Genomic DNA, 68,798 nt, shown 5'->3' with positions numbered 1-68,798 from the left:
ATACGAATATATAATGACACATTTGCATAGTTTTATTTTTTGTTATTCTTTTGTAGGAGAAAGGCCTTATACTAATTTTTGGCAAGTCACAAGGTTAATAGAAATTTATATCAAATGCAATACTAAAAATCTTTTAATTAGTATTATGTGAGATCAATCATAGAACCTTGATGATGATCAAAAATCTTGTGCTTTACAACACTAGTTTAATTTATAGATGGTTTATAACTTTATTTGTATATGTGAGTTCAACCATTGAACCTTCTGGTCAATATCAAATAAACGACATGGTGTAACATATCTTTTAATTAAAAAAGAACATTTTATTGTTTCTTAACTATAAAAATTAAAATAAATAAATAATAAGAAGCAATCTTCGTTTGATGGTACCATTGGTCAATATCAAATGCTTTTATATTATATAGTTGACTAAGTGAAACTAGTCAATCATTTGCATTGGGTAGTTTTAGCACTACGATTGATGATGCGTCATGTACATTTATACAATTACTGATAATAAAACATATGTATTTTTTTTGTTTCTATTTGTTGTCAAACTTTTTTTTATTATTATTCATTAAGTCGTTGATATTATTAATATTTTTTGTGTCTGACTTTGCATATTTGGCTAGTGGGATCACCAGCACATTGTGCGGTCTTAAAGCTTATAATATAGCGAAACAATAAGGAACTAATTTATATAACAATAAAATAAAAGTGGGAGGAGTTGGTATTGAGGTGTTGTACCCTAAGCTTAATATGTTGTACACGTTCCTAAATGCATCATACTTTTCACATATACATATGGAATATTAGGGGTGTTCAAAACCGGATATCCGAACCTTTTGGATAGCGGTTTTCGCTATCCGAATCCGAATTTCGGATATCCGATCAGACGGTGGTTCGGATATCTGGAAGAAAATCTGGAAAAAGAAAAACTCAAAATTTGTTTTAAATTAACTTACAGGTTGCAACTCACACATCAAAATTTTCAATCCAACAAGCTAACAAACTAATAAATCTTTGAACAATATGTAATTAACAATTTGAGAAACTAATAAAAACCTAACATCAAGGAGGAGCCGTGGTAGATTTGGTGCAGACGGAAGTGTGACAGCGGCGGACGGCGGTGGTGACTGGTGTGGTGGATTTGGTGCAGATGGAAGTGTCGGACGGCGGTGGTGGTTGGTGTAGTGGATTTGATGCAGACAGAAGTGACGGAGGACAGAGGCGATGACTGGTGCAGCGTCGGACGGAGGATGGAGGCGATGACCGGTGACGTCTGACGTTTGTTTAGAAATTTGGTTTGGGAATGGATGCAATAACTGAAAGGGGAAGCTAAACTAGTTTGTTTCTATATGTATTAAAATAAAAATAATAATTTAATATTTCGGATAGTTCGGATATCCGAACTATCCGAAAAATCCTAAAAATGCTATCCGAATCCGAATTTTCGGATATCCGAGTTTCGGATATCCGAATTTTCGGATAGTTTGGATACGGATTATCGGTTAATTCAGATACGGATTCGGATACGGATACTTTTGAACACCCCTATGGAATATAAATGAACTTGGAATGTAAATGAACTAGTAATGTTTCTTAGTAAAGTTTTCTTCTTAAAAGCAATGAAACAACTCATTGAGTTGTTGTATTTCTAAGCTTAATCTGTTGTACACATTCCTAAATGCATCATACTTTCCACATATGAAATATAAATTAACTTGAAATGTAAATGAACTAGTAATGTTTTTTAGTAAAGTTTCTTCTTAAAGGTAATGAAAAAAGTTATCACCATATTTTAAAGTTTGGTTATTTATCTTTTCGTTGCATTTGTGTTTTGAGCCGTATTAGCGATTTCAGATAACGGTTTTAGATGTTTACGGGTTTGCGTTACTTTATCACAAACCCTAAACAACATTCAAATCAACCACCCACGCCACCCCGCAACGCGGAGGGTCAATTACTAGTTATTAATAATCTAAAGCATTTTTAGACATGTCCAAAGAAGCACAACAACTACAAAGATGACCGAAAGAAGAATACTTCATGACCTTAGTCTTAGCCCTAGTGTTTCTTATCCTGATAATATAAACGTGAAACATTTATGAGTATATGGTTCTTTTTTTGTTTGAAGGATAGTGTTAACCTTATATGCATACTTGCATATCAATGTATGTGAATTGCATTTTTAAAATTTTTCTTATTTAATTGTTTCTTGCCTCTTGACATGCATGGCCATGCCCATGTTTGTATATATAATTTTTCCGTCTTTGTAAGTTAATGCTTTTTGAAATCTTTTAACAAAAAATAAATGTGGTATTAGTAGTTTTTCTTCTACATGCATATCCACCACATACATATGTGCATCTTAATGTTTCTTTTCTTTTTTCTTTTTCCTTAAATCCAAGAGAAGAGAAACAGAGAAGCTGGAGGGATCAAAATGCAAGAGTGGAGAGATAAACTCTTATATTCACCAAGGACGAACTATACAAGAGCATGTTAATTAATCTAATACGACCATTTTAATATAAACTATTCAGTATATCTATATTATTTATTTACTAAGTATCACAATTCATAAAAACAAATTCATACATAATTTTGTATTTGGTTCCTTTGTACAACGCCGGCCATATTGAATTCAGATTTTGTGGTGGTAAATTTCATATATTATTTGAAATGATTCATCATTTGTTATTATATATATATATTAAAAACCGAAATTCATTCCTCTCACAAAAATCACTATTCACACATATTTGATTTATAGCCACAAAAAGGTTTTACCAAATTTTTTATCAACCACACATGTGTCGTCATCTACCACACATACAATTTGAAGTACAAAATATCTAACCCTTTATTCACTAACCAAAGAGATGCTGCTCATCTGTTTCATTTGTCACCGATATCACCACATTTTTTTAATTTGGTAAAAGATTTGGACTTATTATTATTATATAATACAATTAAGAAGTTTGGTGTCGTAAGTCTCGATTGGGCCATTTTGCAGCATGTTATTGGCCCTTTTTTATTTGTTTTAGTTTTGGTCCGTAACAAACGTAACAAAAATCGACCAAATGCCAGTTTGTTTTTTTAGTTCCGGTACCGTTACAAACATGACAGGAAACTGACCGAATTTGAGTAGACTCGCTGTCACACCCCAACTTAGGGTCTAGGAGTGTGACCAATAGTTAGTACCTGTGTTTTTTTAAATGTATCAGAGTTTGGGTTAATTTTAACGAAAGACTTAAAGATTTAATATAATATTAATTACATTGAAAATTTACTTGGGAAGTAAATACCAAAGTTGAAATTTTACAAAATATTGTTTTTAATATTACAAGGATTTTATAACAAAATTGAACCATCATGTGGTGCGAACTTCTATCTTCGGGATGACTCTAATCCTTGCTATATACCATCAAACTTAATTACCTGCAAGTGGGATTAAAATACGTCAGCTAAGTGCTGGTGAATAGTTATGACTCTAAAAGCATTTAAATAACAGTTATAATACAAATATAGTATTCTTGACATTACTCAGCAGAAATATTTCTATTTCCGGTATTGTGACACTGCCCTACACACACACAAATCTCTGAGCCACGTAGCCCACTCCGGAGAAACTATATATGACCATTAGCCCGCGGCCACGTAGCCTTTGACTGTTTAGGCTTAACGGTAATGTTTGGATCCAGACACATGTGTATTCGGTCTGAGTTGTTTTATTCTCTACTTTGTATTATAAAGTTTTAGAGATCACGTAATCTCATGTAAATGTTTGACTGACTCTATAAAAACAAACAACCCGTCTATCTTATAGAGTATAAATATGTTTGACTGATTGTAAAGGTTTAACGTATTCACCTGTACCGATGATGTGATTGTTTGAAAACCTTTCTTGATTGCGACTGATTGTTAACCTATAAACAAATAGGTTTCAATGATCACCTTGATGGTGTTTCTTGATTAGACTGCAGACTTTAAGTCTGGTTTTAACCTTGATTAGGTTTGTGAATGTTTTGAAATCATGATTGTATTAGTGTGACGTTTGGTATAGCATGCTTTGGCCTAATAGAGTTTATCACGTTGGCAAACTTCTCCAGGTAAGTAAACGGGCCCCGCGGTTGATTGGGATGTATACGGATTACTTACCTTAGGCAAGAAGAGTCTACTAATGATATCCCCCTTCCAGTTACTACATGTCCGTCAAAATATAGTTTTGTATAACATTATATTTATAAAAATAATGTTTGATTGAAATCTGTTCGTGAATGCTTTTGAAAATACTTTCAAGGTTAAAGGCCATAGCCTTTGACTGAGTCTAAGCTATCTATAATATAATTGAAACAACTTAAACTTAGATTCTACCTTAGTGAATGCTCGGGATACTTATGCTAAGGCAGAATGATTGCTTAATTGGCAGAACTACTCCTAACTTGCTTATCTGCTCTACAGCTTGTTATAACTTCAATACTTGCACGAACTTCAAGAAAACAGGGCCTCAGAACTACACAACACTCGGGTACGTACTCCAATGCTAACTATGTGTAAGTGATGGTGAATGAGGGATGAATGAGCTTCAAACCCGTAGCCCTCCTTTTATACTTGAGTTTTAGAGACCGTCGCGTAGCGCGATGCCCTTTTCCTTTAGGCCGTTGCATAGCGCGAAGCCGCAATTGATAAGGTGATGCCACGTGGTTGGCCACGTGGCCCTGATTACTTAATGGGGTAACGCGTAGCGCGATGCCCAACTGATTCTGGGTCGTCGTGCAGCGCGACGCCCCCTTTTTTCTAATTTCTGGGAATCTGCATTGCGTAATGCGATGATCTTGTTTATATGCCCATCGCGTAGCGCGATGGGTCTAGAAAACCAAAATTTTCATTTTCAACCCTCTAGGTTTCAGAATTGTTACTTTTGGCCCAAAATTGATTAGGGTATTCCCGAGATGTTACACTCGCCGCATCAATGTCTGGGATCAACAACAGTCGGGTTTACCAACACCCAAGTTTTACCGGTCGACACCACCTCATTGGTCCACCTTGAATTTTATTAAATTTTTTTATTTTGGTTTTAGTTCTAGTACAATAACACACGTAACCGAAACCAACCAAATTTGCATCGACTGACCGCGTCAACACTTGCGACCGACAACGCTTGTACTTTACCGTTGCCCGGGTTTTGCCGACCTGCCTGGCACAACGCGCTGGGTGTAACACTAGTTATTATTTAAATAATAAGTTAGGGTGTTTGGGTAGGGAAACTAGGTAACGAATTCGAGTTAGTGAAGCCAAAGAACTTTGTGATATAAACGTAGGTCAACAATCATAAGACCGTGCGTGAATATAAAAAATATAACAATTTTTTAACATCCTATAATTAACACACTTTTCAAATTTTTACCCGATCACACTCTCTCTTTTCCTATGTTTTTATCATATTGTTAGAGCATTCTCATCCCACCCCTCATTTTATGTGAGAGGTGTTTTTATAATTTAGAGAGTGATTCAGGGTGTTATAAGTGAAGAGTTTTTATATTTTAGAGAAAGTAGTGATTTTTCTGTATATTTGAAAAGTTACTGTTCATCCCTTATAATTTTTTAATATATTTTGAGAGTGGTTGTGAGTGAAGAAAAGAGAAAAGATAATGATAAAAGGTATAAAAAGTATTATTTAATTGTAATAGAAAGAGAAAATGTAATGAGTTTTAGTGTAATTTTTGGTTTAGGAATAGAGGGTAGGATGAGAATGTTCTTATATTTTTCTTCAAATATATCACTCTATGGAAACAAAATCTCTTTCCCGTCTTTTTGACATGAGAATTAGGAGAAGCCACGACTCACGACCATAGAGTTATTAACTATCAAGAAGAATGGCGTTGACAAAGGTATAGCTCCATGTTTTCAAAGACCTTGACACCAAACAAATCTTAGGTTTTACAAACGAGTGTTCAACTGCTTTGTGCAAAAGAGTGGATCAAAACATTATAATTTGCTCAAATTGTATTCGAATTGACAAAATATTTTAGGAGAAGTTAATGTTAATGATATAGACACGCCGCAAGTGAAAACATAAGCCAAAATCCGTTGGAACTTGGAATCAGAAATACTACTTATTTTTTATATATTTTTTAATAGTTATTTTTTCGTATTTTCTAAAAATACCGAAGATTATAAAGAATGTAATCAGTAATATGAAATTGTGAATAATCTTCTCCATAATAATAAGCCCTAACATTCTCACAAATCACGTTTCACGATTAACCCGAAAATCACGATGGAAGTTAACTCCACCGCCACAACCGCCACAACCCCCACCGCCTGCTGCCAACGCGCGGTCACCGATCACAAAATCCTCCACACCGTCCGTCTCAACGGCACCTTCCGCCGCCTCTGCACCACCTGCCTCCTCCGTCTCCACCGTGAATCCTTCTGTCCTACCTGTCTCGCCGTCTACCACCCGTCACCACCAGACGCCGCCGTCTTCTGCCACAAATGCGGCTCATCCTCCCACCGGACCTGCGTTTCGCCGTTAGTCACCGGCAGTACACGTTGCGCCACTTGCGTAAACCCTAGCCGGCTTGAATTTAACTCTAGCAGCAGTCGGACGATAGATGTAACGGCGGCGAGGCTGCTGGTGGCGGCGGCGGAGATATCGATGCTGTCGATGAGGAAAGCGGAGGAAGATGCGGCTATGGAAGTTGATTGGAGAGTGAAGGAGGCTGCGGATTGGAGGAAGAAGGCGAAAGAAGATGTTAATCGGTTTGTGAAGCTTGTGGAGATTGATAACAGGACAAGAGATTATGATAATGTTGTGGTTGATGATGATGATGATGATGGAATTGAGGTGACTGAAGCTTTGAATCAAGCATACAGAATGATGGAGATTTAGGCTTACAGTTGGATGGATATTGTTTAGTGATACAGTTGTTATTAACAGCAATTAAAATCATCAGGTATATATGATTTCCTGGATTACATGATTACATTTTATATCTGATTTTGTGCTTGTTAATTCTTGTTAATGGAGCATGATGATATATAGTTTTTATTATATGTTAAAGATGAAATCAAAGGAATTAATTTTTTTTTTGTATTAGAAGAGAATCGTCGCACAAAAGTAAAACGCAGCACGCTGAGACTCTATATGGAACGTTTCGAATGGCTGCAACCAGGATTTATTATTGCGTTGCCTTTCATTTTCGTGATGAATTAAAAATACGTGAACGAATATAAATAGAGATACATACTATGAGAATAAGAAAACTAAACGGGCTCAAATAACTAAGTATGGGATGCTCGTTCACAACTTGTTTTCTGTTTCTCGACTTTATTAAACCAAACCTAAACCGAGAATGAGTATCCACAAACCCAACACTCTTTTCCTTGTGTCAGATAAGCTGTTGCTTGCTTGGTACAACAGTGGTAAGCCAAAAATAACCAGGCTCAATGTGTAATATTAGGTGGTTAAGCAAAATTTTAAGTCTAAAATTTTAGGTCTAAATTCACTCTTTCTCAAGCCCAATATTTCCGATCCAAAAGCAATATGGCTGGTCAAAAATTAAAAATCATAACCAAACTAGTGGACCAATAAAAATTGGTCTTGATGCACACCTTTATGCTGAACGGTGAACCCAAATTGGCTGAACAGACCTATGTTTGTGTGAGTGTGAGTGTGATCTGTTGGTTTAGTTTCTGTCATAATAATAAGTTTAGCTGGTTGAATAAAGACAATTCTCCAAGTCATGTGATAATATAAAGACATGGGAGTGATGGTTAAGGCTTGAGAAAGCTTTTATATATTTTTTTACACATTGATTTTCTGTTGAAAAGGCAATTTGATAATTTCATGTACTTAGTAGTTGGCCTTTTGGTCTAAAGACATGGGAGTGATGGTTAAGGCTTGAGATCTTAAGATCTTAAGTTCGAAACCTGAGTCAAGGGGGTTTTCCCATAGTATTGGGTTTCCTCCTTGATGGTGTTGTTAGGTGAGTCAAACATGAAACATTATATCAGTATGAACGATTGACACCCTGTCTCATAAATACTCAACAAGTATTGGGATGGTTCCAAACATTGTTAAAAAATGTCCTAACTATCTCAATTCTCAAAAGTGATACGTGCACATTCCGTGAGTCCCTAAATGCACACGTTGCCACCGGATTCAAGTATTCAACCTACGTGGCTGATTGCTGCACTACTTACCTTCTTTTATTCCTATGTTCAATCTCTTGTAGGTAGAATGATTGAAAAGAATATTTAACCCTTAAATTATTGAAGAGAGTTTTACTACCCTACTATATCCGTTTACCGGATAAAATTTGATCAGCCGTACTTTTTTTTAATTATTTTGACATGATTGTGTAAAACGGTGTAATACAACATTGCCGGTGATATTTGAAGTCCGGTTCTCTTTATGATTTGATTAAAATACCTCTTTTATGTCCATGATGAGTGTGAACTTTAACTAAAGTGTTACGGTACCAGTACTAATATGTTACGATACAAGTACAAGTTTAAACCTGAAGATGCGCTAGTGCATAGTAGGTACTATTTTTGAATTATGGATAGAAGTGAACCAATGAGAAACTGTGCCTTAAAAGTAAATACTGAAAATGGTACAGTTCCGTATTAAAACTCGGGCTAAACCATTTTGTCCAGCCATCCAACTGGTTTTATTTAATTTATAAAAAACCCTTGTTAGAGCTAGAGCTCGCCTAAGGCCGTGTAAGGTTCGGCCGTCTTGTAAGACCTGCTATCAGTCTAGGCCCAAAACGTTATAAAAAAAATTGTATGTGTATGTATATATTATTAAAACAATAATAAATAAATAAAACTTGCAATAAGTTATCAAACCTATTTTTTTTTTCAAACCCAATACAAGAAGTAATTATAGCCTAGTAATAGTGATAGTCCAGTTGGCAAAAAACATAACACCTAATGAGTCTAGCTAATAACAAAATGGTTAAATATGAGGCTCAAAAATGGTCTGCTTAGTTTAAAATGATGGGTTCCGAACACAATAACCTTATTATCGTCAATTTTTTGAGAAAAATTTACATACAAGGACCCATTTTTCAGAATTCGTTTGGGGTATCCGAAATTTTGGAAACAACCCTAATTAGAGCATCTTCTATAGAGATGTCTATTAACGAGGTGAAAGAAAGTGTTTATGGTTGTGATAGGCGTCCAGCATTAGAATGTTATTACTTATTAGGTGCAATAAAGATATACCATCAAAACTGGTCTAACCTAATACTCAAAATCGATGTTTTGATTAAACGAGTTACGTGGTCACCTTTAGTTTCTTTCTTGCATACATGTTTCAAACGACACTTAAACCTTTATTAAGTTTAGGAAAAAAGAAAACTTTATAATAGATATAGATGATAACTTGGTAACGTGGGCCAGCGTAGATTACGGCTAACCCCACCCACCAACCAACCATCCATCCTTCATTCCAAATTCATCACTTCAAAACCCTCACAATCTTATTATACCTTTTTTGTTCAGGTGTATTTGATACACTAACTCATGGCGGAACCAAAGAAGATCATCATAGACACGGATCCTGGCATCGGTAATCCCTAATTTCACCACTTTATTGAACGAATAATAATATGATCATCACATCTGCTTCATTTCAATCTATTATTACTAACTACTGCTGTTACTGATTCTTCACTACAATTATTGAATAATAAATTAGGGAAAATAATTGCTGATCTGTTTATCTGCAATCAGATGATGCAATGGCAATATTTCTGGCATTAAGGTCACCTGAAGTCAATGTGATTGGGCTTACAACTATTTATGGCAATGTTTACACCACTCTTGCCACTAGAAATGCACTGCATTTGGTAACTGCTAATTTCATTTTATTTTTTATTTTTGCTTGAGGAATTTGAATTGTTATCTAATAATTCTCTTGTTTTGTTAATTATAATTATGTTTAGTTGGAGGTTGCTGGAAGAACAGATATTCCTGTTGCAGAAGGCTCTCATGTTAGTTATATGGTATAACTTCTTTCATTTCAATTTATTATGCACACTTCATAGCACACCTTCTTCTGATAAGCTCAAACATAAGCAAGCTAACGTTAAGATAGTGTACAATTATTTTTTATTCATGAAGTAATATTAACAAAGCCGTAAGTTTATCTGTGAAAGCCAAACGTTAACATATAATCTAAATTTCTCTAAAAAGTTTATTTATTAAAAAAACAAGAAAGTTGAAATTGACTCGTTATCTATGAAAAAGGAGATTTTAAGGGCATATATGATATTCTAACTTTGGATCGGGTATATATGATATTACACATGTTTGTAACGGTAAAATTGTCATTTCTTTTTTCTCCATGTGTGAAGAAAGCAACGAAGCTTCGAGTTGCAGACTTTGTTCACGGGGTAGACGGCCTCAGAAACCAAAACTTCCCTCAGCCAAATTCAAAGCCAATAGAAAAGTCAGCAGCAGAATATTTGGTTGAGCAAGCTAAACTTTACCCTGGTCAAATAACTGTGGTGGCATTGGGCCCACTTACCAACATTGCATTGGTCACATTCATAACCTTATTAATTTGTTTATAATTCATATAACAAAGTACTACTTCATGGAAACATCAAGGAACTTGTCTTTTTGATTATTGCAGGCTGTTAAACTGGATCCTATGTTTGCCAAAAACATTGGACAGATTGTTCTTCTTGGTGGTGCGTTTTTAGTGAACGGGAATGTGAATCCAGCTAGTGAGGCTAATGTAAGCAATTCACTTTTGTAGGAATGTTTCTTTACATTAAATTGTATTTAATTTACATTTTATGATATGCAGATATTTGGTGATCCAGAAGCGGCTGATATCGTGTTTACTTGTGGTGCTGATATTTTGGCTATTGGGCTTAATGTTACTCATCAAGTTATTCTTAAAGGTAATCATTTTTGCATGTTTTGAATCCATCCCATATTCTCACGTTTAATACTGATATTTTAATCATCAATTCATTAATCATCATGTGCAATTTGTTGTAGATCATGATTGTGACATCTTGGCAGAATCTGATGGAATATTTGCCAAGTATTTGAGCAAGATTCTGGAATTTTACTTCTCATATCATCGTGATGCGTACAGCATGAATGGTATGTGTTTTGACACAAGTGAATTGTTAAGCATGCGCATGTTTTTTTTCCTTAAGTTATAATTCTGATTTTGTGTTTAAGGAAAGGCATATGATGTTTGGTTAATCGGCTTCTTATGCTATTGATTTGTGTAGGTGTATACCTTCATGACCCGACAACGATTCTTGCAGCTGTTAATCCTTCATTAATGACATACACGGAAAGTGTTGTCAGAGTCCAGACAACTGGCATCACAAGGGGCCTATCATTGTTTTTCAACAAACAAAAAAGGTGGAAACCTTGTTAATTTTCTGTCTAAGTATTTCATTTTCATTAACATAAGCAACTTTTTTATATGACATTATCTTTTGAAAACATAAAAACAATTACACCATAAACTCATGCTTAATTTAAGTATGATATTGTTATATTATAAAAACAATTTTTTGCAAAAATATAATACACTTTGCGGAATTTTGCTGGTTTATCTTTTATAAATGTGTTTGTTACCATTATAACGATGGGTAGACATTCAAATGAGAACCAAAAAACATGTTGAGAACTGCGAGAGCCACATATTACACTTGTGTCTTTTGCTTTAAGTGTTATGCAGAAGGCGGTTACATAACCGATTAACCGCCTACCCACTATCTCATTAAATCATTAACGCATTAGGTACAAGTGCTTTATGCGGTTCTAGCAGTTCTTAACATTTTGTTCTAAAATGAATGCATCCCTATAACGGTGATTGTAACATTATAACTGTATTGTTTTACAATTATTGTGAAAATTGTGTTATATATTTAGTAAAACAGCACTATATGATAAAATAACACAATTATAAATGGACGCAAATACCCCCTGTCCATAGAACCAGCTGCATATTCTGACTACTATTCTCATTGCTTCCTACTCTTCTTAGGCAAAACCCACTCTTTAGTAAAACCAGTCCCTACACACACAGACACACATATGTATATACTTTACACACACACAGGGGCATAAGACAGTTTAAGTAACCGTCACACTTTCAATCCCGCTATTTAGGTTGATGCATTATACGGTTCTCAAATGAACGAAGTGGTTTAGGGTGTATGCATTAAAGACATAGTTTGGTCTGATTTCAACTTTTATTTGTTTCTGGTGTATATAGTTCAGAAAGATGATTGATTTCATTAGGGAATATCTGAAATAATAATATAATTTAGTGCTTAATAATTCAAACTTCAAAGACATAAGCAGCGCCTGCAAACTGATGTTTTTGTTCTTGATTTGTTATTGCTACTATGTTAGGTTTAACGAAGAGACTGAATGGTGCAACAAACCGACGGTGAAGGTGGCAGTTACTGTGGACGCTACTGAGGTAGTTAATTAAATTGGTTATGGAACGCCTTATGTATTGATCAGTAACATCCTCAAATTTGTATTTCAAAGCTAAATAACATGTACTTTGTTTCTTCAATGTAAAGAGTTTCTTCTCATATTTGTTTTATAATCAGTAGAAATAATAATCTTTCACATGTATTCTGCTTTTTTTTCCAAAAATGATAAATCGGAATCATCCAAATATTTTTTACTATGCCAATAAAAATATAATTATAACTTCAAATGATTACAATAAAGTTGTAGGTAAACGGACAACAAGCTGTACCATAACATGAACTCGACCTTCACACCTTTGAAAGATATTACCATCATCCCAATCTTATGATCATACGCTATGGAACCTTTGTCCTAAAATTACAACAATATAACTTAAATCTTTAAATATGTTACGAAACTTCTGTTCTAAAATCAGAACCATACAAGTATACAACTGTTACATCATTAAGAAATGATAATAGGACAATTAGGTTTTGTAAGTGGAGTTGGAAATCTCTCTTTTCTTCCTTTCTCTCCTTCCTTTCCCTCGACACTCATATATTAGCACTGCTAAGTGGGTTTGGTTTGAGGGTTAAACCTGACACCCTCAATAATCTTGTTACGTAGCACTTAAGTGTATTTATGGGTTTACATGAACATGACTCGTAACCCGCTTAACTTATTTAACTTCTTTACATATCAATACTCTAAAATATAGGATCTACATATTAGTTTGATTTCCCAAAGCAATTATGTTTATAATATGTCAATTAGTTATTTAAATTTAAAATGTGACATAAGTACAATTAAAAACCCACATAGTTGGAGATATTATATGAGTACTTCAAAAAAAAAACTGAAAAAAAATAACTAAAGAAAAATAGGTTAAAACGGATCAACTTGCAAATCCATCTTGAACACGACCATTTAACTAAAAGTATCCGAACTCATTTAGATTAAACGCCAATTCATGAATTTCATGCTAATTTCTCATGTGTGAAAAATTCACGCCTCTAGAATGCTAGAGGCTAGAATACAAAATTACTAACTAAATACATAGTGTATTATGTAATTATGTTAAAGAAGATGCATATTGTATTGGACTCATTATTTAGACTTATATGAAATCTTCATGCGTCAAATTAATTAATAAATAAAACCCAATATATTAAAATGCATTTTGTTGTCATGTTCGGATGACAAAACTAGTTTTATTAGTCAGCCAAGCCAACTTATCACAAGATTCCTACATTCTATCATCTATACATTATTTAACATTACATAATAATATATTGCTCCAACAAGTTGGAAGAACATGGAATTTAGGATTTTTAAAATGAAAAAAAAAAAGAGAAGAAAACAAAGGTCTAATTGAGGAGTCGTGGGTCACTGGGGTGCCAGTCAACAAAGTCTCTAGATTGTATTTTATTACTTTTTTTCTTAAAGCAATTAAACTTTGAACTGAGAATTAATAATCACTTACATAAAATACATTAATCATCAACCAAAATAATTGAAAACTATTTCAATTGCTTTGGATGACAGAGAAAAAGAAGTACGTATGACGAGTAATTTTTTTTATAGATGAAATAAGTTATGCGCTTGACTAATATTTGTTCTTGTTCTTATTTTAATTTATTGATTATTGTTAAATTTGATAGGGGAGTTATACAAAGGCGCTTGGCATATTTGTATTTGAAACAATGGGATAAAAGCAAACAGGAAACAGATGAATTTAAACATATTTGGATTTTGAAAGGTAAAATATTTATCAGTTTTTCCGCCCTTTATAAAACAAAGCAATTGTTAATGATCAAGGACTCAATCCATATAATCCTAACCAGTTTTGCTCGTCAGTCATCACCATAACGACAACGAATAACTTTCAAAAATGGATGGATTCACTAGTGAAGGTTTTCCAGTTAGTAACTCGTCGATGATACTCTGTTAGGAACCAGGACATTGTAATGTAATTTATGATGGATTACCAACAAAAATGATTGAGGGGTCACTTATGAGATCACCAATGACTGATTACCAACATCTCTTCAAGCTTCATAGACGTTTTTTAGACAAATTACCTTGAACGTTTACCAACATGTTGCCCACGATTTCTTTAAACCTTAATTTTTTGATGGATATTTAATTTCTTGGTAATCCGTTGATAATGTTTATTTACTCTACATACATTGACTTAAAACATAAGCATGCCTCACTTTTCATTCAAGTAAACTACTTTATATGAAAAAATGGATTTTAATAATTCAAACTATAGTGTATTTATTGATAATAATTACACCTTGATCAATGATAATCTTAACTTTTCTTTTTCTTTTTTTTTTGGTCAAGAGCAATCCCGACAGCATAATTATCATAGACTTATACTAGATTTTCACTTGATTTCTCTCACAATAATGACTGTGAACGACTTGGAAAAACGTACTAGCAAAATCAAGTATAAATAAAATGGCAATTAAGTCTAAAATTTGTATCCAATCTGGATATCTTTTGACAATAAAAGTAAAAAATTATGATTACTATTGATTAAAATGTAACTATATATATGCATTATTATTAGGATAGTACGTTAAAATGTTTCAATTCAGTTTTCTTGAATGCATTGAATATGTATATAACCATGCATGCATGTATAGTTTTTAGCAAATTGTGTTGGAAATGGTTGATGCAAAAATCTACACCGAAATTGATATTCTTGTGGGGACCGGACTCGATCAGTCAATAACATTCTTCCACCTAGCAGCTAGCTCCCAATCATTACTACGTACATGCGATCCATATTCATCCCCCACATAGACTAATCACTAAACAAGTAGTGATCCAGAAGCAGTAGGTAAGGTTCTCTAAACACTCCAAATATGGAGGCATTGTAAACTACAAATCTTGAGCTCGCCGTATTCATTGATCTAAACCGAACAAATTGCACTCCAACTAATTAAGATGCTAGCTAGCCATGTGATTAAGGAATCAAATTATATATAGCTACTCAAATATTTATATGCATTTTTGCAAGCAAATTACATGATTATATATTATCCATGCATGCACGTTGCTGTGTATATATATTCAAGTATGCTTGATCAATCCACATAACATTCTCAGTCAAATAGCTAGTCAATCGATTAACGAATATGGGTTTTCAAGAACTAATCAAGAGATGTCCGAATACAGGCTACAAGAAGCTAATAGTGAAGAAGAAACCATTGGTGAAGAGAGTGAACAGAAGATTGAATGGTTTTAGGTTAATGGTGACACGTAAACTCAAGTGGAGGAGATTTTGGGTGGCAGTGATGCCATCGAGGAGGATGATGAAGATATATAGTGATATGTTGAATCAGATGAAGGTTGATGGTTCATATCCCGCCATCGTTTTCACTTGTCAATGGGGGCTTCCTGTGCTTTCACATCCTACTTCTAGTTGTAGAAATCCTAATGGTTCATTTTCTACCAAGATATATCATCAAAAATAAATTATACTATATATGTGAGTCCAACAATGTACTCAACCTCCAGACCTCTAAAAGATGATACCACCATCCTAAGGACCTAAGCTATAAGTGTTAAATCTTTTAAGAAATGACAAAATACTACATTTAGGTTTTGAGTAGTGGAGTTGAAAATCTCTCTTTGCTTCTTTTCTCTCTACACTTTTATATATATATATCCTTAATTTAACAAACCAATAATATATTCAGAACTGTAAAATTGTATTTTGTGTTTTTACGTATTGCTTTGATCATGAAACATATTAGAATTTGTATTTTGTGTTTGTGCGTATTGCTTTGATCATGAAACATATAAGACACTACCTAATCGCCACACCTTACACACAAACACACACACACACACATATATGGGTGGCGTATCTGGTATAATAGATTTTAATATAAAAATAAGTAGAGTAATTGTTATTACGTTAAAGTTTTGAACCAGAATAATAATTATCAAGCCACTTATTTTGTTGTAGCGTGATAATTATTGGAATGTTTAAATTCCAAATCAAATTCATTTGGATTCCAATTTCAAAATATTATGTGAAGCAATTTAGAAATTCAATAGACTTGTGTAAAGAGGCCGTTGGACAACTGGGAAAAGCCCGAGCTCACTTACGAAAACTAGAAATAGAAGTAGATAAATTTCGCATGATAGATGCTATGAAATAAAGTGAGAAAAGTTGAATTTGATTGATTTAGCTAATTATAAGACTTTGAAACAACCAGAAAACTAAAAAAATGAAACTATTAATTTTGAACAAAAGGTCAATGACAAGTTTAACAGCAAGTTTTTCGAAAAGCCTTACAATGAATTCTAAGAACTATAAATAGTTTATTTTAATTTTTAAGCGTTATTTCGTTGAAAAATTTTATGCGTTTGCCCTTTTTGAATGCATTTCTTTGGATATAATTTTTCTTTTTAATGGTAAATATTTCTTAGCTAATGCAGTGCGAATGATATGTACCTTTGGATGATTGTTATAGTCAATATTACGAGACAAAACATTTTTATAATTTAGCCAACTTATCACAATCATCCGCAACTTGAATGTACCATTTTTTAAAATTTTCGTGCGACCTTACACTCCCTATCATTTACGCATTATTTTAAATAATATAAAAATAATAATATATTGCTCCAGATTCCAGAAGAACATGGAATTTAGGATTTTAAAAATAAAAATGAAAAGAAAACAAACGTCTAATTGAGACTTGAGAGTGGGTCACTAATGTGGCGGTCGGATAAGTCTAAAAACGGTATTTTATTATAGAATGGTAACTAATTTTCAAAAGTATTCTAATTAGGTCACTAAATTTTAAAAAGTGTTTTAATTAAGTCACTCAACTTTTATTTTTGATTAAATTAAAGGTTTTAACATATTTTTTTAGTCTTTTTCTTTTTTGTTTCACAAAAGAAATCTTTTTATCTTTTTTTTTAAGTTGACGCTGAGTGGCGACATGAATTTTATTTTTTATTTTTAAATTTTAATATAATTAATGTTTTTTAATTTTTTTAAAATTTAACTACATATGTTGCAAATTCTAACTCCCACATCTTATCTCCCATTTCTTTCCTGACACACAAAAAAATCAGTGAGACTTGATTTGAAGATTTAGTGATCCGATTTAAAGAAAATATACATCAATGACCTAATTGGAACACTTTTGAAAGTTAGTTGCTATTCTATGAGTTTTTACCTTTATTATATATAAAAGAATTAAATATAAAAAAAGATTATTGATAATCAAATGCATCAAATACATTTTTCATAATTCATTCGTCATCAACAAAAATAATTAAAGATTCAAATAGCTAGTATAGTAACATTATTATTGATTAATGAATAAGTGGGTTACGGTTTTGATATAAGGGTGAAAAGACGAGATTGCCACTTCAACTGACGAAGTAGCAAACGGTAAGATGACGAAAGGACGTAAAGTGATCCCGCCTAACAACCAAAGGACACAGACTACTTATTTTTCAAAAATGGGACTCGTTATATAAATAACTTTATTTAAAACTAGGGGTGATAAACTATTCACAAAAGGAATACCATGCATATATAGTTTATGTCAAATTGTGTTGGAAATGATCGATGCAAATCTACACCAAATTTGATATTCTTGTGGAGATCAAACTCAGTCAACAACATTCTTCCACTTTTCACTTTTGACTTTTGAGATTCTCTCCTCACATGCTTAGCTTCCAATCATTTCCACTTGCAATCCATATTCATCCCCTCATAAACTAATCACTAAACAACAAGTCATCCAGAAGCAGTAGGTAAGCTTCTCTAAACACTCCAAAAATGGAGCCATTGTAAACTACAAATCTTCAACTCGTTTTCATAGATTCAAACCGGACAAATTTCGCACCAACTAATTAAGATGCTACCTAGCTAGCTAGCCATGTGATTAAGGAATCAAACCTACCCCAATCATATGTTTTCAAGCAAACTATATTATTATATACTCTCCATGCATGTGGTTGTATGTATTTAAGCATGTTTGATCAACTCACATAGCATTCGTTATTCGCAATCAATCAATGATGAATATGACTGGCTTGCAACAACTGATCGAAAGATATCAAAACAAGGGCTACAAGAAGCTAACAATGGGGAAGAAGCCATTGTTGAAGAGAGTGAACAGAAGATTCAAGGGTTTTAGGTTATTGGTGACTCGTAAACTCAAGTGGAGGAGTTTTTGGATGGCGGTGATGCCATCGAGGAGGACGATGAAGATATATAGTGATATGTTGAACCAGATGAAGGTTGATGGTTCGTATCCCACAATTGTTTTCTCTTGTCACTGGGGGCTTCCGGTGCTTTCTCATCCTACTTCTAGTTGCAGAAATACTAGTGTTTCTTTGTATACAAAGCATCCGATACTAGCATAGTATTTACTGATTTTGTTATTGATCAATATCAGCTACTATATGTTTTTGGTGTGTTCTTTTTGTTCATTTTCAATAGATTTTGATTCTTTTTAAGTAAATGTTTAATGATCATAAATCGAGCAATAATATGTCCATCATCGGAAAAAAAAATGTAACATACAACAATACAATGTACGTTTTAACTTGTGAAGGGGTGACAAGATTGAAAATGAAAAACAGATCGATTATCGATAGCATAAAAAGTGGCATTAGTTTGTGTTAAATAAATGTAAGATCATGATAGATTACTCATATAGTCAACTTTTGTTTTAGAACGGCGGAACTCCTGTCAATACTCGAGTGAGTCATTTTAAGAGGGGATATCAATCGTCCGTATCGATTTTTACGCTACAAACTCGACTCACTCAATAACACCATCAAGGAGGTAATTCACTACTGTGTAAAAACTCATTGAGTCAGTTTTCAAATCTGAGACCTCGAGGATCTCAAACCTTAACAATCACCTCTATGCCATGGATTAGAAGACCAATTAACCCACAAAACAAAATTAGATATAATATCATATTTACCTAATATAAATTAAAAATTAACAGTATCAAACAAAACAAAATTGATATACTTTCATATTTACCTAATATAATTTAAAAAATAACAATATCAAATATATGGGGTTTGGATCAAATACAAATAAAATAAACGTAAGTAGATGTTATGAGTTGACATGTAGTTAGTGTAATTATGTACTAAATATTGTAACTAAATATCACGTTGTGAAAATAATTACTCTAGGGTTTATGCTTAGTCTTAATGTCCAGTTATATAATAACTCTAGTAATTACTTCAGTAGCAGTTATTTTCATAACTAGAGTAATTATGTAAGTAGATGTTATGACTTAACATATAGCTAGAGTAATTGTGTACTAAATATTGTGACTAAATATATAACTGGAGTAATTGCTTTTATAAGTAGATTAATTATGTAAATACATACTCAAAACTTCATCAGATTCAAAATATATGATTTCATGATTACTCTAGTTAAATAAATAATTACTTTAGTTATGACTAAACAATTACTCTAGAGTAGTTACATAATCACTATAGAGTTATTATCCCATCTTCTTGTTCTACGTAATTACTTCAGTAGTTTCAATTGATTGATTAGTGTGATTTGCAGGTTCAATTAAGCAATCAATGATTCGCAAAGATTTGATTTCATTAGTGAGCTATCATTTATTGATCGTAACTTGACGCAACACTCAGATGAACGAGTCACTTTTGTGTTCCTTATATTTAATATAAATTATAAAATTGCCACCACCACTTTTTTTTATATTTTTTTTCCGTTCGCACGATACAATAATTCAATTTGTATTTTAACTTGCCCCAAATACCTAAATATATGTTATAGAGAAAGATAAGCTATAAGAGTAGAGCATTCCTAATGGGTTCTTCAAAAGAGTGTATTTAGGGGTGTTCATTGGATCGGATATCGGGTTATTCGGTTTATTCTGTTCGGATTGTTCGGATTTGAAAATTTTGGAACCCTATCCGAAATCCGATCCGATCCGAATTAGGGACATTCCTATCCGATCCGAATCCAATTCGGATCGGATTCGGATAATTTCGTCCGAATTGAATTCGGATCGATTCGGATCGGATTCGGATAATCCGAAATTATCCGAATAATCCGTATAACAAATATACAAACTTAAGTTTTATTAAATAAACATACAAAATTGAAAAATAAATTTAAACACTACAAGAACAAGGAAGTTAAGTAGTGTTAGAGAGTATATCAACGGAGTGTTATGACATTTTTGTCTATGGTGTGTTAGGTTGATTGAACAAATAATGAAGTTATGGTTATAAAGTTATTGTAAATGTTAATGGACTTGGCCATATGTCACACCCCGACCAAAGGCGGCGGAACATGCCGAGGTGTAACGATTGTCCATAAGCACATGACACTAATTAAAGTGACGGTATTTAATAAACTCATTTCATTTCACAACATCGAAAATGTCACATAACAATTATCCATAAAATAACCATAAACAAGATATCACAAAATATGGCAAATTGATATTGTTCATTTTTACTAATATCCTAAGGTCTTTGATGTCGTTTTCTTCACAATCATAAATCAACCAAGATGCAAACCTGCAACATTTCATAAAATAAAGTTTGTCAACACAAAGGTCGGTGAGCAATTCATAAGTTTAATCATATTAGTATATAATAAATATAGCCACAAAACTTGCATACGAAACGATAAATAAAAGTGGTAATACGGATAAATAGATATCGCTAAACACATTAGCGACACCTAGCTATAAGGGGATGCCAAATAGTCTAGGATTTTATAGTTATCGTTAATTGCATTACGTTAACGACACCTTGCTATAAGGGGATGCCAAATAGTCTAGGATTTTATAGTTCCACCAACCAAAAGCGATAAACACATAGGCATATAAGCATAGAACACCAAATCGAGCAATTATTTAGGTAAAGTATACAACTACGTTTGTGGTTTAAGATTCAAATATAAAGCATTTTGTTGAATAAGTATGAAATGTCACCCCCAAAATAAAAGATGGAAAATGGGGTATGAAGTACTCACCTTCAAGTGGTAAACTTGAAAGATGATAATTTGGAGATTTGTCGGAACGACGAGTTTAACGCACAATGCCTAAAAAGAAAAGAAGTCTTGAATTTAGAAAGTTGTCTTGAAGGTCTTTAAACAAAATAAATGTTGAGAAATGTAAATAATTAAAGTTCAAGGTTTAAAATATGACTATTTAAGAATTTATAATAATAACCCTTTAAAAATGTAAGTTTGCTCGAAACCGGGTTAAAGTATCTAACCTTAATATTTACTCAACATATGTTAAGTAATAAGGTGGGTAAAATGCAAGAATGCAAATCCCTTTGGAATAAAGATACTAAAACGAGTTTTTTTTATCGAGTGTTCGGGTTGTCGGTTCGGGTCTTGATAATTGGTCAAACCCAAAGTCAACTTTCCAAAATATTGAATGTTATGAGATAACTCAATAAAATTTAATAAGACTTAACCAAGTATGTAGTTCCATTGTTTTAGAGCTAACAACGCACGTTAAGCGAGTATTCGGTTTTGTCGGTCCAAACTTTGTTATGAGATCAAGTTGGATCCAACATTTCCAAGTGCTTAAGAAAATATTTAAAAATCAATTTGTAACTATTTTTAAAGAAATATACAAGTCTTGATGGCTAAAAAAACACACTTGTGTGTCTTAAGCGAGCAAGAATCGGTTTGGTTCGGTTTCCATCTCACAACAAGTTCATAGATGGTTTCCACATGTCCAAACACTAAAGAACTTGTATAATAATGTACAAATAAAACAATACCAAAAGTTAACAATAAAGTCTTTAAACAAAAGTTCGGTTTTCGGTTCGGATCGTGTTTCGGGTTAAGACCGAGGTAAGATTCTACGAACCCATAACCATAGAATTTGTAAAAATGATTTTAGAAATTTAGATCTAACACTAAGTATGTTTAAACAAACAAAACTAGTAACAAAGTTCGGTTTACGGTTTAGAGCTATTTACGGTTAAACCGAAGCATAGACTCTTAAAAACCTACAACCATGGAACTTGTAAACATGACCAACAAACTAAAATAAGCAAGATTAATATGTATGAACAAGTTATATAGATGTATATATATCAAGGACACGAAGTCCTCCATGAAGCCTTGCCTTATGGGGTCCGAAACCTCACCGACCGGAATCGGAGAAGTAACTACCAAAGGTAAACAAGGGGTGTATATTATATATATGTTGCACAACCATAAACAAGTATTAATAAGGCTACATAAACTAATTATGATGAAATACCAAAATCCTTCAAGAACACTTAAGAAGATAACCTTGAATCTTTGATGTTTGAGAGAGTTTTTTTTTTGGAGTTGTAGCAAGGGAAAATGAAGAGGAAAGGTGGTGTATATATAGGGTAATGTTGGTGGTCAAATATGGGTGTGAGACACAAGAGTTTTCATGCAAAATGGATCAAGACAAAAACACAAAACAACAAAAAAATAATAATAAAATAAATAAATAAATAAATAAATAAATAAAAATAAAAATAAAGGTAGGATGTTTTCAAGACCCAACAAACAAGCGTGAAACAATATTGTAACATAAATCCATCATTTTGATTATAACATAAGCTTCGGTTTACAAATCGGGTCGGTTTACATAATAAACAAATACAAAAACGAATACAAACATGACCCGAAATTGACGAATGTCACACCATATACACTAATAACATGTTATATATTCGGATTATTCGGATATCCGAATAATCCGAACTATCCTGAATTTTTTGAAATCCATATTCGAATCCGATCCGAATTAGTTATTCGGATCGGATTATTCGGGTTTCAGTTTCGGTTCGGATTTCGGATTTTTTGAACACCCCTAAGTGTATTTTCTATTTTTTAGAATATGGTTGTGAGTAGAGCATAGAGAAAATTTACTGTTCATAGTTAGATTTATAGAAAGATAACAATAAAGATATAAAAATATTATTTAATTAAAAGATAGAGAGAGAATATAATGATTTTTAGTGTAATTTTAAGATGACAAAGAATAGAGGAATGCTCTTATCATTACAAATATAAACTGTTTCATCAAAACGGTTAGTTAAAAAATGATATTATATTTTAGGTGGCGATTAAAATTTAAATAATAAAGACAAAATAATAAATAAATAAAGGTAGTTAGTTATAAAATGATATTATATAGGTGACGATTAAAATTTAATAATAAAGACAAAATAAAAGTAGTTGAATAAATAATAAATAGTTGGGCCCATTTAAGAGGGCTTCCAAAAATTGACGAGCAAGACTACTAAAAGTAGAGCAGACTCACTCGCCTTGAAATAGACTGTGTTCGTTGTCTTAGGTGTCGGCACGACCCACGGTCTCAATACGATCATTGATAGGTCGCCTCTCACCCTGACAGGACGGGTTAAATCCTATTCTTCTACACACCATCCCTTTTTATAACTCACATTACTAGTCCGTCTATTCTCATCTCACTGATGTGGGATGGGAAAGTATCTAACATTTATGTATCACAGTCATATATCAATTTATTATAATTAGTAGTAGTTTTTATACAACTGTTAAACTTTGATTTCCTTTATTTTGCTTCATATACATGTACTTAGAGCCGAGGGTCTCTCTGGAAGCCACCTCTTTATTCCTTTGGATAGAGGTACGGTGTGCCTACATCCCACCCTCCCCAGACCCTACTTATAGCTTTGCTGTCGGTGAGATTTTACTGGGCTTGATTGATTGAGTCATATATCAATTTAATTTGATTACGTAATTAATAAACCACTGTTCACCACAATTAGAAAATCAGGGCAAGCAAATAGTTTCTAATCCATCTGTTCACCACAAGTCAATGCTTGCAACGCAGGCAATGTTTACACCACAATAGAAATATGCATTGCATTTGGTGGAAAAACCTCTTTATATTAATCAGTTACTTACTTGTAATATCTTATTTATATTTATGTGTTTTCTTAATTATATATATTACTTGGAGGTTACCGGAAGGCTCTCATGTTAGTTATAATAATGGTATATCTTCTTTCATATCTATTTTATTATGCACACTTCACAGCACGACTTCTGTAAAGTCAAAAATACGCTTCATGTACAATCAAAAGTAACAACTCTCTCATTTGTTTTACATATCAAAACTATATATCAAGTAAACTTTTCATATTTTATCAAATAAGCTAATCATGTACAAGTTGAATTAAGTTTACAAACTAGGCCTCAATTATTTTTTGCATGACCGAAAAGACCATTTAGAGCAAAAAGCTTATGACTTAGTTAAGATCATGCACAATGATCTTTTATAAACGCAGTAATATTAACACAGCTGTAAGTTTATCAATGAAAGCCAAACACTAAAACAAAAGTTAAATTCTCGTAAAAAAATATAAAAGAAAACGAGAAGGTTATAATTGACTTGTTTTTTATGAAACACGTTAATCTCAGATTTTGAGAAAAATATTATTGATGGGTAAATATAAAGTTTTAAACTTTTACACTGCATTCTTGAGTTTTTTATTTAAGGGTTCGAAAAAAAAAAGATAAAGAAAATTTTTTCTTTTTCATTCTTGAGTTTTTTTATTAAAAGAAAAGAAAGAAATGGAAAGAAAAGTTAGGGTATGTTTGGTTGAAGGTAATGGAATGAAGGGAGAATGGAATGGAAGAAGGAATGGAATGGACAAGGGAATGAAATGGATCATTACCATTCCTTTGTCTTGTTTGGTTAACCTTTAGGAATGAAATCAATTATTAATTTTTATTGTTTGGTATCCAAAAAAATTGTAGAAATGAAATAAAAATAATAAAAACACTTATATCTCAAAATACTTTTTAACCCCCCCCCCCCAAAAAAAAAAAAAACAAAACCCTACAATGACGACGGTGGTAGCTCCGGCGACGAAAATGGTGGCGGCGGTGGCGATGGTGGTGGCGGCGGCGGTGGTGGTGGTGCCAATCGTAGTGGTGGTGGTGGTTGTTAGGTGGTAGTGTTGTTGAGAAAGTAGGGTGAATGAGGAATGGAATGAAAAAAAAGAAAGGGGGTGGGAAGGAATGGTTTGATGGAATGGGATTCCATGTGTAATGGATGATTTCATTCCATTAAGCAACCAAACACCACTTTTTTCATTCCCACGTAATGAATCATTCCGTTCCTACTGTCATTCTTGCATACCAAATGCTACCTTAAGGTTTTTTTCCTTCAAAACTTTACAGCCAAATATGGCCTCTGAAGGAAAGTTTATAGTAATGTACACTATTACTAATTTACCATATCTTTTTCTTCCTATCTAACTCAATAATGAGGACATGATTGTAAAGTTGCAATTTTTTTTTCTTATCTTTTCCTTCCTATCCAACTCAAGAATGTGATTAGTACTTTCTTTTCTATTCTTTTATTTTAACTCGAGAATATCTTTTAAATATATAATTTCTTTTCCTTTCTTCCCCTATCCAATCTTATCATTTCTTTTCCTCGTATTTTAAACCCGAAATAATATGAAATTTTGAAGTTTTTGAAAAATAAGGGTAAAATGGTCGTTTCTTGAATTGTATCTATACCAATTGGTAATCTGATATATTAAGTAGTTTTTAAGGGCATATAAGATATTCTAACTTTGGATTGCGTATATATATATATGATATTTCACAAGTGCGTAAGGGTAAAATGGTCAATTCTTTTTTCTTCATGTGTGAAGAAAGCAACAAAGCTTCGAGTTGCAGACTTTGTTCACGGGTAGACGGGCTTGGAAACCAAAACTTCCCTCAGCCAAAGTCAAAGTTAGCAGCAGAATATTTGGTTGAGCAAGCTAAACTTACCAGCATTGTGGGGGTATAAAACACGCCACTTACCAGCATTGCATTGGTCTCATAACCTTATTTACTCATATATTATTCATGCAAGCAACTGTCTTGGTTGGAAGCATCTGGAACGTGTCTTTAAATTGATTGCAGGCTGTTAAGCTTGATCCTATGTTTACCAAAAACAGGATTGTGAATCCAGCTACAGAGGCTAATGTAAGCAATTCACTTTTGTAGGAATGTTTCTTTACATTAAATTGTGTTTAATTTACATTTTATGATATGCAGATATTTGGTGATCCAGAAGCTGCTGATATCGTGTTTACTTGTGGTGCTGATATTTTGGCTATTGGGCTTAATGTTACTCATCAAGTTATCCTTAAAGGTAATCATTTTTGTATATTTTGAATGCATCCCGTATTCTCACGTTTAATACTGATATTAAATCATCAGTTCATTAATCATCATGTGCAATATGTTTTAGATTATGATCGTGACATCTTGGCAGAATCGGATGGAATATTTCTAAAGCAAAGGTTTAATGAAGAGATGAATGGTGCAACAAACCGACGGTGAAGGTGGCAGTTACCGTGGATGCTACTGAGGGAGTTAAGTTGGTTACGGAACGCCTTACGTATTGATACCTAGCATCCTCATTCCTCAAGTTTCTATTTCAAAGCTAAATAACATGTACTTTGTTTATTAAATGTGAAGAGTTTCTTCTCATATTTGTATTATCATCAGTAGCAGCAAAGTAACAATCTTTCACATGTATTCCATTTTTTCTTTCTGAAAATGATGGATTAGAATCCACATTAATCATCCTACTTAGGTTACCTCAAATGATGCTGCAGAGTAAAAACTAATAACTATCTTTAAAAAGAAATTAGGAATAGCCAGTTTCGTTTACACTTTTTAAAACCGAATTCAGCGATTCAACATGTAGTTTTTGTCAAACCAACGAAACCAGATTGTTAACAAGTAAACGAATTGAATTATTTGAAATAACCACAAATGCTAGAAAAGGATATTAATATGATATAATACCGTTCAAAAAACAAACATTCCAAAGAAACATACAACGGGATGGAAAAAAATAGACCAAGGTGTCCCATGAAAAATAGACACAACATAACTCACAAATTAACTTCAAATAACTTAACGCAATTCCTCTTCAAATACAAAGCCATTGTGTTCAAGTCTCAAAAGTCATATTCTCTGCCTCATTCCGTATCGAGTCAAACAACACAGAAGACAGATATCGCTCCCCAAAACTCGGGAATACAGCCTGCAGTTAACGCACATAAAATCTCATTAGCTGCATACAAACACCACATAAGTAATAAATTTGCTATCTCTAGTCTCGTGACAAACTGACTATGATGTAACTGATTATTACGAGAGCCTGAATATGTAACCAATAATATCCTTCAAACGGATCGTTTTTCCATGTTCACATCACGTAAAGAACATTGCAAATATAAAATTAAATAAATGGAAATACTGAAGAAACTTACAACAATGAGCTTTCCAGCACTTTCAGGCCTCTTTGCAATCTTGATTGCAGCTGCAGCTGCAGCACCAGATGATATCCCCACCTGTAACAGATAGGGGCCGGCCCATTAGGGGTGAGCAAAAAACCAATTAGACGAACTGAAACTGAAAAGCTGAGCCAATAAAACATCGAAAATTAAGGTTTGTTTTCGATTACGGCACGCTCCAAAACCTAACAAACCACATTGAACTTGTTTGAAACTTTGTTACTTGATTCATGGCCCAAAATTCGTTATTTGGGCCAAAAGTTTAACGTCCAAATTCATTCAAGGTGGCTAACAAAAAACTTCAGTCCAAAAGTTTTAGACCCAAATTCATTATTTTGGGGCAACTTTTTCAGGCTAAAACATTTCTAGCCCAAATGGAAACTGAAATCCGACCAATTACCGAATTTCTTCAGTTTGATACCAAAACCAACCCAAGGGATGCACCTAAGGTCGCCCGCCTCAGAACATCAATAAGAAAATAAGCTTTTAATCATGAATAGCAAAGTGACACCGTTGGATAAAAATGATAAATTGACTCGGTTGGGTAACAGGTCAGGATCAAAACATGTATATTATGTCCCGGGCCGAGTCGGGTTGAACCAGAACACTTTTGTAAAACTCTTTAATGTTCCGTATATACACTAAAACTATATTATTTCAACATTAATCCAGCTTTTGCATAAAGCGGTTTAGGAGGTTGTATGCATTCTATTTGGCCCATTTCCCATTAATCTAATTTTTTAATTAGCCCATTTGACAGTTAGAGATGAAACATAACCCAAGTTAACCCATTCAAAAGTATTCAGAGATTCATATTGTGAGTAACTTTAACTTACAAGTAATCCTTCTTTAAGGGCAAGAAGCTTTGCAGTTTCAATGGCTTCTTCACTTGAAATCTTAACAAATATGCATAAAACGTCACATTAGTGAGACCAATCAACATCGAACATCAAATTGACAATTTCTAATTGTAGAAAATAATATGAACCCAAAAAGCCGTATTTAAAAGAAGTTAGGGGTGGGTCATACTTGAATAACTTCATCAATAAGATCGACTTCTAATACACCGGGGATGAATCCAGCACCAATCCCTTGGATCTTATGTGGACCTTACACAAGAGAAATAAGACAAAAATATTCATTAGTAAGCCCTCTAATATAATACAAGTTTAAAAAATTAAATAAAGAAATCAGCAGTGTAGCTTACCTGGCTTTCCTCCAGACAAAATAGCACTTTCAGAAGGTTCAAGGCCATAAAGCTGATTCCGAATGAATAAAATAAATTAATCAATTAATTAATTAGAGTTTATTTTATTGGTATCGGGTTGAACAAGTATACGCGAAAATTTAGCTAAAACTGAAACAAGTCAAATGGCTCAAACGAGTCAAAAGTCGTCGCATGTGTCTTAAATGCTTACAATATCCTAAATGCGTATAAGATATTATTTGTAGTGATGGTTTATGCATTCAACCAATATAACCGAACATAATAAAATACCGATGGGTCAGTTTAGTGTTTTTTTGAAAACCGAAATTAATCGGTCGGTTTGGTTATCAATATTTCCATAACTGATAAAACAGACCCAAACCAAGTTTTAGTAAATCCATGGTTAACCAAAACCGACCAACTTATTTCGGTTTTCAAAAAAAAAAGATTAACCAAGTTTTAGTAAATACATGGTTAACCGAACTAACCCAATACGTAATTACGTATAACCGAATGATACAATATTACAATGTTAAATGGTAAAACTTAAATTATACAAGCCCAAATGTGTTATTACAATTCATTTAGTGGTTAAAATGTTCATGCCCATACTTTCAGGCCCAACTGCATAAATTTAGAGCCATTTTGGCCAGGCCCAAACATTTCAAAACCAAATCTGGTTCACAATTAACCGACCTATAACCTAACCAACATGTAAAATTGATTAAACATAACCGACTTAGACGAAACATATCTGTTATCATTCTCCGGTTAACCAAAAGTTCGGTTATGGTTACAAGTAAAGGAAATCAAACCTTTATGTTAGGGTTTTGCTCTTTAAGATATTTCCCTGCACCCGTAATCGTACCGCCAGTACCAATGCCAGAAACGAGAGCATCAATTTTCCCATCTGAACCTTTCCAGATTTCAGGTCCAGTTGTTTCATAATGTATCTAAAAGATTCAAAAAAAAAGTCAATCTACAGTTGTAACATAAATATAATAGCAACAATAACAATGATGATAATAAAAGAAAAGTACCTTTGGATTAGCAGGATTCTCAAACTGTTGAAGCATGTAAGCATTTGGTGTTTTAGCTATTATCTCCTCGGCCTTCTGAAGAGCACCTTTGACTCCTTTAGCAGGGTCAGTAAGGACCAACTCAGCGCCAAAAGCACGGAGAACAATTCGTCTCTCAAGACTCATTGATGCAGGCATGGTGATGATGAGTTTGTAGCCCTTGGCTGCAGCCATGAAGGCTAGCCCAATGCCCGTGTTGCCACTTGTTGGTTCAACAAGGACACTCTTTACCGATAATACAACAAAAAATATGTCAATCGTAACTACGAAGTATGAAGACTAAAGTATAAATGCACAATGTTGTTCAAGAATCTATGAATGATATTCTAACATACCACTCCGGGTGTTATGAGCCCCTTTTTTTCAGCTTCTGTGATCATGCTGTAACCAATCCTGCACACGCAAAGTTTGCACAACCATAATCAAATTCATATCATATTATCACCCTTACAGTTACTTCCTAGGTGGTTAGTTGTCTTTCCTCTTTTCTATGTTACTACTATTACTATTTTAACTACTTTTGTTAACGGTAGTCTACTATTATTAGTTATCTCAGTAATTTTTGTGATGCTTTTCCCTAGTCACGCTATACGTTATGTGTGTTATTATACTCCTGAAAGAATTATATTTTTTGTGTACTAAATAACTGAAAACAAGATCTCTTTATATAGAGATTAAATGATGTAACAAAACGCTAATAACTATCACAACATTCAAACAAGATATAAAACAATAACCAAATAACAAACATAAAGATAAATCGTAAATCAAACCATAACAGCTCTGATAGATAATAAACTCGGTTCTACAGTTTGCCTTTAGGTCAAAGGTCAAATTCAAGTAGTTGTAATGAAAATAATCGAGTGATAAACAGACACACCTGTCTTTGACACTGGAGCAGGGTTCCATGGATTCCAGTTTGGCCGCAATCCGGCCGACACATCCATCGACAACATTGTTGAGATAAACCAAAGGAGTGTTACCAATCAACTGCATGTATATAATAATGAATTCAAAAGCTAATCTAACTAATTAACTAACTAATATCTGTTTAAAGTAACATCAGGAGGTATAATCAAAGATCTGGTTGTTAACATATATTCATTCAAATTTCAGGGAAATTGAAATCACATACAGTCAGCAGACTGACTTACTTCCGTAACATCCTTGGCGATCGCACTCTTTCCTTCCGCCATAGTTTCACTGGAATCACACAAATTCAAGCTTAATTAACAACTATGTGCTGGATTGCATCATAAACAGTTGGCGGAATTAACAAAACAGATAAGAAATATGATATTTATTAATTATATTTGCCACGAGTTTAACGAATGCAGTAGTTTTTTTTTTTAAATTAATTAATGAATTGATTTTACTATCTATCTGCAAATCAAATGGAATGAAAGATACCTTTGTGGAGAACGATTACAAGATGAAGCATCTTGTTAATGTTGCATTTATAAGTAAATGAAAATGGACTTTCGTGAGCTTCAAGGGCTAGCGATCCAGTCAAACTCTCAAATTCCATTACAGCCAGATTTTCTTTTGGTTATAGCTACAATAAATTTGTCTTATCATGTTTTTTTTTGTGTTATTTTGTAATTCAAAATTTTCAAACTATTTAAAACTTGTATTTATTGGTATTTAACTTGGTTTAACTTATTTTATAATTTCATAACTTTCAATTATGTCAAATATCCCTTAGAAATCTTTAAAATCGCTTAAAAAGACTAAAAATCGTATTTTTTGGAACTACATGCTAAAGTCAAACATCTTTGACTAGTTAATTTCTCATGCTTCTGGTCGGAACCGACTTTCGGTCTAGAAGACTTATTTTTGTAACAAAATTTTAAGGCTACTGATCAAAACCCGACTTCCGACTCGCTGTTCAGATTCTGGTCAGTACCAGCTCGCTTAAACGTTTAATTTAACATAACCGGAGTTCTAAACATCCGTTTGGATCGATTCCAGCGGCATTTTAGAACCTGAAACTTTGAGATATGATAATATAAGTAAAAACGAACTTAATGTCTCTGGAATCGATCCAAACAGATGTTTAGAACCCCGATTATGTTAATAAGAACAATAAATAATAATAATAATAACAATAATAATAACAAATAATAAATTAAAAAAATATATCAGAGGCGCGTATAGGGCTATACACCCCTTCTGATAATAAGACAAAAAAACATAATAAGACAAATTTGGTGGGTTTTTTCTAAAAAAAACCCACTAATACGCCCCGTATAGCTCTAGAAAACCCCTTTCTTCTTCCTTTCCTTTTTCCCGTAAATTACTATTAACAATTTACGATTCTATATTTAAAATTTGACCCCTTTAGTCTCTATCCTTGTATTTTCGTTACATGTTGTGTCCCTTTGTTTGTTAAATTACCAATTTGCCCATCGGCCATCGATCTTTTAAGTTACCAGCAATCACTATTTAAAAGTTACTTGTTATAGTTGGATGTGAAGGACATCTATTGTTTAAAACGAATTATTTTTTTTTATTCATTATCTATATCTATTTTTTGTCTAAATAAGATTCTCTTAACAAAAATGAAATTTAGATTTAGATATGTTAAAGATCAGTAAAAATTGTATAAAACAGTATGTTTGTAAGATATGGGATTAGTCTTTTACATACATCAATGTAACTATCATTATATTTCTTAGTTTTTCTTTAAATGGCAGTTTTAAAAACTTTATAAAACATTTTTGTGGGTTTAGCGTCAGCTAAGCCTACTTCTATATAATAGACTAAGTTACTAGATGGTAGTCTCAGCCTAGATTATTTCGGCTCAGTCTTAAAAAACTAATTTTTTGAGCCATCGGCTAAGCATGCATGTGGGATGAGATGACCAGCTGAAACAACCTGCAAGCTGGCTCTATTGGCTAGTGATGCATCTTGATAGGCTTAGTCGGGATCTTCGAAATACTCGTCTTTGATTGGATGAAATGAAAGATGCGTACGCGATTTGTAGGCTGAAAAAGCATATATGTTCTAGTAAAATCCTAATGAACTATATATATGTTGGTAAATTTCCCATAAAATAATTGATGTAACAAGAGAGGTGTATGGACCCCTTTTAGATACATATAGTAGACCTAAAATACAATGTAATCTTTTGTCGCAATCAATTCACGTGAATAAAACTATTGTAATTAATGAAATTTAGTTTTACTATACTTTAATATTAAGTTCATTTTATGTACTTGATTATTATGCAATAAAAATCAGATTTTTTAAAAAGAAAAATTGATGATAGTTTTGTTGATTACATGAGATCGTCCAAAGTTGTTAAAATTTTGTCCAACTCAACTACAATAGCCATCACTTTAATTTATCTAGCCTATGAGGTTGGTTCGGATTTGTAATTAGTTTCGGCGCGCATAAGCTCCCTTCCTCATGGCAATTGCCCGTCTGACTTATTATAATAGGACATCTTGCTTATTTATACTACTAGCGTAAGATAAACAATTTTAAGTTAGTATGCTATAGAGAAATAATATCATGTGAAATAATATTGGAAAATCTTAATATTGAGATTTTTTGTATGAATTTGAATTCCACACGTTATGTTCAACAAAAGAGATTTGGAAGTGGATGGTTGATCACACATTAAGACTTGGAAATTTCCACAAGCAATAATACTTTTGTATATATGTTGAAAGTTATATACATGTGAGTGAGATGGCATACATGTTAAGCCAAAGCAGGTTGGACTTTTTGAAACGTAAATATTTATCTTTTTTCTTTTTTTCTTCTTTCTCACCATCACCACAGACTATAGAGAGAAAGTTATGGACACAAGATGAATCTCTATTTTTCAATGTAAATATCTTTAATCACTTATGGCTTTAAAGGAAGGAAAAAGAAAATGAGAAACAAGTTAAGAAAAAAGAAAAGTAATTTGTATATTGTGAAAATTAAATTTGTACTCTATATTATTTGGGCATTCTGTTAGAGTGTTAGAACCTTTTTTGTGTTGTAATAACAAATGCCTAAATAAGTACACAAATTTCTCAAAAGAAAACTAACAAAACATAGAGTTGTAGGAGTCCATAGAAGAGGGACTAAACATCAGAGAGACATAATCTTAGTCTGCTTACTTGCTATATATACCTTTTAAATAATTAAATATCACATTTGTTATAGTCTTATAGATATATAATTATTAGTTGGAAGATGTAACAAGATAAATATTTGTATTTGAATTTAAGTTTGAAAATATCACATTAAAATAAAGAAATTTTATAAATAATAAACAAGATTTAATAAGTTTTAGAAATTAAATTTCATAAAAGAATAATAATAAAAAGGAAAGAAAAAGAATATATATATATATATATAGGGTTAGGTAGGGGTGTTCAAAAGAATCCGTATCCGAATTATCCGACAATCCGAATCCGAATTATCCGAAATTTTGGATATCCGAATCCCGGATCCGAAAATTCGGATTCGGATACCAATTTTGGAATTTTTCGGATAATTCGGATATCCGAAATATCCGAAAGATTAAATTTAATATTTTTTTATTATATTTTATATACCATTATTCATAAACAATGGAACAAAATCCCTAATTCATAAACACTCTACTCTGAGTTATCCCTCTACAGCCGTCACACCACCTCCAGCCCTCTTCTCACCTCTTTCTCACCTTTAATGGAGGCGTCCACCACCTCCTCTCAACCGTCAGCTACCTCTGGCGACGACGTCTATTCGTCCAGTATTAATTGTCGTGGCCTTCTCCTTGATAGACAAAACCAGTGGAGGAACGAAAGACAAAGGTTTCTCTCCAAATCTCAAGTCCTCCACCATGACACTCTCCTTGTTTGATTGTTAATTAGTTATAAATTTGTTTCAGATTTTGTTGGTTGTATTATAGACTTTGTTTGTGATAGATTACAGACTTTAGTTGAATCACATATTGTTAGATTTTTTTATTTCAGATTTTCGGATATACGTTTCATTATCCGAAATTTCGGATATCCGAACTTCGGATATCCGAAATTTCGGATACTGATTCGGATAGTGAAATTCACTATCCGAAATGTTCGGATATCCGAAACCCCAGATATCCGACTTTGAACACTCCTAGGGTTAGGTTAGAATAAAAACCCACTTGAAATGTGAAAACTCTAGAAACTCATTCTCAACCACATGTTTTTAATTAAAGATTAAATCTTGTGGTCCACAATTAAAGTTAATAAATAATGTTAAAGTTTTCTTACACTTTCTCTCTCCTGAAAACATATATATAAATTACTAAAAAATGTAAAAAAATAGCAAAACTTTTTTTTCTTTATGTTTCGATATTTTGTATTAAATGTAACGACATATATTACATGTAACAAAAAAAAACGATGTTACATAGGGTTTTCACGGGTTTTCACAACTCAAGTGGGTTTTCATTTTAACCTTACCCTATATATTATAGGGTAAGGTTAAAATGAAAACCCACTTGAGTTGTGAAAACCCGTGAAAACCCTATGTAACATCGTTTTTTTTGTTACATGTAATATATGTCGTTACATTTAATACAAAATATCGAAACATAAAGAAAAAAAAGTTTTGCTATTTTTTTACATTTTTTAGTAATTTATATATATGTTTTCAGGAGAGAGAAAAAGTTATATCTATATTTACATTTTTTATTCACTTTAATTGTGGACCACAACATTTAAACATTAATTAAAAACATGTGGTTGAGAATGAGTTTTTAGAGTTTTCATAACTTAAGTGGGTTTTCATTTTATACTTAGCCTATATATATATATATATATAGAGAGAGAGAGAGAGCAAGGTTAGAATAAGAAGTGGTTTTTTCCTAAAAAGTGTAAGAAGTGATATGGACCATTGGATTAGATTAAACACACAAGGGTAAGATGGTCAATAACCAAAAACTATAATTATGGAATTAAAATCTAAATTAATATTGATTCCCATTTTTATAATCAGATTTTTTTTAATCGTTTCATTCTCCTGCATCTAAATTAATTGTGATTCCCATTTTTATGATCACGTTACCCACTTTTCATCACCATCCACCACCTGCAACCCTAATTTCATCTCACCAAAACACCGCTGCAATTCCGGCCAAACCTTAAAACCACCGCTCACCATCGTTGCCACCGCCGGGTGCTACTCACCGTCAGTCAGAATTGACATGACTACCATCGTCATTGTCGTCTTCAACCTTAGGTACCACCGTCATTACCACCATCGTTTTCAACCGTTATTTGGGATGGGAAAGTTATGATTTTGTGCTAAATGGGTTGATTAATTCGTATGTTGTTTTTGGTTGGTTAGAGGGGTGTCGAAGATTGTTTGATGGGAGTTTGTTACATGGACTGCGATGATAAATGGGTATGTGAAGTTGTGGAAAGTGGAGGTTGCACGCCAATTGTTTGATGAAATGCCGAAGAGGAATAGCGTGTCGTGGAGTGTTATGATTAACGGGTATGTATTGGTCGGGTTGTTTAAAGAGGGCTGGATCTGTTTAATAGTGTGTGTTTTTTTAAGTGTAGTGTTCTTATCCTTTATATAGATCTGTCGGTGTTGTTACCATCCCAAACCAGTTATATAACTTTCTGTGGGCTTTTCGTTCATATTTAATGATTGTTTATTAATTTAGTGTGTTTCTGTTTACTGTTGGTGGGTTATTATAACCCTAACATTTATTTCACCGTCTATATTTTTTATGTTAATATTTAAGGATACTTCATTAATTTAGCGCGTTTATGTGAAAGTGTATATCGCTCATCGGCTTTTTATAAATATGTTGGTGTGTTATTATGTCATTAACACTAACTTGAACATTTGTGTGCTTGTTAACATTGAATGAGATAGGTTTGCTGCGCACACTGGTGTCCCCAAACCAGATCAAATCAATATACATGCTCCAATTGGTGTAAAGAATAAAGGGCGCGGGCTTCCAATTCGGTTTAGGTCTTTACACGAGCAAGCCATAAGTCAAAGTCAGTTGGAAAACCCCACAAGGACCTGGAAAATATGTCATCAACCTGGTCATGACTCCCGTAATCATCACATGTTTGTGATCAAAGACGACAATTCGGGGGGGGGGGGGGGACGAGCTCCTCTCAAACTGAATATATGAAAGAATAGTTTCTTTGTTAACATTTTTTTATTTGGTTGAATTATTTACAAAATTATCACTTTTATTATGCTTTGGTTTATTTTTATTATATGAAACACCGGCTATATGTTTCGATCATTCGTATTAATTTCAAGTATGGTTTGTGAAACTATAGTTCATTATTTTATTTTGTGGTTTTTACCATATTGTTCATCTAAAACAGAGCAACATTGGTGTACTTTGACCCAGTTTGTATTTATTATACTTCTCACTTCAGGTGTTTTGTAACGTCAAATAAGTACCATTCTTTAATCTTAAAAACATTTTCATGTTGTTAATATGCGAGAAAATTAGTTAACCGATGCACGATTAGGCTCATTTACATGCAACTTAAATTTGAAAAAAAAACGCACTTTCTTTTGAATTTCATTTCAAAGTGTTATAAGCTACCACTTCGCTTTATATCGTCATCCACAAAGAACACATAAAATCTTTGCATATCAGTCAAAATACCAAAACATAAAACAACCATAACATAAACATTAACTTACTTAACTTAACCCATGTTTTCAGAAACAATCTAAAACCGTAGCCAAAATATCCATAAACCATACTACATCTTAGGAAGCTTAAACGCATTCATCCAAACAAGTTTAACCAAAAAAAAAAAAAAAAACATGACTGCGCATGCCATATCAACCTAGCTTCAAGTAATCCAAGATCCTCGACTCCGCCATCTTTTCCATTTTTTATTTTTCATCTGCAGCAAGTTTATTTTGAAATGCCATGCAGTTCCTTAACCAGTATTCGTTCTCTTCTCAGGAGGTGTTACAAAATCATCATTAGAACAAATTCTCTTTGGTGTGTTTTTATTAGACATGCATATAAAAATTAGCTTGACATCAGTTACACAATTAAAGTACTCCCTACATGCATGCTTCAAATATTTTTGTAAACAAAACGTCTTACAGTTAAAGAAAGACTCCTTCAAAGGTGGTTATGGAATTCTTGAACCAGTTGTGGCTGAATTATTTCCATTCATATTCATTTGTTTGTCTACATAAAAAAGCAAACATAACTCAACAACATCTTAACATCAAAACAAACTTATTAATTTCTCATTTTCATTACCTTTCATGTTAATTGGTTTATGGAACTCTATCCCACTCCCATCTCAAACTTGTGTAGGCTATTTTTGGGCTTTTCCGAACTACACAAATTGTACATACTATTAGTTTCGACAAATACACAATTTAAATTTCGCAAAAAACCATAACAATTTTCCACAACAACACACAATAACAATTTAACACAACAGTTAACTATCTAAGTCTTACACAAACATAAAGATCATACACAAACAAAAAAACCAAAAACAAGAAACCACAACCAGCGAACAAGCAAACAGCCGGAAATTTTTGAAACACCCTAACACACACCAAATCAAACGACAACCAAAGAAACTCACATTCCAACTCAGTACAACACATTCACACAAGCACAACATATATTTGAATTACAAAAACACATCAACCTTGTTTTTTTTGTCCTGTACCAAACACCTACCAAAACCACATTATAAAACACATTAAGTGTGTTGCTGTACCACAATGCGCAGCTACAAACACCACCACTAACAGTCAGTCAAAATAAAAAAACCCGAGAAATTGGGGGCTACCAAATTACCGAATGAATACAAAATGTAAGACATGGCCCCACCTTAATTCTTCATCAATATTGACATCGCGATTACTCGGGGACTTCGTCTTATCCATTATCGTTCAATTACAAAAACCGATTGAAGTTAAGTAAAACACGCACAACGAAAAATCACCGGAATAACACTTCGACGATAATTAACAAGGACGAAAAAACATTATCAAACCAATAACAACCTGTAAACAATTTGAAAAAAAAAGCACCTCCAAACAACCAATAACACAGTAATCGATAACACACTATCACCAACCTGTAACCAAACAATAACACGTCCAATATCACACGACGCACTAGCACCTACCGATAGATGAACACACCATAACCTAGATTGGGGTTTTTTCATAATAGCAGTTAGAATTGGGGGGGTTTTTTTAAGTCACACCTTCATTATTAATCAATAGCGTAGTCGGCTTCCTTGGTGATTTTGATTCCATTGGCTTCGTCAGAGATGAACACACAGCCGTCTGCTCTGTTTTTTTTTATTCCATAAGAGAATTAAAGAAATTATTAGAGAGAGAAAGTGAAATATCAAATAAACAGCTTAAAAGCAGGACTTTCTAAAACACTATGGTTGACCATTTGAATGTAATACTAACATAAAAAGACCTTCTTACCCCTAACTCCCTTTAAATAACCAAATAAAATAAAACACAACGCATAAAAAACACACTTTCCATCTCGACCACTAGATCATCTAATCTGACGCACCAGATACCTTCTTACATTTCTTAGACACACTCCACTTCTTATTATAACTCCACCATATATATATATATAAAATTGGACAATGAACTTTGCACATAACATTGTCAAGATTCAACTAGCTTATAAACCACCGCTCCACCAGATCATATGGTTGGAAAAAATAAAAAAAAGTAGGACCTCAACCATCCAAAGGCATAATCAGAAAGGGTTAGCAGACTAAGTGGTTTTTATAAATCGTCAAACCGATAAAGTCGGCCGATCCAACTAACCCAGCTGAAGAAACGTGGATCGACTTACTAGTAGACGATCAACTTTCCTCGGGTATGAGTATACTATATCACCGATGGTTTTCCGGAGTATGAATTCTTCCACCTACAAAACGAGCAGCACCGTGAACTTACCCCTCAGAAAGGGACAGAGGGGTCCTCTTTGGGGTAACCCTCCGGTGTGAGAATAAGATATTGTAGGAGAAGATAATAATAATCTGAAAGTGAGTAAGGACTTAGAATGTATTTTCTTGCTTACCTCCCCTTGTGGAGGTGGTGTGGTATTTATAGTGTTAGGGTTTCCAATGACTGGGCTCAGACCCAATTATGGCCTTTTTGGCCTCCTCCTATTGCTTCGCGCCACGTGTCCTTAGGACACCTGGTGCTTTTTCATTGATTATTCTCTGACCAAGGTATTTCACCTGACCCATGTGCAATCACGTGGTAGCACATGGGTTTTGCTGAGTTGTCCACCCTTCATTGGCAGCTGTCAACATCAGCATATTCTTTATTCCTTAAAGGATACCTTCTGGAAGGTTGTCTGATGAGCACAATCATGGTTGTCCTTATCCTGATTTGGATAAGGACGTGGTTGATTATGTGCATGTGTGATATGCGCCTATCCTGGGGATGCGCGAGGTCTTCTCTTTATTCTCACGCGCAGATGTTTCATGCGCAGATGTGATATGCGCAAGCATATGTAATATGCGTGAGCATATGTGATATGCGCCACGCGCAGATGCGCCACGCGCAGATGTGATATGCGTGAGCATATGTGATATGCGCCACACGCAGATGCGCCACGCGCAGATGTGATATGCGTGAGCATATATGATGCGTGAGCATATGTGATACGCGTGAGCATATGTGATGCGTGAACATATGTGATATGCGTGAGCATATGTGATATGCGCCATGCACATAGGTTTTGGCTTTGTCTCTTCATGACATCCTGATTTCAAGCCTCTTGTCTATATCTTGTGGGTTGACCCGCCCCGCTCGATGTTAAGACGGGTGCATACCTCTTCACCAGCCAACCCTGTTAGATTGGTTTGTCGTTTTCTAAAACAGTTAGCATAAATGTATAATAGTGTTCGTCCAAAACTATTTTCAATGAATAACCTTTATAGTCCGAGTTAGAAACATTTATTTTCGGTTTGACATCGAAGCCGACACATCCTTTGACGTCGCAAACGAAATAGTTGTTGACCTGGACATCGAATCAAGATGTTCACAGGATAGCCGACATGATCAACGATGAAATCTTGTGCATGGTGCCCAGTTGGCAAACGGGATTAAACTTATTACAAGAAAAACGTCGGTCAGAAGCAATCAACGGTTCAATACTAATTATTAGTAATAGTCATAATAGCAATAAAATAGGTTATTTTTAGATAAGATAAAAAGGCATTTGTGCTAGTAAATATAACTTAGAAAATTTTATAGAAACAACTTGATCATTTTAGGAAAATTAAATAACAAAAGGAGAAAATAGGGAGCCAAGATTTAAAGTCTTTTTTTACTTTAAACGTTATATATTCAAACAAAATAATACAGCCCATAAACTAAAAGATAACTTTACAAAGAATATGCTCTTTGAGAGACGACAAACTGAGGACTGGATTTGTCAAAGTCAAGCCTCAACTGTATGTTAACATTTGTACATTTTAAGTCACATATTTCTTTGCTAAATAATTGGGTGCTTCAAAAAATACAAAATTTGATTTTGGCATTGTTCTAGTATTGATTATATATACGTAACTATTCATCAAATAAGGCTGGGACGATCACATCTCTATTTTTTATAAATTTTGTATCTAGGCCATGTGTTATGGGACGTTAATGTTCATTTCACATAGTTCAACTCACACCTTTCATAACACATAACTTTATCTACAGTATAAAATAACCTTGGTAAAAGAAAATATATTTATACAACTTTATTAAACACCAACATATTTATTGCCGCTATCAAACATCGAGTGTAAAACACATGAACTCCAACCCAAATCACGTAATTTGTGTAAACAAGTCAAACAGGTTGATGAGCTGTAAACAAGTTATAGTAATTCGGTTAAGCCGATCACAGATTGGTTGATAGGTAGACCTTTTAAAAAAATATTAAACTTATTCTGATTTTAAATGATTAAAGAGCTAAACACGACCAAGACCGGTCTAATTAAACTGGTCAGCGTAAGCACGTCAGATTAGACAAGAAACCTCAAAACATGACGATTTTTGTTTCAGATAGTGGCGTGTCTCGAGCCAGGAAAAAATTTCGGTAGCATAGTTAATAAATAAGGTTATAAATAGTTTATAAAGAAAAGAATATTGCTAAAAAATTAGTTAGGAAGAATTTCAAACATCAATGGCATCAACAGGAAGGGAAGTAGCCCTATGAAGATGTTTAGGAAGCAAGTCCCTATAACCACTAAATGACTCATTTTCATCTTTTATACATGTCCCTCTATCCAAACTTATATTATTAAAACCACGATACGAATGCGATGTAATTTCTAGTTGTTGATCTCTAAGTTCCATCTGATGCTTAGCTCTGAGCCACCTTAATTCCCGCTGAACCTCGTTTTCATAATCATCACACGCTTCCGGTTGGTGCAATTCCGGTTCAGGTGGATCTGGTTCCAACCATGTATCAGAATAGTGCAAGTCATCCGACTGACTCGAGACCACTGGTGCACCATCTGTCACACATTGCTCAGAAACATCAACCTGATATGTTATTTCTTCAAACCGGCCATGAACTGATGCTGACTCGTGTCTTGAACCGTTGACTGTATCTGACTGATGGTTTTCTGGTAATAAGTTTAATCCTGTTTGCCATTCGGACACCAAGCACATGATTTCACCGTTGATCATGTCAGCTATCTTGTGCACATTTTGATTCGCAATGTCCAGGTCAGCAACCATTTCGTTTGCAACGTCAAAAGCTGTATCGGCTTCAATGTCAAACCGAAAATAAATGTTGCGAACTCGGCCTATAATGTTTATTCATTGAAAATAGTTGAATAAGTTAGTTAAATTGAAAATTGATGATAGAGGTGCAAAAAGAAGGGGTCGGGTAACCAATTTGGGTCAAAAGTCAAAACGGGTCGGGTTGAGTTGACCCAGCAAACAACTTTTTACCCTAAAATCTTATTTCTTAGTAAATAATTAATGTGTATAATATTATGACGAAACCATATCATGACAAGAAAAAGGTTTAACTTTTGAATAAAACAATTTAGGAAGTTGTGTAAACCAGATTCTAGAAATCCACCTTTTGACTTACTTTGATTCACAAGTCGGGTCGGGCCAAACCACAAACATGTGTTTTCTACTTTTTAGAATCTTCTCACAAAACTAAGGTTTAGCCTTTAAGTATATTATTAGAATAATATACTTGAATGCGTTAAAAATATATTTTGGGCGAGTTTCAACCAGATTGACTCATCTGGCATATTATCTTTTAGCTAAATTTTAACTTGACCCGTTTTGAAGTCAAATATAAACAAGTTGAGAAAAACAGTCCCCCGAAAAAGCGGATACCTTCTTTATCTGCAATTCGTAGCTTCAGCACAATATCATCATCTTCGTTTCTCCTGCCTTTGATAGAAATGTTAACTTCACCAAGATGGTCAACTTCTTGACTTGTAACCAGTCCATTTTCAGGTGTTTCAAATCCACCGTGTTGATTATCCAACTCGGTTTCCCATTCATAACCAAACTCATGTAAATCATTGTCAACAAGATAACCATTACTATGATGCTGATTACTATTGAGATCGATTCCATTAAACTCTCTACAATAATCGATTGATCTCAAATCATACTCATAATCATCAGGTTGAAGAAACGGGTCTTTAAGTAGCTCTATTGCTGACTGTCTCTCAGAAACCGAAACAAGACATTTTTCAATAAATCGTCTCACTTCAGGATCCTTAACTTTGTAGAAAGCATCGGGCTTTTTCCCCTATTTATGACAAAATAATTTAAATAAGAGTTCGATAAATGAAATAGAAGATCAAAGCTCATACCGAAGTAACTTTCTTGTAGATTTGAGCAGGATGAGTGCATTCACTATAAGGATATTCAAAAGTAATCATTTCCAAAATACACATTCCAAATGCATATATATCGACCAGTTCATTATACTCCTCGGCATAAACCTCCGGAGCCATGAATTCCGGTGTTCCTGATAAGAAACAAGATCATCCACCATTATTATTATGCACTATGAACCAAGATCGTCTTTAACTTCAAGTGTTTGCAATGGCAATAATCGACTAACCAACGCAGCGAGCAGCATGAGATTTATGGAGGATAGCTGCAAGCCCCAAATCACCAATCTTAACCTCTCCTTGATTACCATTAATAAATATATTATCACATTTAAGATCTCTGTGAATCACAGGTGGATCAAGGCTGTGAAGATACACCAAACCTTTCAAGATCTGCCTACACCAGTGCTTGATTGCATTCATATTAACCTTTTTGTGCTTTTGCCTATACCTAAACCAATCACCAATAAATACATTCAAATTCTCATCAATCAGCTATTCACAGTTTGTTAGGGGTGTGCATGACACCAAAAGAACCGTTCAAAAACCAAAAAAACCGAAAAACCAAATCGTAAAAACCAAACTGAAACAAAAGCCAACGTTTTGGTTCTATAATTCTATAAAAATCAAACTTACAGTTTGGTTTTGGCTTTGCATGTAATAAAATCCGAAAAAAACCGAAACGTAACAAGAACCGACGATCTGGTTTTATATTTCTATAAAAACTAAACTTACGGTTCGGTTTTGGTTTTGCATACAATAAAAACAGAAAAAAATCAAACCGAAACAAATTCTATAAAATCTGAATTCTGAAGTCCCGAACATACGATTCTGTTTAGGTTTTGCATGTAACAAAAACCGAAAAACCTGAACCAAATTTACAGGGTTTTTCTTGTTTTAAGTAATTTATAAGCATTTCATTGATATGTAACTCATATATTTTCACCCAAATGTATAATAATTAATCAGTTATTAATTAACAAAATGATTTCGGCCCAAATTCATTATTTTCTGCCAATTTTTTTTTCAGCCTAAAATCTTAAAAATTGAAGTTTCTGTTTTTGGTTCGGTTTTAACCCAAAACCGACCCACGCCAAACCGTGCACACCCCTACAACGATTTTGTAATCATTTGATGTAAACTAACTTACTGTCTAAGAGTGCCAGAAGTAAACATCTCAGTAACAAAATTAATATTCCTGTTATCAGTATCCACCCACCAAGTATAAAACTTCATGATATTATTATGTTTCAACGTCTTCAACAGATGAATCTCACCATACAGCCTCTCAAGATCTTCTGGACTCTGCAAAAAATCATACAGCTTCACCTGATTCCACGCCACATCTATCCCATCGTACTCGTCAAAAGCCCTAAATCTGCAAAACCCCCAAATCACAATTCAAACCCTAAAAAACCCTAATTCGCAAAATTGAAGTGCTTGCTTACACTGTCTTTGAAGCTCCTTTGCCCAATATTTCATTATACTGGAACACGAATTGAAGTTCAATTGATGATATTGTTGATTAAAAATATGAAATTTATGGGAAATTAGGGTTTGTGAAGTGTTACCCGGCCGTATCTTCCGGTAGGATCTAGTTCAATGTACTCTGATTGATCTGATTCAGGGGGTTTATCATCGTTCATGCCTTGATGAAATGAAGATGATTGATTGATTGATTAATCTGGAGTTGATTGATATTATTAATAATATATATAATAATAAGCAGTGTAGATGAAATGGATTGATTGGAGGTCAGGTCATAATAATATTCTCGGTTTTATCAATTTTAGTGTTACCGAGGCATCTCATTTTATCTGTTTTGACCAGACACAATGATTTTATTTTTGGCCATTTTAGGCAATTACGAGGATAATCATGCATCTATACAAGTGTATTATACGGGTAGATGCTTGTTCGTATAAAGGACTAGGTGGCGTATACTATGCATTCATGTGCGTCTGTGCGGTCAAGTAACGTCAAACTAATACGGGGTTGATTAATAATGCAATGTGTTCATAAAGTCAGTCTAAAAGTAACATAAATATATAGAGATATCAAATTATCAATCAATCAAACAAATTACATAAATAATCATTTTGAGGTTAGTATCGTTGTATTGGCCTCTTAAACAACATGCAATCATGTATAGTTTGTAATTAGAAATCTCAAGATAAAGAAAGATCTATAATATAATGGCTAGGCAAGTTGTATAAATAGGTGATGATGGCACTAATTTTAGATTACCTCCCAAGTCAGCTTGTGTTAAGAGTGGCCTTTGCAAACATTACAAAGCTCCCTTGTAACTCTTTATTTCAAGCAATGGAAGTAACCGTAACATTTGTAAACAAGCCTTCCGATGATAATCACAACCTGGTCCAACCATTTTGGCTTAATTAGGTCGCACATCTAAGGCCATACGCGAGTTTAAAAGATAGCTCTGTAACATTTTGCTATGAGTGTAGTTTGGTGTTGATTAGTGAATTTATTTATGGAAGGTGTTACATGCAATGTATTGTAGTTAGTCTTATTTTTATGGTTTTCAATAAATTTGTTTAAAACGGTGTTCTATATCCAATAGAGTACCCTTTTTTTTATTATAAGCCACAACAAGTGGCAACCAAACAATGTCGGTACTGAGAGTTTTTAATGTAAAACACGTGTCGGTATCCTTTTGAGTATATCACAACTTTATATATTGGGTTTTAACTTTCGCTGTGATATCGAATGCCAGTACCGTAATAAAACGAGCCCACACCGACTGAATTTCCGCCTCAATGTGCGAAGAAAACTTTCTAGTTAATTTAATTGTTTAAATTTCTTAAAACCATTTTTATACTTGTTTTCAGCCGCCCATTCACCTAAAGTCAAACAGAATCTAATCAGAACTCTTGGATCATCAAACTCCAAGGTTGACATAGAGATTCAGAAGGTGCTGCCCGGTTAATACTTCACACTACTAGTTCGTACTGTTATCTCAATAGAGAGTCCATCCACCTTCATCCATGGCTTCGGGTTTCATTTATGATGTTTTTTTAAGTTTTCGAGGTGAAGATACCGGTACCACGTTTACCGATCACCTCTGTGCAGCTCTAACGCAAGCAGGAGTCCGCACTTTCAGGGACGATGATGCCATGGACCGAGGAAGACAGCTAGGACCAGAGCTGAAAAAGGCTATCCGTGATTCAGCAATTTCAATCATCGTCTTCTCAAGAAACTATGCATCTTCCAAGTGGTGTCTTGACGAGGTCTTAACCGTCATCCAAGAACAGGAGAACATATTCTCTAAGCATGAAGTCGTTCCTGTTTTCTACAAAGTGGATCCATCTGATGTCTGGAATCAAACAGGAAGCTTTGAAGAAGCATTTGGTGTGCATGACAAGATAATTGAGGCACAAACAGATCATCAGAAGAAGGCTGAATGGGTGGAGAAGGTGAAGGCGTGGAAAGATTCACTTAAAATAGCTGGAAGCTTGACAGGAATGGTATTAACTGCTGACGGGTATGCGTGCTTCCTCTTATTAGGCTTGGCAAAAAGAGCAAGTCGAGTCGTTTCATGAGTCAGAATACATTTTGATTTTTGAACATGCCAATTTAAAGCAGGTCTAATTTGGTACGGGTCAAAAAAAAGCCTGATCAAAATAGGTTTGGGTCAAATGGTTCTGACCAAAGTTGATTTGGGTCCAAATTTGTCAATTTAATTAAAGCAGACGACCAAAATCATCAAAAATATAATTAAAAACTTAACAGAATCTACATATCTAGCTTTCAGAAAAATAAATCTATCTTTCATTGTTCACAAAACCAAACCGATGAAAAATAACTTTTCCTTTTGGGTAGCAAAAAAAGTCAACCATTACACATAGTTTGACCTTCTGTTTTATAATTTACAACAGAATAAAAGGGCACAAAGTTCTCAATATTTTTAGTCACAAAAGCATTGAAAACAAGAAACAGTGCCTCTAAAAAGGATCCAAATCTAGACATTCAACACCTTATCCAGATTCCAAACCTATTTTAAAGAAATTAAAACTTTCAATCTTTAGCATCAAAAAACCATAAACACGGTTTTACCAACACAGAAAAGATAGGTACCGTTGTCACATTGTGGTGTATGCCCTGCCCCAATCTGACCGGTTCGTTCTTTTTCCTTGCCCGCTGTCACCCGTTCTAAAACTTTTATATTTTCATTTTGCCCAGTGTGACCTGTTCTAAAGTTTATATCTAACCCAAAATAACCCGTGACCATAAATTAGAAGCCCAGATTAACCGATGGCTTAGCATTTGGGCCAGGATTGCCCCTTCTGCCCCTTATCATGAAATACTAGAAATAACGAAATCATTAAAGATATATATTTATAGTCACAGGAAACCAAATCCACAGTTTCAGATGTTCTACAAGAATTATCTTTCATCTACAGATATTATGTTCAGAACTGAAAATCGGTGATTTCAGTTCAGTATGAATAATACAATAATATGCCTAATTCGAGAGGCACTACTCTCCAGTTACAATGATAATAGCTATAATTCAAGGCAAAGAAAAAGACATGACCCGAGGCCTTTGACTCCCCAAATCCAGCCCTTGACTCCGACTTTCTCTCCATTGGATACTTATCAAATTATCATTAACACAAATCACAAGACACTAACTGCTGAACTTGATCTTTGAAGGCACGAGGCCAGATTCATAGGTAACATTGTCAGTATTATAAAAAAGAAACTCAACTACAAATTCTTGTACATTGAAGACAAACTAGTTGGAATAGAGTACGATGTTGCTAAGATCGAAACATGGTTACAAGATCCATCACCTGACGCGGTTATCCTTTTTATTCACGGGATGGGAGGCATTGGAAAAACAACCATAGCCAAATGCATCTATAACACAAATTGCGATGAGTATGATGGAAGTTGCTTTCTCGCAAACATTCAACACAATGGATTGCTACGTTTGCAAAGTCAGCTTCTCTCCGAAATATTAAGGAGTGACAAGGAAGAAGTTATATGGAATCTTGATGAGGGAACTGTGAAGATTACAAATGCCTTATGCAATAAAAAAGTACTTCTCGTCCTAGATGATATCTCAACAAGACAACAATTAACAACACTACTTGGGCTACAAAAGTTTCATCCTGGAAGTAAAGTGATCATTACAACTAGGCACAAATGGTTGCTAACTTTTTTTGAACTAAATCCAAAGGTCCATACTATAAGAGTGTTAGGTCCGCGTGACTCAACTAAGCTCTTTAGTTTGTACGCCTTTCATGGAGATAACCCTATTAAACCCTATATTGCCCAATCAAAACTTGTAGTTGATCGTTGCAGAGGGCATCCCTTGGCTTTTAAAGTATTGGGCTCTTTTCTAAAAGGAAAGACCATCGATGTGTGGGAAGATGCAATGCGCAAACTAGAAGCAATTCCTAATCCCGAGGTCCAAAAACTTCTACAATTGAGCTATGACTCTCGTGAAGATACCAATGATAAAGAGTTATTCCTACATATTGCTTGTTTTTTTGTGGGTGAGCATAAAGAATTCATTGTGAAATTGTCAGCCGAATGCGATCTGTACCCTATAGTTGGGATCCAAAATCTAATGGACAGATGTCTACTTTACATTGAATATGGGAGAGTGATGATGCATCAATTAATCAAGGAGATGGGTCAAGAAGTTGTTCGCCAAGAATCACCAAAGGATCCCGGAAAAGGAAGTAGATTGTGGAACTATCAAGATTCATTTAATGTATTGAAAGAAAATGGAGTAAGCAATGCACATTTAATTTCAATATATTTACTTAATTTGTTGTGCATGTTAAACCATAGCTTACCTTTTTAAATTTATTAATTAGGGTACAAGGAAGGTGGAGGGACTTGCTCTTGATATGCAAAGGATCAAAGGAATTAATTCAACTTCAATTGTAAAGATAGACCGTGGAATGAAGCGTAGTTATGAAGATTTTAGTGGTCAGAATAAAGAAAATTTCAAGATAGGAGCAATAAAAAAGATGAAGAACCTGATGCTACTTCAACTTGACTATGCAACCTTTTCTGGAAGCTACAGAAAATTGCCCAAAAAGTTGCGATTTCTCCGTTGGCATGGGTTTCCTTTAAATTTCATACCAAGTAATGTACCTCTACACAAGTTGGTTGTTCTTGACTTGCGTTATAACAAGTTAAAACAAGTTTGGGATGGGTTCAAGGTACACATTTCTAGTGTCATCTTTCCCAGTTGAGTATTAATTATAAACTTATTTTGTTAAATGGGTCCATTTAAAAGTATTTATATGTCACAGATGGTGGGATCCCTAAAAATCCTTGATCTAAGTTATTCTGTGAAGCTTATTAAAACCCCTGATTTTGGCTGACTCCCTAGCTTGGAGAGTTTACTCCTTAAAGGATGCTTACGTTTGACTAGGGTTTCTAAATCCATATGGTACCTCCAAAGACTAGTGTTGTTAGATATAAGTGGTTGTAGAAGTTTGAACGATATTCCTTGCTTGCCAAGATCTCTTGAATCACTTCAAATGTATGGGTGCTCAAACCTTGGATGTGTGGGGCAAGTTCAATGCTTGAACTCATGTTCTCTTTTGGTGAAAATTAATATCTCAGCATGCAATCTTTATGATAATTCTTTCCCAAAGGATTGGAGTAACCTCTTCTCATTGAAGTGGTTAGATATAAGCAGCAATCATTTAACTTCATTACCAGGTTGTATCAAAAGTTTACCAACCCTTGAACTGTTGGGTTCTATACGGGTGTAGCCCCGGCCCGTCTTGGGCTGGGCAGTTGAAGACTTGAAGGGTTGAATGGGCTGGCCAACCACTCAACTTTAGTGGCCCGTTTACTTTATTTATTGTAACTTGTGGAGAAAGAAATAAACCCTAGATGCCTCCCTATATAAACCATATTGTATCATGTATTTTTGTGAGCACCTCAATAAAAGTAGAGACCCTGTTCGTTGTCCGTGGACGTAGGTTACACACCATGACCGAACCACGTAAATCCTGGCTTCATACCTTACTGCTTTACGATTTATTATTATTGTTTTGTGTGTTGCTTTGGAATTGTAATTGTGCACCAACTATTATTATATTTGCAATCAAGACTTATGTTTTGCAATTAGAATTCTGTGTTGTTTTTAGCCATTGCGACGTCACCACTAATAATATTATTATTAGTGTATCGTGATTAGAAGTCAACTCAGCCATTCCAAATTGCTATTACGGTTCGAAACAGAAGCAGGCCGCTGCTAGTGATTATTGCTGCCGGCAGCTTGTTTCAGGTTTTGATTTCGGTTTTGTTTTGGGTTATTAATTTCTGTTTACTTCTCGTCTATTCTGCTGCACGTTATATTCGTTTTAGAAATCAATTAGAAATACCGTTAAGTTCTTAAGGCCCGAGCCGTTGTATTGTATTGATTTATGTCGCCCTATCCGACTCCTTTCGGGTCAGCCGCGAACACGTAATACCTAACAAGTGGTATCAGAGCCAGTGTTGGCTCTCACTCTTTGATCTCCGGTATTATGGCTGATGAGGGTAAAACGAAAATCGAGAAGTTTGATGGACAAAACTTTGGATGGTGGAAGATGCAAATCACGGATTTGCTGATACAGAAGGATTTGGATGTGGCTTTGGAGGAACCGCCTGAGAAGATTATAGATGAGTGGAAAGCTATTGACAAGAAGGCGAAGTCAACGATTAGGCTTGCCTTGTCTATGAACGTGGCGTACAACATCTTAGACGAAACCATGGCGCGTGGAATCATGGTGGCGTTGTCAAACATGTATGAGAAACCATCGTCTGCAAATAAGGTGTTCCTAATCCGGAGTTGGTTAACACACGCATGAAAGAGGGAGGTTCTGTTACCGAACATATATACACCTTCAATTCTCACCTGAGACGTTTATCATCGGTGAAGTTCAAGATTGATGATGAATTGCAAGCTTGCATACTTTTATCTTCATTACCTGACAGTTGGTTAGGAACAATCACTGCAGTCATCAGTTCAGTTGGATCGGATCCTTTGACTTTTAACAAAGTTCGTGACTCAATTTTGAATGAAGATTCTAGAAGGAGGAATAATGGAGAATCATCAAGCACTTTGCTAAGTGCTGAAGGTAAAGGGCGGAGCAAGAACAGAGGAGGCAACAGGGGTAGATCAAAATCCAGAAAAAGAAGCAAGTCTAGGCCAAGAAAAGATATTACTTGTTGGAATTGCCAGGAGAATGGGCATTTCAGAAGTCAGTGTACTAACCCTCCGGCACCTCAACAGAAAAAGGAAGTAAATTCTACTTCGGAAGTAAATGCTACTTCAAAAGAAGTTTCAGATGATGAAGCCCTAGTCTGCTGTGTTGAGAACACAGTTGAGTCTTGGATCATGGACTCCGGAGCGTCTTTCCATCCTACGTTTAGCACAAAGAGCCTGAAGAATATCAGAACATGAAACTTTGGAAAAGTTCGTTTGGCGAATGATGAGGCTCTAGACATTACCGGGATGGGGGATATCGATTTGAAGACTCCTTTAGGAACTACATGGACTTTGAAAGATGTCAGAATAATTCCTAGGTTAAGGAAGAGGTTGATTTCTATTGGGCAACTTGACGATCAAGGTTATGGTGTTACTTTCGGAGGAGGGCAATGGAAGGTCATAAAGGGTAACTTGGTAATTGCTCGTGGGAAGAAAAAGGGTATGTTGTACATGGCAGAAATCTCAGCGGGAGAGGTAAATTCAGTGGCTAGTGGACCGAGTCCATCGTGTTTGTGGTATCAACGACTCGGTCACATGAGTGAGAAAGGTTTGAAGATACTGGCAGAGAAAGGAAAATTCCCTAATTTGAAAAAGGTGGAACTTGATACAGGGTTCTGTGAACCTTGTGTGCTCGGCAAGAAGAAACGGGTCACCTTTGTAAAATTAGGAAAAACAATTAAGGCAGAGAAGCTTGAGCTTGTTCATACTGATGTGTATGGACCAACATCAGTATCATCATTAGGAGGCTCCAACTACTACGTCACTTTCATTGATGATTCTACACGGAAGCTATGGATCTATTTTCTCAAAAACAAGTTCGAGGTATTTGATGTTTTCAAGAAATGGAAGGCAGCCATGGAGACGGAAACGAATCTGAAAGTGAAGTGTTTAAATCTGACAATGGCGGGGAGTACATCAGCAGGGAATTCGTTAACTACTGTGCTGAGAGGGGTATAAAGATGATTAATACCGTTCCAGGTACGCCACAGCAGAATGGAGTAGCTGAAAGAATTAATAGAACACTGAATAAAAGAGCTAGAGCAATAAGGTTAAATGCAGGGCTCCCAAAGACCTTCTGGGCAGATGCAGTCAACACTGCTGCATATCTTATAAATAGAGGACCGTCAGTTCCTATTGGATTCAGAATTCCAGAGGAAGTATGGAGTGGAAAAGAGGTCACATTCAAACATCTTAAAGTGTTCGGTTATGATGCTTACGTTGGGATAAAAGACACCGAGAGGGACAAGCTTTACCCTAAGGCGAAGAAGTGTACTTTTATAGGCTATGGTGACGCGAAGATGGGCTTTAGGCTTTGGGATCCAGAGGTCAGAAAAGTATGCAGGGCTCGTGATCCGGTGTTTAATGAAGCATGACTTTACAAAGATAGAAAGTCATTCACACAAGAAGTTGATAAAGAACATGTAGAGTTTGAAAATACAAGTGAGAAGGCTGATAGTCAGAGTTCAGAAACATCAGAAGAGGTTGAGGAAGAAAATGCAGATGAATTTGAGGATTTCTCTGACAGTGGGAGTTCAGAGTCTAATACTGAACAGTCTCCACTGGAACAAGAAATGGTTACACCTCAGCTAGAGGTTAGGAGGTCTTCCATAACCATTAGACCTCCTAAGAGGTATTCCCCTTTTGTTAATTACCTTCTACTGACGGAGAACGGTGAACCACAGTGTTACTCTGAAGTAATGAGTTTGAAAGACTCGTCTCAGTGGGAGTGAGCTATGAGAGAAGAGATGGATTCATTGAACAAGAACAAGACTTGGGTTCTTACACCGCTTCCAGCCGGGAAGAAAGCTCTTCAGAATCGATGGGTATTCAGGATCAAGGATGAAAGTGATGATACGAAGAGATACAAAGCACGATTGGTAGTGAAAGGGTTCCAACAAAAGAATGGGGTTGATTATAATGAGATATTTTCTCTTGTGGTAAAAATGACTACAATCAGACTAGTGCTTAGTATCGTGGCTGCAGAAAAGTTACATCTGGAGCAGCTGGATGTGAAGACAGCTTTTATGCATGGTGACCTTGAGGAGGATATCTACATGGCACAGCCAGAGGGGTTTCAAACAGTTGGTAAAGAAAACATGGTGTTCAAGTTAAGGAAGAGTCTTTATGGATTGAAGCAGGCGCCCAGGCAGTGGTATATCAAGTTTGATGATTTTATGGGCATGAATGGATACAAAAGATGTGAGATGGACCACTGCTGCTATCTCAAGAATTTCGATAGTTCCTATATCATTCTACTGCTGTATGTAGATGACATGCTGATTGCCGGTTTAGACATGTCAGAGATTAATAAGTTGAAGCGACAGATGTCTGAAGAATTTGAAATGAAATATTTAGGTCCAGCCAAGCAAATTCTTGGCATGAGCGTCACCAGAAACAAGAAGGACAGTTCTCTAACTTTATCTCAGGAGAAATACATCTGGAAAATTTTAGAGAAGTTCAACATGAGCGATGAGAAAACCACTACTCGAAGTACACCTATGGGTAGTCATATTAAACTTTCTAAGGATCAGTCTCCTAGTGCTGATGGAGAAAAGGCAGAGATGGTAAAGATTCCTTATGCATCTGCAGTGGCTAGTCTTATGTATGCAATGGTGTGCACGAGACCTGATATTGCTCACGTAGTGGGAGTTATTAGCAGGTTCATGTCAAATCCAGGGAAAGCACATTAGGAAGCAGTGAAGTGGCTGCTTAGGTACCTAAAGGGAACTTTAAAGATGGCCTTATGTTTTAAAGGCAAAGATGAAATTCTTAAAGGGTTTTCAGATGCTAACTTAGGTGGGTGCAAAGAGACTTATAAGGGTACTACGGGATATGTGTTCACTATGGGGGACACTGCAATCTGTTGGAAATCTAGACTGCAGAAGAGTGTGGCACTCTCAACCACAGAAGCTGAGTATATGGCAGCTGCTGAAGCGAGTAAGGAGCTTGTTTGGTTGAGGACTTTCTTAAAGGAATTAGGCAGGGAACAAACAGATTATCCGTTGTACTGTGATAATGAAAGTGCTGTGAAATTAGCCAAGAATCCTGTGTATCATGGGAAAACGAAGCACATTCATATGCGTTATCATTTCATTCAGGGTTTAGTCAGTGATTGGACTATTCGGTTGAACAACATTAGGGGAGACAGGAATCCGGCAGATATGTTTACCAAGGTTGTGACCTTGGACAAACTGAAGCTCTGTGTAGCTTCAGTTGGTCTCCAAGAATAGTGTTGAGGAGTTGGCGACGAACAGGTGGAAAACATGGTATATATTGAAGACTAAAGATTACTGGTACAGGTTGGTTTACATGTAGAGCAAGTGAAGACGTTCCGAGGCTCCAAGTGGGAGATTGTTGGGTTCTATACAGGTGTAGCCCCGGCCCGTCTTGGGTTGGGCAGTTGAAGACTTGAAGGGTTGAATGGGCTGGCCACCCACTCAACTTTAGTGGCCCGTTTACTTTATTTATTGTAACTTGTGGAGAAAGAAATAAACCCTAGATGTCTCCCTATATAAACCATATTGTATCATGTATTTTTGTGAGCACCTCAATAAAAGCAGAGACCTTGTTCGTTGTCCGTAGACGTAGGTTATACACCGTGACCGAACCACGTAAATCCCGTCTTCATACCTTACTGCTTTACGATTTATTATTATTGTTTTGCGTGTTGCTTTGGAATTGTAATTGTGCACGTGAACCTACTGCTCCACCAACTATTATTATATTTGCAATCAAGACTTGTGTTTTGCAATTAGAGTTTTGTGTTGTTTTTAGCCATCGCCAACGTCACCACTAATAATATTATTATTAGTGTATCGTGATTAGAAGTCAACTCAGCCATATCCAAATTGCTATTACGGTTCGAAACAGAAGCAGGCCGCTGCTAGTGATTATTGCCGCCGACAGCTTGTTTCAGGTTTTGATTTCGGTTTTGTTTTGGGTTATTAATTTCTGTTTACTTCTCGTTTATTCCGCTACACGTTATATTCGTTTTAGAAATCAATTAGAAATACCGTTAAGTTCTTAAGGCCCGAGCCGTTGTATTGTATTGATTTATGTCGCCCTATCCGACTCCTTTCGGGTCAGCCGCAAACACGTAATACCTAACATGAACGACTCGTGGCTAGTAATTGTTCACGTCTTCAGCCAGTTTTAGATGTCCCAAAATCCGTAACAGAGTTATTTATCAATGGGAATATGTCCTTGGAAATTGTGAAACCGGCACCAAATCCCTTAATGAACTTGTTCGCTCCTAATTGCGAAAACCTGCGTGAAGTCGAGGGTTGTTTTAAGCTTGAATCAATCAAAAACACTGACAAGAAAGTTATAAGATATCTTGGCTTAGAATCGACTTCAAAAGAGCACTCCATCAAAGTCAGTCTCTTACTCTTTATTGTCTGTGTTTTTCTTTTACCTGTTAATGTTATAAAAACTAAACTAACGAATGGTTTGTGCCAGGTACAGGTATCATATGAGTTTGGTATATTCAGTGCCAAATATATCATTTAGAGTTCCTTCACATCCTAAGGTGCAAGAATAAGCGGCCTGAGTGTGTGTTTCATCTCTACTTCATATTGTAGAACCTCAGAAATTGATGAGGTTGAAGTAAATAATAAGACCAAGGTCTTGGTATGGATATACACTCCAGCACTAGGTGTAACGTGTAAAAGAATGAGCAAGTTTAGTTATGTTTGGTTAAGTCTTTGGCGAACTGGCAATTTACTGGATGTTGGGGACGAAATTGATGTAAGCATTAGGCTGCATGGCAATGATGATGATAATGATGATGATGCAGTAGTAGAGGAGTGTTGTGTTAACTTCGTGTACGATGATGATGAAAAAATGGACGACACTCCTGCTGTTTTCTTCAATCACATTTCATGGGCTGACAGAATGCGAGTAGAGGTATCGGATTATGCTCATAGCGGGAAAACATATTGCTTTAATACCAGTGATATTTGCGGTGAGCTCCTAAATTGTTTAACTAATTTTAACAGAGTTGCCGAGATAACCTATTTGCTGTTGTTATGGTTAGATTCAACTGTGGATTGGTGGGGCCAAAAAGCGGGGCGGACATTCAGAAGCAATCTTGCAAGGTATGTTTTGTTAAGTTCCTTCGCATGCATCTGCTTGATGATGTTTATTTACCTTGTTATGTTGCGTAAATGCAGGAAATTAGTTGAGATTTAAAGAATAAAACATCAACCACTATTATAAGTTGTGACTATCTGATTCACTTACAGTTACCTATCACAGTCATGGCTTTGTATAAATACTTACATTTGTATATTGTATGTGAAGAGGTAGGTCCCAGCAGAGCCCAGTTGGACCCGCAAGACTCACCTTGAATAGGGACGTATGCGCAATGACCAACTGCTCCAGCAGGACCCACCATGCTCAGAGAACCTTACGCGCAGTACGCCAGCTGTACCCGCAGGGAAAGCCTCCCAATGGTGAAGTACCCCGCCTGTTCCCGCAGCTGCGGATACAAGCCATCAGGGAAGGCTACCCGCACTAACAGCAAGGCTACACGCACAAGGCATTCGCTACTTCAGTAGTCACATGAAGGAATGAGCAAGGCGGGAATACTCCCGCCTAAATGAGCCAGTCCGTATGCTTCTGGAAGGTCTTTCGTACTATACCTACTAAGGTATGGGCGGAACAGACAATTTGACCAGAGCAGCCCATGAACCAATCACAGGGTGACAGCTCACCGACAACAATACGAGGAGGAGCACCCTCTAGTACTGTTTGTCACTATTAGCCGCTGCCTACTCACCAACCCTTACGATGGGACGTGCGCAGCCTACAGTTGGTGGAACAGTGCGTAGCCGGCAGTAAAGGAACAGTATATAGCCGACCTTGTTACTGTTGGCCGTAGCCTATCCACCAACCAGCATGGCCTGTGCGTGGTCCACTGTTGGTAGAACAGGAATACTATTCAGCCGGCTGTACCTTCTAGGAAACCTACCTTCGGTTATAAATACTCCAACACCTTGGAATGGTAAGGACATCATCTGATATCTCAATCTTATCTAGCAATCTCTTAATATACACTTATATTCAGAGCAATCTAGTCTGATTCTCACGCCGGAGGGTGGTCACAAGGAGGAACCCCCCCCCCTTCTCAGTGACGAGCTTACGGTGTCTGTTTTGCAGGTCCCTTGAAGAACAACCTTCTCTGCTGGACCTCATCCTCGTGGGAAACATTACTTAAACCCCAGATTATCTATAATCTGCCCAGGGTTCACCTAGTGTTTCTTCAGTACGTCACATGAATTAAACATAAGTTAATTTTTATGCTTACTTTATTATTGACTTGACTTATTGTGTACATCTCTCTCTCTCTCTTGTTTGTATTAATTTTAATAAAGTATTAGGATATAACTCATTAAGATAGTGTTTTACAAATGGTAAATTTTTTATGTACCACTTCAATAAAAACATTGAAATTTGAGCATTCTACTCTTATTTTTTTTAACTTCAAAATTTCACATTTACACATTTTTTAACCTTAAAATTACATATATAAAATAAATATTATTTTTCTCAATATATTATGTTTAGTTATTTCGTTCAAAACATATCATTTCCCTTTGTATTATTTTACTTTAGTTTTAGATTGTCATCTTCAACCATGATTATTTTTCTCTCCTTAGAATTGGAAACCGAGATTGAGGTGAATAACGAATCCAAGCAGCTGTAGATGATTAACATGATGTTTGTTGGAAATTTGCAAGCTTTCCTATAAGGCTATAACAAATCGATTTTGATTGCCTCCATATAATTGAAATCGTGGTTCGAGTTTATTACATTAAGACTTAGGACAAAATTGGTTGGGAGAATTAATTAGTACTGGGGGGTGATTGTATATTTTGTATGCTATGTTGCATAGATTACCTCTAATGTTCTTTTGTGAGTTCAACTTAGGTTGAAGAGATTAATTCAAAAAAGTAAATTATTATAAAGTACTAGGTTACTATGAGAAGGCATCCCTTGTATTTTACGATTTTAGTTATATTTGGGAGGGTTACTTAAAGAACTAGGGTGAGTTTTGAGAACTCATCAAAAACCATCAATTTTCTTTTTTTTTTTCATATGCATTATAGATAAAAAATAAAAAAAAATTTATGTAAGCCATCTTGGATCCGATGATTACATATGTAATTTTTACTATTCATATTTTTGCAATTACAGTTACACATAGTAAAATATCGAATTACGTATATTCTTTTGTTTTCATATATATCATGAGGCAGTTGGACCATATTTATTGTGCTTAGACATTAGACTGTGAGACTTTTGCCAAGTAATTTTGAAAAACGTTAGTAGACATTTTGAATGTTTTTTTAGTGTAGAGCAGAATTTGGAAAGAGAGTGAATAAGTTATGTTTGAATGTATGGCCATATTTTTAAAATATTCGCTTATTTATAAAACATCCCTTACTAAGATCTTGATGCTTTCAAGATACTAATGAACAAGTTAAAAGTATACAAGCTATCAAATATTAACACTAAAAATATATGATGGTTTGGTTTGAATGTTAACAATTACATCCATTCATTAATAATATCTCATAAAAAGTTTGTATCTGCAAACATTGTCTCCCTGAGCATATAAATATCACATTTACAACTTCTCACTAACAAGATATGGTATCCAATTCTCGTCCAACTAATCATGGTAATGCTCACCAATATATTTTCTTACTATTATAAGCATTCACATCAGCTTCTCTATATCCATGTTTATCTCTAACATATATAGATTTTCTAAAGTTTGCATCTCCAGCAGGTTCTATGTCTCTATTTCTATCATTAATAGTAATACTGTAATGTACTATTCATCACCTCTATAAATATTGTGAGTGTATAGGAAAGAGAAAAGTAAAATAGAATAAGTATTCGTGAGTAAGCAAAAAATAGAGATAATAAAATTTAGAGATAAATCTTAAAAAAACGTGATATTCAGTTAAATTAATAATGGGAGTACCACTTACAAGTTTCCTAGTATTGATTGGGCATGATCAAAATAATGAAAAAATATTAAATAAAATATATACAACATGATAAATGCCCGTAAAAGCTGCATTTGGCCTAGTTAGACAACGAGGTCACATCGGGACACGCGACTAAATACGGTGTGATGGGGCTAGGCTAATAAAAAATCTTTTTTTTTTCTTTTTTAGTTTTAATTTGATTTTATATGTATTAGTCTTTTGTTACTTCAGCGAGATCCGTACACCACATTTTACGTGAAGTTCATATAACGACACGCCTTCTCTTTTATTATAACGTTTTGGTTTGTAAACCGACTCGCAGTGTTAAAATCAAATGTCAAAAAGTATATATAGTCATAAATATAAAAATACACATTTAATATTCTAATCTTACTAAAACTACATATTTAACATTCGCAAGACCATGTAACGTCCTAATAAGCGCCAATCCTTCTCCCCACCAGCGTTTTGTACAAAACGCCCAGCCCACCCAAAACGCCTTTCATGACTTTTTAAGGCTTTTTCCCGCACCACAACCCCGTACAAATACACATGGACAGGAGAGACCACAGGGTTTTGGGTAATCCATGTATACATACATACATTAATAATAATAATAATAACTACAAACAGAAGCCCTAATTAGAACAGGCCACTGTCTTCCTTCCCGTCACCAAACTTCCGATCCAATTCTCGGTAAGATAACCTAATTTTCATCGCCCATCAATCACTTCCGATATTATTAATTTGTTGTCTCTCGTCTCTAGATCTGTAAAGTATAATTTGTATTCAATTCTTCGATCGAATTTGATTAGCGATGAAAGAAGTAGGGAGATCTGGTGTAGATCATCATCATCATCATATAGTAAAGAAGAAAAGCTCATCTGGGTGTTTGATTATTAAACGCAAACTACCTACTACTGATTCATCATCAATCAAACAGCCTGCTAAAAGACCTAGGACTGATTCTGACTCCAGTGATGATGACTTTACACAACACCCTTATGTTCAAAACCCTCTCGATTTCGCCTTTAGTAATGTCCCGGGTCGGGAATTTGAGGCCCGGAAAAAGGCGGGCGGTGGGTTAGGGTTTGGTGAACAAGATGTGTATCTTGAGAGGAAGAGTAGGAAGGATGTGTATGATTATGATAATAATCATAGGTTGAGTTCACATCATTCGCATTATTCGCTTTGGCAAGGCGGTGGTGATCGGATGGTTTCGGGAAGCGGGAGTAGTAGTGGTAGACGGGTTTATGATGGTAGGAATGCGGGTTTGGATGCGAAAAGTAGTAATAGATTCGATGCGCCGATTAGGTTGCAAGGGAAAAATGGCGTGTTGAAGGTGATGGTGAAGAAGCATAAGCCAATACCTGTTCCGTTTCAAGATTATGAACCGGAAGAGCCGAAAGAGTCTAGGCCGGTTTTGTATAAAAAGAAACAGTTGAATGTGTTGCGTAAAGATGATGGTCACTGGGATGTTTCTAATAAAAGTAAAGCGGTTATGAGCTCTTCGATGTACCCTGGTTCGAAAAAACATGTTTTATCTAAGAGTCGAGAGATAAGTGACAGTGATGCATCATTACCTGTGAAATTGGTTAAACGTGACAGTGTTTTGCGTACTAGCAATGAAAAGGTGGTTAAAAGTGAAAAGAGATTAACTCCGTTAAGCAATAATGTTGCTTCGGTTAAAGGTAAGGAAACCAAAGTGGTTAAACGTGGCAGCGGTACTGAAAAACAGTTATTAAGAGAGAAGATCAGGAGTATGCTTCTTAGTGCAGGGTGGACTATTGATTATAGACCAAGAAGGAACCGAGATTATCTTGATGCGGTTTATATAAACACTTCTGGAACTGCTTATTGGTCGATAATCAAAGCTTATGAGGCACTTCAAAAGGAAGGAACAGATCATTCGCAAGCTGGTGGTGAATTTACACCTTTACCTGTCGAGACACTTAGTAAATTAACGAGACAAACACGCAAGAAAATCGAGAGAGAAATGAAAAACAAGAGACAATATGAAGGCAAAGGTGAAGACAGTGGTGATGATGATGATTCAAATGATAATGATTCAATGGAAACGGTTAAAAAACAGAATTTTGGGATTAATTCAGTTCAGGGGCGTAAAAGTAATAAGTTCGGTAGATGTACTTTATTAATCCGAAACGGAGGGAAACAAACCGAAAGCGATCTGTTTGTTCCATATGCAGGAAAAAGAACACTGCTTTCTTGGTTAATTGATTCTGAAACGGTTCAAGCGGGTGAAAAGGTTCAATACATGAACCGTAAGAAGACACGGGCCATGCAAGAAGGGTGGATTACAAAAGAAGGAATTCATTGTGGTTGTTGTAGTAAAATATTAACGGTTTTGAAGTTTGAGCTTCATGCAGGAAGCAAACTTAGGCAGCCATTTTTGAACATTTTTGTGCAGTCGGGAAAATCTTTGACTCAGTGTTTAATGGATGCTTGGAATAAACAAGGGGAGTTAGAAAGGAAGGGGTTTCATGCTGTTGATATGGTCGGTGATGATCCTAATGATGACACGTGCGGCTTATGTGGCGATGGTGGTGATTTGATTTGTTGTGACGGGTGTCCATCAACCTTTCATCAGAGTTGCTTAGGCATACAGGTAATAAAATATTTTTTTTGACAGTTTACTGGATCTTTTGTGCAAAATAATTAGATAGATGACATATAGGGGTGTGCATTGGTCGGTTTGCGTGGGCTTTGAACTTTTTGGCTTAAAACCAAACCAAAAACCAAAAGTTAGTTTTTTGGGTTTTTGAAAATCTTTCGGTTTATTTGGTTTTAGGTTCTCATAATGTGTTCCGTTTAGTTTTAGTTTTTTAGCTATACCATTGGATTTGAAAAATATTGGGCCGAAAAAGAATTTGGGCTTGAAGCATTTGGCCTAACTTTTTTTTCTTTTTTTCTTTTGTTAATTAACGATTAATTGCTTATTACACATTTGGACCTAAAGTTTCTTTGGCTACATTTGTTAAGTTCTTATAAATGACTTAAAATCGGGTTTTCCGGCTGTTTTTGGTTCGGTTTTGTTTTTTTTTCTGTTGTACCATTTCGGCTTGCAAGTATTGGGCCAACAAGATGAGGGTCTGAAAGTTTGGGCCAAAAGAGAGGGGGGGGGGGACTGAAAGGCTGGGCCAAAAAACTTAGGGCCTGAAATTTTGGGTCTAAGTTCTTTTTGTTAACGAGCAAGCTTACCCCCGCGATGCTGCGTGGTTTTATCGCCTCCAGTAGTACGCAAGTATTGCAGACGAACATGACTAACTTGTTATCATTAGAGATGTTGTGTCGCACGTGTTACCTATTGTGTAATATCGGCGTTTTTTTAATTTATTTTAATGCTTTATTGTATATTTTGACAAAAAAGTTAATGCTTTTATATATAAATTTAGTTTATAAAAAGTATTGTTCAGTAAGCAAATAAAAATTAAGTAAAGATTTGTTAAGTAAGAAAATCTATATAAATTTCTACCTTCCACAATATATCCTACTCATTTGGGAATACAATTACTCAAGAAAATGTTATAGGTTATGAGATACCCCTTCTAAAAGAATTGGTGTCCATTTGAGTTTATACGAAAAGGTGTGTCGTTCGCATGTCGATTGGTTTTTATAAGGAGAGTTTTGAAAATACTTGCGTATGAATTGGGATCATTGGATCTTGTGTGGTATGGAAATTTCATGCATAAATCAAATGAAGGAGAGTTCTATTTATAGGAAACCAAACACGCCGCCCTATCCATTGCATCCTTTCTTGAAAGGATATACTATTTCTCTTTATTAATAAAGTGAATTATTAGTTTAACTTTAATTGTTGCGTTGGTTCCATAATCTTTGTCGCTTCACTTTATTTAATAAACAAAATGAAATATTGTGAATTCATGCAAGCGGTTGTTGATTAAAGCGGTGGCTTTAATTTGGCGTAACGAAATAGTGCAACGTTTCACTTCCTGCACATGTGTATTTTTCAATTTTAATACAAACGTATATTATAATAATACTTAAAATTGAGAAATACACACGTGCAGTAAGTGAAACGTTGCATTAAGTTAAAAGCATCCGCTTTACTTAGCAACCGCTTGCATGAATTCACAATATTTCATTTTGTTTATTAAATAAAGTGAAGCGACAAAGATTATGGAACCAACGCAACGATTTAAGTTAAACTAATAATTCACTTTATTAATAAAAGAGAAACAACATATCCTTTTTGTAAAGGATGTAATGGTTCGGATGGGGTATTTGGTTTCCGATAGGACCCTCCATTTGATTTATGCATAGAATTTTCATACTTCACAAAATCCAATGATCTCAATTCACACACAAGTATTTTCAAAACTCTCTTTTTTATATAAATAGCAACCGACATGCGAACGACACCTTTTTGTATAAACTCAAATGGACACCAATTCTTTTAGAGGGGGTATCTCATAGCCTATAAATACAGTGCCTTTCATTTTTCACATCGAAAAATCAAACATGCATCTATAACATTTTCTTGAGTGATTGTATTCCCAAATGAGTAGGATATATTGTGGAAGTAAGGTAGATATTCTTAACAAATCTTTACTTAATTTTTATTTGCTTACGTAACAAAACTTTATTTAACTTTTATAACTAAATTTATATAGAAAAGCATTAAATTTTGTCAAAATATACAATAGAACATTAAAATAAGTTAAAAAATGTTGGTATTTGACAATAAGTAGCACGTGCGGCAGCCGTGTTTATGTACAATACTTGCGAATTATTGGAGGCGATAAATCCCTGCGGGTAAGCTTGCTCGTTGTATATATATTTACTTTTGAATATGGGGAAAGCACCATTTTACCTCTCAGTTCTTATTGGAAGTATTACGATGTTCAATTTATTAAGTTCTTAAAATTAGGTTTTTTCAATTTGGTTTGGATTTTGCAGTTTTGTTGATATCAAGACCGAAAAATCGGCTTTTTAAGAAACATGAAACCATACTGTTGGTTTTTTTACTGGATTCCGTTTTTTCGGTTTTGTGCACGCCCCTAGTAGGTTGGGTTGGCCTGAAACACTTTTTGCCTTTCAGATTTAATTTAAAGAATAACCAGTGTGTCATTATTACCGACATTTTTTATAAATAGAATGATTTAGGAGGCTTTATGCATTGAAAGTACACTTTTGGCGATATCTATTTGACCCGTTATAAATATCACCTGAATTAATTCAGTTGACACATTCATGAGTAAACGGGCCAAGCTTGCCACCTTTTAATTTTCGTGAATGAAATGTTCAAAGATTCCATCTTTCTTGATTGATCAGCTTCTTATTTTCCCATCATTTCAGATGCTTCCTCAAGGTGATTGGCACTGTCCAAACTGCTCGTGTAAATATTGTGAAACAGTCACTGAAGCTGCTGTTAAAACTGAAAGCACGCTTCTTGTGTGTCACATGTGTGAGAAAAAATGTAATGCTGCACTCTTGAGACTGTCTCCTAGTCTTTGTTTGTGTTCATCCTTTTCTAGTGAAAATTTCGACCCATTTCTTTATGCGTCATATGGGTCAAATAATAATATTTGGTTGGTTTCAGATCATAAATCATGCAGCATGGAGATGGATGACAAGAATCCTATCGATCCCACAGATCCAAACTTGTTTTTTTGTGACCACAAGTGCCTGCAGGTACTAAACTTCTTTCTTGTGTTCTGAGTTGGATACTGTTTTTTACTATTTTGACCTTTTACAACCTAAATGGGATAAAATTGTAATTATCTTGAAATTTTTCAGCTATACGACGACTTCCAGAAGCTTGTTGGGGTGAAACATGAACTAGATTCTGGGTTCTCATGGAGTTTTATTCATCGATCAGATGTATCAGCAGCAGCAGCAGATACTTGTTCATCCATAGAAATATCTCAGAAGGTGGAATGCAATTCTAAGCTAGCTGTTGCTCTTTCAGTCATAGACGAGTGCTTTATGCCTATTGCTGATAGGAGAAGCGGGCTCAACTTAATTCATAACGTTGTTTACAATTGTGGGTAAGTTATATTGCCCGTTTGCCTTGTTAGAGAAAAAACATAACCTGATGGTTTTTATTGGTTATTATTGTCGGTAGGATGCACAATTGGGCTTTTTAAATGCCATGACAAACTTGGAAAATAATTATTTGCATATTCTTTGTGGCGCCTAAATCATTAATTTTTTCAATATTTTTTAGGTCAAACTTCAACCGATTAAACTATAGTGGCTTCTTTACAGCTGTTTTGGAGAGGGCTGATGAAATAGTTTGTGCTGCATCCATCAGGTATGAATGACTAATGCGTTAAATATGAACTTGAAAACCGTATTATAAATAATCTAGATATTTTATTAGTGGTAGATTTATTAGGTTTGATATGCATTAATAATCTAGCTTTGTTGATCAGGATCCATGGGACCCAACTAGCAGAGATGCCATTTATTGGGACCCGCCATGTATACAGACGCCAAGGAATGTGCCGACGGTTGTTATCAGTTATTGAATCAGTAAGGAGAATCCTCTGTAGATTCTATATTCATTTCTCTACTTTAATTTGTTTAGCTTTTAAAATGTTTTGATAAATCGCAAAACCTTTACCTAATCCCACTTGTTAGCGGGGTATTGGTGGGGCCCGCGCATTTTCGTTAACGGGCACTCATGGTTATTAATAAGCATTTACTTATGTAATGTTTTTTTTTCAGGCATTGGCTTCTCTTCATATCGAGAAATTGATTATTCCTGCAATTGCTGAACACATGCATACATGGACTGATGTTTTTGGTTTCAAACCTCTTGAAGAATCCCACAAACAAGAAATGAGATCCATTAACATGTTGGTGTTTCCTGGAACCGATATGCTGCAAAAATCATTAGATAAGACAAATATTCAAATAAAAATATCAGAACCTGTTTCTCCTGTTGATAAGGAATTAAGTGAAAAAACGGGTCCAACAAATTCAGATTCCCATGATTCCACCCGTTCTGTTAAAAATGGCACTCCCATGGTACAATCTGATTTCATTGAAGCAGTGCAAGATGCCAGGCTGACTATTGACAAAACTGCTGATGCTGATTCTAACTCCGAAGTAGATGGATTTGCTGTGCCGATTTGCAATTTCGTTCCACTGCCAGAATCGGATTCCGTAGATGCAAAATGTGAAACCCGTGTGGAAGGATGTGTTTCCGAGAACCCTGGTTTACTTTCAGGAACAGAATCTGATACCATCATTAATATTACATCATAAGAGTCACTTATGTTGTTTTCCCGGATATTGTTTTTGAACCATAATGGTGATGCTGGCTGGTAAACTAAAGAGAAATATATATATTGAAGTTGCAGAGCCCTTTTGTGTGCAGAAGTTGAAATACTGAATTGGTTGATGAGATTTGAATTTGCGTTGTTGTATTATATCATTGATGTTACAATAAACCGTGTATTCTAAGCCATGAACCCTAAAATGCGTATAGGTTAAGAAGTTTTGTGCGGATCCCGGTTTTATGAAGAATTGAGGATATAAATTTGTGTTCAGTGTATATTCATCGTGTAACGAAGTGCATTGTTCAAACCATGTTTATCTTATTTGTAATGTGGCTGGCTATTGCTAACATGGTATGTGATTCATGATTTTTCAGTTGTATGTGTTTCATTACTTTTCAGTTTCTAAGACACCTAAATTTGCATTGAATGTTGAATAGATATTCTTGTTTTGTTAATACATTAAATTATATTAATATATTAAATATTAATAGTATATATTAGATTGAATTACTCAAGTAAGAATAGAAGATATTAAGTATTAAAATAGTTAAGTAATTGATAAAGGGTGAGTTGGTCATGTGATGTGATGTTACACGGGCGTATAGGCAGTGGCGGAGCCACATATAGCCAACCGGGTTCGTTCGAACCTAGTATTTTTGGTTTATATATAACTTATAGTATCGAGTTAACAAGCGAACATATTCTTTTTTGACGAACGAACCCAATATCTTTTCAAAAATATATATTCGAACCCATTGATTGTTATAAATTTAGTTAAAAATGATTATAGTAATGAATATTTTTTTCATAAAATATAGAAAACTATAAAAATTACTATCATTATAAACGGGTCAATAATACATATATAGATTATAAAAAAAAAGGCCAAACTTATTCATAGAGTGAGTCAATAAACCCAACCCAATTAAGATTCTTAAAGATAATACATGACTAAAAGCTAAACAAAAAATACAAAAACGACGGATCAGTTTATGTTTCTATCGAACATATGAGTACGACCCTCACCTCATCTCATCGCCTTTGGCAGTTCGCCTAAAGGCTTCAACAAACACCTCACAACCTCAACCCTCACCTGTCAGGCTTCAACCAGACAACGGTTGGCGGGCTCTTTTTTAATTATTATTTAATATGACTTTGTATTTTATTGAATGTTGGCGATGTATATTTGTTATAATAATGATATTGCATTTTATTTATCTTACTGAATGAGCGACCTAACCCGACCCAGTTGGGCCCGAAAACTTTTGACGCCGGAGAAATATCAAGCACAAAAAAATCTCAAACC

The 68,798-nt window shown here is 34.8% G+C and overlaps 5 protein-coding genes and 2 pseudogenes across 6 annotated transcripts; 5 read left to right on the top strand and 2 right to left on the bottom strand.

The window, feature by feature from the left end:
• The first annotated feature begins 6,283 nt into the window (after positions 1-6,283).
• On the top strand, positions 6,284-6,898 carry LOC143596156 (uncharacterized). The gene has a single exon (XM_077075002.1). It carries the CDS (start codon positions 6,284-6,286, stop codon positions 6,896-6,898), a length of 615 nt encoding a protein of 204 aa, XP_076931117.1.
• Positions 6,899-9,538: 2,640 nt separating this feature from the next.
• LOC143596157 (putative uridine nucleosidase 2) lies at positions 9,539-12,559 on the top strand. Its single transcript, XM_077075003.1, has 9 exons — positions 9,539-9,586; positions 9,751-9,866; positions 9,963-10,022; positions 10,374-10,559; positions 10,655-10,759; positions 10,832-10,928; positions 11,029-11,136; positions 11,271-11,406; positions 12,409-12,559. The coding sequence occupies exons 1-9, from the start codon at positions 9,541-9,543 to the stop codon at positions 12,488-12,490; spliced, it is 936 nt and encodes a 311-aa protein (XP_076931118.1). The 5' UTR covers positions 9,539-9,540; the 3' UTR covers positions 12,491-12,559.
• A 6,047-nt stretch (positions 12,560-18,606) lies between these two features.
• LOC143596155 (putative uridine nucleosidase 2) lies at positions 18,607-26,937 on the top strand (annotated as a pseudogene).
• A 374-nt stretch (positions 26,938-27,311) lies between these two features.
• Positions 27,312-31,374, bottom strand: LOC143596160 (cysteine synthase-like). The gene is made up of 10 exons (XM_077075007.1): positions 31,278-31,374; positions 31,004-31,113; positions 30,459-30,516; positions 30,085-30,348; positions 29,860-29,997; positions 29,045-29,096; positions 28,867-28,946; positions 28,674-28,733; positions 27,814-27,894; positions 27,312-27,584 (listed from the first exon to the last, which is right to left on the bottom strand). Exons 1-10 carry the CDS (start codon positions 31,317-31,319, stop codon positions 27,492-27,494), a joined length of 978 nt encoding a protein of 325 aa, XP_076931122.1. The 5' UTR covers positions 31,320-31,374; the 3' UTR covers positions 27,312-27,491.
• Positions 31,375-42,274: 10,900 nt separating this feature from the next.
• LOC143596159 (putative serine/threonine-protein kinase WNK9) lies at positions 42,275-45,675 on the bottom strand. The gene is made up of 7 exons (XM_077075006.1): positions 45,548-45,675; positions 45,425-45,462; positions 45,127-45,354; positions 44,207-44,427; positions 43,953-44,110; positions 43,465-43,888; positions 42,275-42,914 (listed from the first exon to the last, which is right to left on the bottom strand). Exons 1-7 carry the CDS (start codon positions 45,620-45,622, stop codon positions 42,277-42,279), a joined length of 1,782 nt encoding a protein of 593 aa, XP_076931121.1. The 5' UTR covers positions 45,623-45,675; the 3' UTR covers positions 42,275-42,276.
• Positions 45,676-46,980: 1,305 nt separating this feature from the next.
• LOC143596154 (disease resistance protein RPV1-like) lies at positions 46,981-57,414 on the top strand (annotated as a pseudogene). Its single transcript, XR_013146656.1, has 9 exons — positions 46,981-47,478; positions 48,651-49,737; positions 49,826-50,176; positions 50,270-50,715; positions 52,542-52,553; positions 56,352-56,598; positions 56,689-57,187; positions 57,260-57,320; positions 57,396-57,414. The product of XR_013146656.1 is annotated as a disease resistance protein RPV1-like (transcript).
• Positions 57,415-61,041: 3,627 nt separating this feature from the next.
• On the top strand, positions 61,042-67,478 carry LOC143596158 (uncharacterized). The gene is made up of 7 exons (XM_077075005.1): positions 61,042-62,850; positions 65,562-65,682; positions 65,806-65,897; positions 66,003-66,253; positions 66,433-66,519; positions 66,641-66,740; positions 66,936-67,478. The coding sequence occupies exons 1-7, from the start codon at positions 61,042-61,044 to the stop codon at positions 67,476-67,478; spliced, it is 3,003 nt and encodes a 1,000-aa protein (XP_076931120.1).
• Positions 67,479-68,798: the final 1,320 nt, after the last annotated feature.

This window comes from Bidens hawaiensis, unplaced genomic scaffold, assembly GCF_021521415.1.
Source record: "Bidens hawaiensis isolate Kalapana, Puna unplaced genomic scaffold, B.hawaiensis_p1.1 tig00046119_1, whole genome shotgun sequence".
Classification (NCBI taxonomy): Eukaryota; Viridiplantae; Streptophyta; class Magnoliopsida; order Asterales; family Asteraceae; genus Bidens; species Bidens hawaiensis.
The sequence above is the reverse complement of the archived record's forward strand: the minus strand, read 5'-3'. Positions and strand labels throughout refer to the sequence as shown.

Bases quoted from the DNA above. Each gene is read 5' to 3' on its own strand.
- LOC143596156 (XM_077075002.1), top strand. From the start codon at position 6,284: ATGGAAGTTAACTCCACCGCCACAACCGCCACAACCCCCACCGCCTGC.
- LOC143596157 (XM_077075003.1), top strand. From the start codon at position 9,541: ATGGCGGAACCAAAGAAGATCATCATAGACACGGATCCTGGCATCG. The intron at 9,867-9,962 runs GTAACTGCTAAT...AATTATGTTTAG, and splicing joins CTAGAAATGCACTGCATTTG to TTGGAGGTTGCTGGAAGAAC. The intron at 10,023-10,373 runs GTATAACTTCTT...CCATGTGTGAAG, and splicing joins GCTCTCATGTTAGTTATATG to AAAGCAACGAAGCTTCGAGT.
- LOC143596160 (XM_077075007.1), bottom strand. From the start codon at position 31,319: ATGGCGGAAGGAAAGAGTGCGATCGCCAAGGATGTTACGGAA. The intron at 30,349-30,458 runs GTATGTTAGAAT...TTATCGGTAAAG, and splicing joins GGCTCATAACACCCGGAGTG to AGTGTCCTTGTTGAACCAAC. The intron at 28,734-28,866 runs GTATGACCCACC...ATATTTGTTAAG, and splicing joins TTATTGATGAAGTTATTCAA to ATTTCAAGTGAAGAAGCCAT.
- LOC143596159 (XM_077075006.1), bottom strand. From the start codon at position 45,622: ATGAACGATGATAAACCCCCTGAATCAGATCAATCAGAGTACATTGAA. The intron at 45,463-45,547 runs GTAACACTTCAC...TTCGTGTTCCAG, and splicing joins CTACCGGAAGATACGGCCGG to TATAATGAAATATTGGGCAA. The intron at 45,355-45,424 runs GTAAGCAAGCAC...GGGGTTTTGCAG, and splicing joins AAAGGAGCTTCAAAGACAGT to ATTTAGGGCTTTTGACGAGT.
- LOC143596158 (XM_077075005.1), top strand. From the start codon at position 61,042: ATGAAAGAAGTAGGGAGATCTGGTGTAGATCATCATCATCATCATATA. The intron at 62,851-65,561 runs GTAATAAAATAT...CCATCATTTCAG, and splicing joins AGAGTTGCTTAGGCATACAG to ATGCTTCCTCAAGGTGATTG. The intron at 65,898-66,002 runs GTACTAAACTTC...GAAATTTTTCAG, and splicing joins GTGACCACAAGTGCCTGCAG to CTATACGACGACTTCCAGAA.